Source organism: Miscanthus floridulus, unplaced genomic scaffold (assembly GCF_019320115.1).
Source record: "Miscanthus floridulus cultivar M001 unplaced genomic scaffold, ASM1932011v1 fs_790_1, whole genome shotgun sequence".
Taxonomy (NCBI): Eukaryota; Viridiplantae; Streptophyta; class Magnoliopsida; order Poales; family Poaceae; genus Miscanthus; species Miscanthus floridulus.
In genome coordinates, this window is record NW_027097279.1 from 824 (window position 1) to 70,794 (window position 69,971).

A 69,971-nucleotide genomic window follows, 5' to 3' on the forward strand; every position below is an offset into this window, starting at 1 on the left:
CACATTGCTACCTTGGTTATTGCTTTACTTTCCTAGCTTAGTTGATAGGCTAGTTGATAGGATTAGAACCTAGGTTGCATAACTCTTTTTGCGGTAGAGATAGCAACACACCTAAGCAAAACCAATAGTTGCCACATCTAGATAGATTAGTTTCTTACATAAGTTTTGACTAGGTGGAATTAGAGGCCATAGTTTAGAGTAGATCTTTAAGTTGCCTAATTCACCCCCCTTCTTAGGCGTCCACGGTCCCTTACAAACATGGACCGTCCAACGTTAAAGTCTAGTTAGCCTTTCTAAAACTATTTTCAAAGATTTATTATTTTCTTTATTTTAAACGTCACTAATCAATATGCAGGCAATGCCATAAACTTGAGAAAAGTGGCACTATAGAATTGTCAAGTAAACGAGCATTGACCTCTCTTAGCAGCACAAGCTATCTAGCCTATTAACCTAATCATGTATCACCCTTCAATCACCTTATGACTAGTTAAACTAAAGAAATCTATCATATGTTGATATATCTTTGTCTTGAGCTATCCGTCATATATTTTCTAAGGTCGGTCTCAATGGGGCTTCATGAGAGTTTCATGGTCATTAAATAAGATGACGTGGCATAGTTTTAATGAAGAGTGATAAGATAAAAGTTTTATAGGATGAAATGAGTTTCATGGGTGATGAGACTTATCTACACTGGTTTCCAATATAAGAGTCTTGGAACAGTGACATAAAAGAAAGATACAAAAGGGAAAGCACCAACACTCACCAAATGGAAGCTGAACGATACTGTGCAAGAGGAAATTCTCAGAGAGAGATGTGAGAATTGATCGGCACCACCAGAGGGAAGGGTAAAACTAAATATTGATGCTTCTTTCTTTGCGACAACAGGGGATAATTTTAGTGGAGCCGTTATCAGAGACCATTTGGGTAGAGTACTCTTATCATCTTGTAGTGTAAATAAGAAGTGTGCCACAGTTGAAGAGGTAGAAGCTAAAGCCTGTTATGAAGGCATCAAGCAAGCAGCGGAATGGATAAAAAAGCCATCTATAATTGAGTCTGATTGCCTTTGCTTAGTGGAGGCCCTAAAAACACCTATGGAGAATAGGTCAAGATACTCAAATATTGTGAAGGAGATTAAACATGATACGAGGATGATTCCTGATGTGAGGTTTAGTAAATTTGGGAGAGAGTGTAATAGAGTATCTCATGAATTAGCTCAACTAGCAAGACGTACTTGGCATAGTGCTGTTTGGAGAGAAAAATTTCCTTTTTGTATTAGTGAGCTTCTGAAACTAGAATGTAATAACTCTGTTGATGAATGAATGCACTCTTTCTCCCACAAAAAAAACCCTCATTGTGACTGGCCTAGACTATCTCCAACAACCACGACCCAAAATACAAGACCCATTCTTCCTTTTGGGTAGCGCTACAGGCAAAGGGTTCAATACCTATTTTTGGTCTTCTCCAACAACAAGATCCAAAAGACAGCCCTTTCTGCAAATGGGTCTCCAGAAGAGAGGATAATCAGATTTGGGGTTATGCCTCTCCTGGCACCTAAAATGGGTCTTCCATATAGGTACTCTGTTGGAGGCTATATGTATTGTGTTGGAGATCCATTTTGGATTTGGGTTCTGTAATGGGTCTCCTGTTGAAGACATCCAAGTCCTTGTACCATGACATCTGCTGTAGCTCAATTTTTCTCGAGGACCGACCTATCAATGACATTACTAATCCATAAATATTGTCATTACTTAACCCGTTCCCATTTGTAACCGTGTGTTTTGGTTTGGGGATGGAGTGGAATGGGTTGGCTCCATTCTAGAATTCGTGGGATGGGGTTGAACCCAGTTCTTGTTTGGTTAGAGAAATAGGTTCATTCTAGTTTTCTGTTTGGTTGAAGGGATAAAAGAGGATGGGTTCAACCCTTCTCTTGTTTGGATAGAAGAACGAGGACAAGCCATGAATATGGTCACCTGCTGTACCTTGTATGGTAAGGTTACCTCCACTTGATGTTAGCAAACTGAGATCAAAGCCATAAGTTGTTGTACACCACGCCCATAGATAAATTTGAATGGGACATGTTTGCGTGAACAATATGCACCCACCAAACTGAGATCGGTGCTAAGCCATAATATAACAAGTTTAAAGCCTTACAATATAACAAGTTCAAGGCTTTACAACGATACAAGTCCAAACCTTACACAGTACATAGCATCCATTCTTACACAGTGCATCAAGTCCAAGCCTTACATACTACAGAGTCAAGCCTTATAAGTTGACACCTAATACAAGTTCAACCAGTAGCATTACTTAGACCACAATTTGTAGTTCAATATTGTACCAGCAAAATAGACATTGAACTAGTCAACATCACATCTTTCTACTGTCCTGAAAACTTTCACTAACAAACAAAGCAACCCAGTTCAACTTGTACTCAAATGGTAGATTCATGAAAGCTTTAGCCATATTTGGGTTGGCCACCAAATAAGCATAACACAAAGATATGTGGGCTGCCTCAAAACCTAGAAGGTTGGTCAAGCTTTCAAATAGGCCTTCTGGAGTTGCATCTGGATTAGCAACCATTTTTATAGCATTGGAGAGACTTTCACCTACACTTTTGAAAAACACTAATCATCCCTTCTTCTTCATTTTCAGCTATCTTGGCTTTCTTGGTATTGCTTGCAGAAGATGTTGCCCCATTATTATCTAGAGTACTGCTTGGTGCTTCACTAAAATCATGTCTAGTAACCTCTTCAGCTTCAGTGTCAGCATCTGCGGTACCAAGAGGTGCACTAGAGTCCTTTGCAAAGTTTCATGTAGCCATTGTATTCCCAAATATTGTTTGCATTTCAGCAAAGTGCTCAAGTGGCTTGTTCAAGAACTCAACATCAGTTTTATGATCCTATAACGGAGAAGCATTTAGTAGATGAAATATGACAAATAGTATAATGTAAACATGCCATAAGTATACCTGAACATAGTTATTGTAATGCTCATCATCTAGTGTAATAATGAAGTTATCTTCATCCCACCCAGCAGCACTCAACTTCCTAAGCTTATTTATCTTTGCAATGCCATGTCTTCAAATGATTCTTGATCTGCTCACATGTGCGCATCGTATTGAACCACTCATTGACAGCTCTAGCACATGCATTGAAATGGACCTTCTTGAAGCCCTTTGATTTTTTAGCACCACTAGCCACCACATTGGCAAGGTTGGAGAGCATCACAGCTGTCTGGGCTGATGTCCATACAACATGGCCGACAGTTCTCCCAAGACCCTTGGCTGGCTGCTCCATTGTCTACCATTAAAAAACTAGCAAGCAGTGAATAAATATGTGGGAAAACATCAAGCAGTAAATAAATATGTTGGAAAACAGCAAGCAGCAAATAAAAATCAGAGCATTATATACCTCTTTGGAAGCCATGTGCGCATACAACATGTACTTTCAGTTATAAATATGTAATTTCAGCAAGCTACTCATGAATTACAGTTATAAAGATGTCCATACAACTACATATCAGCAAGCAATAAATCCAAGGAACTGAATTACAATAACTAAAATGTCCTTTAAAATAAGTTACAACAATTAATATGGCCTAGAAATGGAATTGGACATCACTTAGTTCACATTGTTGCTTTGCCGGTCTGCCCACATTTGATCAGCAATTTCTTGTCTAAAAGTAACCATGGCTGCATGTTCATTTGCTTGACCAGCCAATGTTGTAGCATGATTATGACTTGGCCAACTAGGATCATCTAAGAAAAACTCATCGCTCCCATCTTGGATGACCCAATTATGGATGATACAACAAGCAACAACAATATCTACTTGAGTTGAGAAAGGAAAAAATGGAGTAGCATCATCAAGAATTTTAAATCTTCCCTTTAATGCCCCAAATGCACGCTCTACTGTGATACGAAGAGATGAGTGTGTAAGGTTGAATAGCTCTTTCTCATTTTGCACTGGGTTAGCTCCCCACTCATTCAAGTGATACCAGACACCACAAAATGGAGGCAAACATCTAGTTTTGGTGCCATATCCACCATCGACTAGGTAGAATTTGCCTGACATGTAATTGACAGGTTGGTCACAATGCTATATAAGAACAATTTATATGGATAAATTTAGAGGCTACTATTCTATTACCTTGTGGAACTCGAAGGCCATTCACAATATCTAAAGCATCTCTTAACACTAGAGCATCTTGTGCCGTCCCCTCCCAACCAGCCAAGACATAGGTGAATCGAAGATCAAAGTCTACCGCTGCCATGACATTTTGAGTGGCATATAACTTCCTACCACGAAAGGCATGCTCAATATCCTTAGGAACAGAGGCTCTCACATGTGTACCATCAATAGCTCCAATACAATCCTATTGTATGTTCAATAAATCATATATAAATTAGGTACCATATAGGGTTATATTGATTCAAGATCAAAAGAAATTAGGGATAAGGCTCACACCTTGAAATAAGGATCCCACCTATGGTTCCCTGCTATTTTGCTTGGAGTCTCTAATGATGGGGGCTTAATAAATTCCCCTCATAGTTCATCGATGCCATGAAGTACCTTGTTAAAATAACGGCTAACCGTTTCTCCTGATCTATCAAAATTTGTGACAACTAACCTATTCCTAAGGTTGTGCCCCACTATATTTAGAAACATAGCCACTTGTTGTTCAACACATATGTGTATGGTATCTTCAAGCAAACTACGATCCCTAAAAAGATTGCAAAACCAAAAGAATTTGTCTCTATTAATTCTTAGCATGTTCACACAAGTTGTATCATCCTTCCAAATTTTGTTGTCTAAATATTAAAGTCTCAGCCTATCCCTTTCTTCCAAAGGCCCATAGGTAATGCCTACTCTTCTTGCATCTCGTTTATGTTTTCTAGATTGAATAATCATTGCCATCATAGACAATAACATATAAGCAGTAGCAACACAAACTACAACCTTCCTCCTGTTATCCATCTACAATAAAGTGGTGAAAAAATGCCATATCACGGTCTCTGCACAGACAAGAACCAAGCCATACTGGCTCACAAAAAATGCTTTTGCTTTAATCAAATTGGCCAAGATCTACTGTAACCATACTTGCTAGGGATCTACTGTAATTAAATCGGCTAGATCTATTGTAACCATAGGGTTTACCATGGGTAGAGGATGAGCTACTATAGAGGAGCTTCTCTGTAGGGAGGCGGCGGCTAGTGGGAGGAGGAGGCCGGTGGAGGAGGAGGCTGTCGCAACGGTGGGAGGATGTCGCTACGCCGGTGGGATGAAGAGGATGCCGCACCAGTGGGAGGAGCAGGAGGAGGTCGGTGGGAGGAGGAGGGAGCCGCACCAATGGGAGGAGGCGGCCACCGCGTCGGTGGGGGAAGGCGGCCGCCGCGCCGGTGGGAGAGGCCCTCGCGCCTCCGCTACGACGAGTCGGGGATGAGCAATACGGAGTGGAGGTGGTGAGCATGCGAGTGGAGCGCAAGGGGAGCCCATGACCGTGCGGTCGGGTCTAGGTCGGCGCGGTCCCCTCAATTTGCTGGTACCGGGGGAACCTGCATCTATGGAGCATATTCCCTCCTGGGTTGGACCTAGTTTCACCAACCCGCAAACCAAACAACAGATCATCTGGGTCGAACCCAGGATATCCCACCAGAACCCGCAATCCAAACACACGGTAAGTTATTATGTCTTTTCTAGGTATATAATCTTATTGTGTATACGGACATAAAGTATTTTAGGTTTAAAATTGTAAGTCATTTTGACTTTCACATATGGACATATGGATAGAACCTTTTGATTTATTGTGAAAATTATTTTCATAATATATTATTAGTTTTATTATTATTTGCACATCAAAACTAGTTATATACCGGAGGGCGGAGATAGTGTCAAACTGTCAATGGTGGAGAAGTCATTTAGGTCCTGTTTGGACCCCACTAGTTTTTAAAGATCTGGGTTTTAAAAACTAGGTGTGATCCAAACAGGCTAGTTTTTCCTCAGTTTCTTGTGTCAGTTTTTGTCAGATTCTTAAAATCCAAGAAATTATTGATACCCAGCTTTTGCCAGTTTTTGATCCTATGAGCAATAAATGAAGTAAGATTCTTAAAAATTGGAGGATACAAACACCCTCACCAGTTTTTGTTTAGAATCCAGATTTTAGAGGCTAGAGGCAAAATCTGGTTTTTAAAAATTTAGAACTCACCCAAACATGCCCTTAACGTAAAATAAATCCTGTGAAAGTTTGTCAAAATGAATATGGTAATAATTTTTTTAATGTAATAAGACTGTCTCTAACAGCGCACGCAACGGACGACCCAAACGCAAAATGCATCGTGCACAGTGTTTTTACGTCCCAAAATCACGATCCAACGGAGGACGCAATCAAGGCAGCCATTTTGCGTAGTAGCCGTGACGAAAGGCAAAAAAACGTCGTCGTTCTCGATGACGCAAAACACTGCAGAGAGAGAGAGAGGGAGGAGCGACCAACGCCGGGGCCCGGCACAGGGGCGGGGCCGATGGAGGTCGTGGGAGGCGCGGCTACCGTCGTGGAGTTCGGATCCGCCCGGCCACCATCGGAGGGAGCAGGGGTAGGCGGCATCGGGCAGGGGAGGGGCTGCGGCGGCCATTGGAGGGAGCAGGGGAGGGGTTGCGGTCGCCGATGGAGGTCGGTGGGAGTAGGGACAGGCGGCGTCGGGCAGGGGAGGGAGGATCCCGCCGGCGAGGTCCGCCTGCGGTGGAGCAGCGACGCTAGGGCCGGAGCTCGGAGCAACCCGCGGACGACGACGGCGAGGCGGGACCGTGGCGCTGGCGGGCTCGCGGACGGGGGTGCTCGACCAGGCGGCACCACGGACGGGGGCGCTTGGCCAGGCGGGCCTGCAGACAGAGTCGTCGGCAACCTCGGCGCTTGGCGGCTCGACAGGGAGGGAGGCGGGATCTGCTCGGCGGATCGACGGGGAGGGAGGCGCTCCCATCGTCGCTGGGAGATGGCGCAGCCATGGCGTCCTCGGTCCCCATCGGGGGCCGCGCCGCCGCCCAAAGGCTGCCGCCATCGGTGACAAAGGGGACGTGCCTGTGTGCGAGAGGAGGAAGGGAAGAGGCGGCGGAGCTCGCGAGAAGAGGAAAGGAAGAGGACGCTCTGTTGCAGCTGCTGTTGGAGAAAGGAGATTATGGGTCGCAAACTCTTTTACTGTATACAACGTAAACCGACGAAATGCGTCTTGAATTTAGGTGGGGTCTGTTAGAGACGGTCTACCCTCCGCCAACTTAGGCAGCGGCAGCGCCAAATAAAAGCAAGCAAAAGCGCTCTCTCCATGACTCCAATATCCACCTTGTCTGCAGTCTGCGCTGCACTCAACTACCACCCGCACTCTCCACCTCTCCCTCTCCCTCTCTCTCTCCAAGATTTTCACTATCTATTTTTCCAATTGCCATTTATCTCTTCTTTTGTTCTTTAATTTAGTTCGTACAAGACTTCTCGGATTACTCGTCTTCTTTGATTGCAATTATCGAAATTCTTTTTTCCTACCTGCATTTTCCTCCTCCAAATTCACCACTCTTGCACTCTGGCTGGCCTCCTTTTGTCTTGTGATCCAAGCCGGTTGAAGTCCTCCGTCTCCTTCCAGCAAGATCTGATACAGAAGGGGAATCGTCAAGAACCGCTCTGCAAATGAGGCCGGATACGCGGCTTGAATCGGCGGTGTTCCAGCTCACCCCGACCCGCACCAGGTGAGCTACCGGATCTGCTCGAGGAACTCCCGGCGATATTTCTCGGTTTCCTCTGTTAATTTGGCCCGAAAACGGGGTTGCTCTTCTCTTCTTCTACTTCCTATATAATATGCCACTCAATTATATATGTCTCGTCTCGTCTGGCTCTGGTGTGTGGCGTGTTGCCAAAAATGGAGCGAGCTCTGGATGCTCGGGCATGGCATTTCCCCATGAAACGGCAAAAGCTTTCGCCTTCACCTCATATACGTAGCCAAGCCTGGCTTCACTATCTCAACACTGCACTGCTAGATCTGATGTGCTCATGCTCTAAATTTGATCGAATACTAGGGCCACAGCTTACCGTCGTATGTTGAAATACCCATTTTTTCTGCCATCGTGATGCAGTATGCAGGCAAATGACTTGCTTCTCTCTTCTAGGTGTGATTTAGTTGTGGTGGCGAATGGACGGAAGGAGAAGATAGCCTCTGGTTTGCTGAACCCATTCGTTGCGCATCTCAAGGTTGCACAAGAACAAATTGCCAAGGGAGGCTATTCTATCACACTTGAGCCTGATCCAGAGATTGATGCGCCATGGTTTACCAGGGGCACGGTGGAGAGGTTGGTGCCAATTGTGCGTCGCATTGTTAGGGGTTATGATTTGCAATTTTTTCTTTGACGATATGGGTGGTGATTTGCATGGTTGTCTTTCGCAGGTTTGTTCGTTTTGTCAGTACACCAGAGGTCCTGGAGCGGGTCACAACCATAGAGTCTGAGATATTGCAGATTGAGGATGCCATTGCTGTCCAGGGCAATGACTGCCTTGGTTTGAGATCTGTAAGCAGACATCTCTGCCTGATAACTTTTGACTATAATAACATACTGATATCAGAAAGATGAGATATTCATATTTGCGCTTTGTTAGGTGGAAGACTATAATGGGAAATTAGTGGACTGCATGGAAGGTGAAATGCTGACGTGCACTTCTTCTTTCTTTTGCCATGATTCATAGAACAAACAGCATGTCTGTGGAGTCTTTGTTTTATCACCTAAGTAATAAGCAACGTTTATTTGTTACTGAAATTTTTTTTCTGTATCTTCATGGATCACGATACTTGGCAAATTGCTATGCAGGCTTTACTTTAGAATTTATTCATTATAAAGTTTGTTGCAATGTAAAATCAGGCAATGTTATTGGATTTTATACAGGTAGATAGCTTATTTTCAACATACTGGTCTGCACAAGGAAATCCCAGTGTATATGCTGGTTTATGCATGAATAACCTTTACTAGTGTATATGGGTTGTGAAATTAATTGTTCTAGACTTTTGTTTTTGCTTTAGCTTTAGCTAGCTCATTGGAAGTTATGCATTTTGAGATGGAGCTAGCTATCACGTCGTGCATTTTAGGAAGCGACCGCTCTCATCTACTTCAAAAAAGCTACATTTTTCTTGAAGGATGAATCTGAGCTTCAACTTGTTTTGGTGACAGTTCTTGTATTTTTCTGCCCTGTTGCTGAATGTCCCTGACCCATCTACTTACAGGTAGTAAGACAAGTTACAATCCTGATGCAGACAGGGCACTTGTTCCATATAAGGTAAAGTTGTACAGATAAACCTGCCTTTTCTTTCTGCAAAAGAGTAGTGGTATATGTGTTTATCATGTTCTGAGATTCCATATTGTTGGCAGGCTGGTACACAGCCAACTCCACCATTGCAGAATCATGATGCTACACAGGAGGAGAATTCAAAGTACCTATGTCTAAAGCATCCCGTCTTGTTTTCTGTAATGTAGTACTTAAGGCTGCCATGTATGGCAATTGGCAACAAAATTGGTCTACATGGATAACACAATGGTTTAAAGAGAACTTGTTTTCATTATGGAGTAACATATGCTCCATTTCATGATGACATGCTTAGATTTCTGGCATGATCATCATTTGGTTCTTCTACTATGTGATCTGTTTACTTTTTGGATGACTTCTTTTTGTGTGTGTTTTCTCTGGAGAAGCGTTTGTCTGTATTTTTATTTGCATGGCGAATGTAATTGTAACTGCATTATAGAATGTTGTTCATACAATCATCTCATCACAGACTTCTTATTTTATAGGGCTCAACTGCTCAGAGTGTTGGAGACTCGCAAAACAGTCTTACGTAAAGAGCAGGCTATGGCCTTTGCACGTGCTGTAGCAGCAGGATTTGATATCGACAACTTGGTGTATTTGATCACTTTTGCAGAGCGTTTTGGTGCTTCTCGCTTGATGTAAGTACAGCGTTCTTATGTCTAATTATAATATCCTGCTTGCTCGATTGGATATCTCATTTTTAGTATCATATACATCTTCCTCGGCTCCTCACAATGTTGGGACTATAGTTTATCTTCAACTGACTCTATGTTATAACTATGTTCTCTTTTCTTAGATTCTACTCTGGTGACAGTATAACGTAGGAGCCGTGGTGTAAGCTATTTTCAAACATTGAGAGTTACTTAGAAGGAAGGGCGGGCCTGGTGCAAGCGGTAGTCTTACCGCCTGTGACCAGAAGGTCCCGGGTTCGAGTCGCGGTCTCCTTGCATTGCACAGGCGAGGGTAAGGCTTGCCACTGACACCCTTCCCCAGACCCCGCACAGAGCGGGAGCTCTCTGCACTGGGTACGCCCCTGAGAGTTACTTAGAATCCAAATATTGGTAGTTTTTGCAATATGCAAGTAGCTTCAGCTACATGATCTTATTCAGTAGCTTATGTATCATGCGGAACCACACTATGGATGGTTCTTTCATAGACTGAGTACTGCACCAGTGTTTTTAAGAGTGAAAGTGGAGTGCACTGGCGGTCCCTAGACTTGCTTGGGGGTGTCATCTAGGTTTGTGAACTATTCATTTGTAGTTGAGACTTTTCCCTGTGTGCCATTATAAAAGATCGTAATCCCCTGTGTGCCCTTGAAAAAATTCAGCGGTCTTCAGCGCCACTACTCCAACTTTTTCGTGTCATCCATGCCACTTCCGTCAGTTTGGACGCTAACGCCGTCAAACTGCAGGTGTGAAAAGACGAAAATGCCCTTAAGTTCAAATATGTTATTAATTTTTTTTGAGCATCTTAACGACTTCAAATGAAAAAACTCAAAACTAGAAAGTTGTAGATCTCGTCGAGATCTATAATTTTCATATAAATTTTTTTTTCATTAAATTTCGCAAAAAAAATAATATAATTTTTCTAAGATATATTAATCATATCAAATCATATTTTTTTGCGAAATTAAATGAAAAAAAAAATTTATATGAAAATTATAGATCTCGACGAGATCTACAACTTTCTAGTTTTGAGTTTTTTCATTTGAAGTCGTTAAGATGCTCAAAAAAAATTAATAACATATTTGAACTTAAGGGCATTTTCATCTTTTCACACCTGCAGTTTGACGGCGTTAGAGCCCAAACTAACGGAAGTGGCATGGATGACACGAAAAAGTTGAAGTAGTGGCGCTGAAGACCGCTGAATTTTTTCAGGGGCACACAGGGGATTACGATCTTTTATAATGGCACACAGGGAAAAGTCTCTTTGTAGTTTCATGTTCCTAAACTTGTTAACTTTTTCACTCGAGGTTCAAACCTTCTTAATCACCATCTAATCGCTTACGTTGAAACTTGACTAGTGCCATCTTGGATGCTAAATGTTGAACCCATGAGTCCATAGGCAATCTCTCTCCATCTTGTTTCTCTTTCCCTCCCTCATCTCTCTGCAGTGGGTCTCATCAGAATTTTTGTTTGTTTATTGAGTGTCATGTGAGGGCTAGTAGTGCTATGAGTGACGAGTTGGCAAAAATAGGGTGACACGGTTGCCATGAAGATGCCAAGTAGGTGCATCAATACTAATTTGTGACTTAGGGAGGTTTGGACCTCTGGTAAACCACGTAGCAAGTTTGGGGACTTGAAACAGCAAATTAATAGTTTGGGGACCTAGGTGACACCCCCGAACAAGTTTAGGGACAGCCGGTGCATGTTACTCTTTTATAATTTATTTTAAATTCATATAGCTGGAAACTTACTGCCAGACCTTGACTAAGTTACGTGGTTGCCTGAAAGCAAAATTTCACCATGTTAACTTTAAATCCTTTGATGCTTACCACTTTGGTGTGCTTTCAATAAATAGGAAGGCATGCACACAATTCATTGGGTTGTGGAAGCAAAAGCATGAAACTGGACAATGGATTGAAGTTGAACCTGAAGCAATGTCTGCACGCTCTGAATTTCCTCCGTTTAATCCTTCTGGCATTATGTTTATGGGGGACAACATGAAGCAAACTATGGAAACTATGTCTGTTTCCAACGGAGATGCAAATGGCGAAGATGCTTCTAAAGCAGGTATGTTTTGATGTCTAAACATCCTCCAAGCTATTAAACTGATTGCTGTTTGGTGCAATGACTGAACTTATGTTCTTACAAGTTCACAATAGCTTGTTGTTCCCTGAGACTGGATAATTATTACACAGGAACTTTTTTTTATGGAGTGCACAACTGTTGACTCTACCCCTTGAAGCTAATTGTCCCATGCTTGATTTAAAAAATTTCCCCTATAAGATGATTGAAATATACCCTCAATTTACTGAGTAAGTGTCCTTGGATCTCATTAATAACTTTTGTTGCTTGACAGATCAGAGGACATCTCAGCACTCTGGTGCTCCCCAAGAGTTCTTCCATGGTCCATATCAGTCAGCATATCCACCGTGGGCAATGCATCCACCTTACTCTATGCAAGGCATGCCTTACTATCCTGGAATGAACCCATATTACCCTTCCCCCTACCCCCCAATGGATGAGACCAGGTACCACCACTCAGAAAGGAGAGTATCAAAGAAACACTCCTCAGATAGCAAGGACTCAGAAACTTCGGATGACAAAAGTGATCAGAGTGGTTCAGAGAGGGAAACTTCTTATGGTCACAGGTCCCATAAAAAGGATAAAAGGACAGGCAAGAAGAAGCCTAGTGTGGTTGTCATCCGAAATATCAATGTAACATCGAAAAGGCATGGATCATCGGATAGTGAATCACAAACAGGTTCAGATGTAGCATCAGAGGACAGTGATGATTCACACACCAGGTCCAGAAAGAAAAAGAATAAGAGTTCAAGTTCAAAGAAAAAAGATGCTAGGAAGATGGTTTTCGAGTCTGCAGATGAATATCGCAAGGATGAAATGTCGTATGGGCAAGATGGAGACCAAGGGAACTGGAATGTTTTCCAAAGTTTCCTGCTAAGAGCTGATGAGAAGACAGGAGATAATGACGCTGACCTATTCACCAGTGAGAAAAAAGCACCCCCAGCAAGGATGAAGGAGAGCAGAAGTGTTGATGATTCTATTATCTTGGCAGAGCGAAATTCTGCTGGGGCCAATGAACATAATACAACAGGTTTCAGTATGGAAAATGGGAGGATTAGACCCCGGCAGATGCTGTCTGGTGATGAACTTATGATGTCTGGGGAAGGGGAAGGTACGAGCTTTGCAGGTGATGACATTAAGGAGATTGAAGCTGGAGGTGTGAGATACAGGAGAGGAACAAGTGATGACTTCATGATATATGGACAGGAAAAGTCGATGGACAGAGGGAGTTCTTTGGACCCTCTTGCAGAAGCACAGTACAAGAGCCCCACCCTGATTGAAAAAAATGTGCACAGCTTGGCAGATGAGTCCTTTATGATACCTCTTAGGTCTACCTCAGAGGATAATCATGAACCAGAATGTCGTACTGCCATTGACATTGATGTTGAGCTTCCCTCAACTGTTCAGAAGATATCAGATGCTAAAGCTGGTAGTCAGCTTTTCTATGAGCCAGTTGAATTGATGCCAGAGCGAGGATGTGAAGACGTTTCATTTGGATATGATCCAGCAATGGATTATAACATTCAGATGCAGAGTCAACCTGCCACCATGGTTGAAGATGCACATGTGGAAGATGCATCATTGAGCGCTGTGGATGAAGTAAAGAAGCCAGAGAAAGACAAGAAGCTAAGAAGTTCACAGGAGAGTTTGGATAAACGTAGAAAAGATGCTTCAGTGAGGAGGTTGTCATCATCAAAAGGCCCACTGACTGATGCACAGAAACGTGCACAAAACTTGCGAGCATATAAAGCGGATCTTCAGAAAGCAAAGAAAGAGCAGGTATTGGTGTATTACTTTTTTTATACCTATTAACTCTTTTTGCTTGTACACAAGTTAAAATTTTCAGGTATGATGTTCTCTTATTAGCTTGTCTAGAATCTTGTAGTTTTGATGTGGAATACCAATATTACTTTAAAAGTAACCTTAATGTTTAAATACTGTCTCCTATCTGCCTTATTGGAACACAGACCAAGTTGATTATGTAGCAGGCTATCCAGCATCATTTGGCGCAGATGAGCATATAGCTCAATGGTGGAGCACCTAGCAGAGGTGGCACCCACCCAGAGCTTGAATCCTGGGTGCTGCACTGGTGAGGTTCCTGCCCCAGCCAGGGCTTCGGTGGGCCCCTTCTTAAAGCTAAGCAGAGGGGACTTCCTTTCTCCCTGATCAAGTATTTTTATCCACCATCATTTGTCAGATGGTTGTCTCTTCATGTGATGGCTCCACTAAATAGTGTTTGCCTAGGAAGACAGTTATAGCTGTCACTACCTAATAATTGCCTTAGAAGCAAGGTGTACAAAATTGCAAATATTTACACACTAAGACATGCGATCTAACATGAAGAATAACTCGAATTGGGGGTAGTGATTCTTATTATCCTGCCTGTTCTTATAATGGAGGTTTATTTATTGATAGAATTAGCCTAACCTGACAACTTGTTGCAATATCTGTAATCTTTTCAACATTGAGTTGGTGATTTTCCCATTTTTAGGAAGAGGAACAGATCAAACGGCTAGAAAGGCTTAAGCTAGAGAGGCAAAAGAGGATTGCTGCAAGAAGCAGCACTTCCAATGCACCAACACCACAGCAGCCCAGAGTCAAGCCTTCTCCCAAGGTTTCCCCCAGTACCTACAAGAGCTCAAAGTTCAGCGATGCTGAACCTGCATCCTCTTCACCTCTCAGAAAACTTCCTGTCAAAACTACCCCAGGGACGGATCCTCAAAAAACAGCAAAATCAAGCAAACTAAATGATAATACTAATGCAATTAGTAAGTCAACCTCATCATTGACAAACATGAAGGAGAAAAGTGGGAGGACCGAATCATCCAACGAGAGATTGAGAAAACTTGCTGAACCTAAAACCAACAGTTCAACTGGCCATCCTTTGAATTCCAAGTCAGCAAGCGCGGATCACCCACGGAGAAAAAGCATGCCACAAGATACCCAGACAAAGAAAATTTCAGCTATAATGCAGCTTGACCAGAGTAAATCAGCAACACTACTAGAACTGAAGGTCAAATACCCGCAAGCTCCTGCTGTTGTGAAAAATGCAGTAGCTAGTAGCGAAAAAAAGAGGTTTCACCTAGAGCTAAAGCTCTTCCTACAACAGAAACTGCTGGTGTAAAGGAAACTAACGGTAACATCTCGAGGATGAACAGCAGTGATGATAATGTGGTGATTGAGAAGACAGTTGTGATGCTCGAAAATGAGGTGGTTTCAACACCTCCGGTTATTCTACATTCTGGAAGAAATGCAGCAAAGGAAGCTTCTAGTGATGACAGGACAGAGAAGCCCAGTCCGAAATTGGAGTACATTGCTATCAGGGCTCCACTGTATCCAGTTATTCTTCCGGAGGCTGAGACTCCTGTCACCAATGGATCTGATGACCAGGGGAGCTCATATGAGGTATGGTCTTTATGCTGTTCTTTTCGGTTCTCATTCACACCTTTGTTTGTCAATTTTCATGATCCCTGTTTCATTGTTTCTGTGCATTGTATTCCTGATTTGGTATGTATGCAGTCATCAACTAAAAGGCCAAACATTGCTCTGTACTATTAAATTGAATGTGTCTTGTTGTGATGTAATATGATTTAATGGATCCGGTAAGCTAGAGTAATAAAAGAATGCCCATTGTGACTAGGTGGTGACCGAGTGTCTAAAGGATGAACCTGAGAGGCCAACCTTGGCCGCCGTGGAGAAACCTTACCAGGCCCCCTTTGCTAGGGTCACATCGCTGGAGAATGCATCAGACAGCAGTCCATTACCTGTGCGAGAACCTGAATCCCTTGTGCATGCAGATAGCATCAAGGCTCGAGTGCCTGAGCCTGTGTACACAGTTTCAGTTCAGGGCCGTGAGGTAAGTGAAAAGGCTCGAAGCAAAGAGCCAAAAGGCTTCAGGAAACTTTTGAAATTTGGCAGGAAAAGCCATGCTTCAGCCTTGATTGAGGGTGCAATGGATTCCGACACGTCATCAGTTGACGAAGCCTCAGCAGGAGATGGTATGGTAGTCTGTCTCAATAGTTTGTTAACTTATTAAATAAAGTTGTTCGCATAAGGCCAGGCCATTATATAAAAAGGGGATTATGCTAGCATTATTTTAAGAAGAGGGAGCAATAGAAATAGAAAAAGAAGACATGAAAACATGTTTCTGCGCTTAAATATGTCCATGCTGATGTCAAGAATGCTCAACACCTTGCTGTGCTTAATATTTCAGGTTCGATGTTGAAGAATCTCATTTCTCAAGATGACTCTGGTGCTTCTTCAAAAGGTTATTGATTACCACAAGTACAACTTGTCTCTTGAATTGAATGTAGTATGACTTGGATGAAGGGCAGGCCTGGTGCAGTGGTGAGAGCTGTCTCACTGAGTCACCAGGTCGTGGGTTCGAAGCAGCCTCCCCGTAGATTTTGCGGGGGGAAGGCTTGCCTCGGTTTTTTCCCTTCCCCAGACCCCACGCTGGGTCTGCCCCCTTTTTTATATGCATGACTTGGATACTGTCAGCAGTAAAATATTCTGTGAAACAAAAACAATGCTTCTTGGTCCCATTGCTGCACCAGAACTAAATGAACACTATGTGAATTTATTTTCGCACTTGGTGGTGGAATGTTCACTGTGCTTGTTTACTGTTTCAGCTTCTCGGTCGTTCTCCCTACTGTCACCGTTCCGCAGCAAGCACAAGGTGATTGTGCTGTGAGCATGGATCAGCGGCAATTGGGAGGAGAGGAATGGCGCAGCACAGCACAGTACATACTTTTGGTGATGTGTTTGGAAGAGCTTTTGGTTTTCCTAATAGTATATACACACACACGTATACATAAATACATACATGTTCTATGGTGGCCTTGTCAGTAGACAGCCTATGAAGGCTGTGTACCGATGGATGGTAGTTTGCGTTGCAATTGTACATCGCTTTTGTTGTTTTATACCCTAACTATTTGTGTATGGTGATACTCGAGGAATATGATTCGGTCCATGTGGGTGTGAATTCTATTTTGTTCCAGATTTACTATGCAAATGTTTTGCACTCATCATAGGTAGATTCATAGAGGGAGGTCCTGTTTGGACGTTGTAGTATATTATTAAAAAAATAGTTCTAAGAAACTACATGATATGGGTAAGGGTGTCCCAATCTTTCGGTGGAGAGACTTTGAAGTGGTTAACATAGGTCATATCTGAGCCGGTGACGTCCTCGTCGCTGCAGTGGCACCATATATATAGATTTATATATACTACTGTCTACTGTGCTATAGCACTAGGGATGAAAACGGATCGGATACGGACGGATATCACTGATATTACATTTGTTTTCATATTTCTGTCCGGATTTGGATTCGAATATGGATAGTGTCAACCATGCCGGATATGATACAATTGAATATCGACATCATAAATATGCAATTTGAGTATTCAGATACAGATATGGTATCGGATGTTGAATATTCGGACTCGAATACGGATGGATCAAAACCCCTCTAAACGGATTCGGTCTCGAATACGGTTGAAAAATATCCGTATCATTTTCACCCTTATATAGCACCAACAATAGATTTATTGTGCAATAGCACTAACAATAGATTTACTGTGCAATACCATGGTTTAGAAAGAAAAAACCATGAAGTTTGTTGCATCCAAAGCTTCATGTCACTCTAAAACCAAAATATTTTATAAAACCATGGTGTTCTTTTTATATATATATAAAGGCAACATAGCCGGATGGATTCTGTCAGTCTCAGTCTCAACTCTCAGATCGTCCACTCATCTGTGCAAGTATGGTAGGTAGTAGGCACACGATACGACTAGCATGTTCGACTTTCAGTCGTGAAGTATCGTCGTCGAGTACAAGCTCACAGTCACAGGCCACTGCTGTCATCGTCGTCGCTGCGCTCAGCCGTTGCTGTCATCGTCCGTCGCGGTAGACATGCCATTTCAAGTATCTCTGGTGGCCTGGCAGGAGCGGCCGCAGCCGAGGGGCGACCTTGCAGTCGGGGGAGCAGCAGCCGCGCAGCTCCTCCGCACACCAACCGCAGCACCTGCGGCATTGTAAATCGTTGGGCGTTGGTCAGTCAGCTCAGCTGGGGATCACTGATCGATGGAGATGGTGACGGAGACGACTGACGAAGAACGCACAGATATAGGCGGTTGCAGTCGATGTTGGCGCAGTTGCGGTGCCGCAGCTCCACCACCTCAGATCTGCACGCGTAGCAGCATCCCACCCACCTCCCATTCTCTTCTTTCTCTTCTTCCTCCGACGGCAAAGACTGCCTGAATGTCGCTGGTGGCAGCGAGAGCCGGCCATCGAAGACGAAGAGATTCCCCACCCACCCCGCTGGCCCCTCCGCCTTGAGATAGTTCGACACTCCTCCCTCCAGTGTATACAGATTCCGAAACCCCTTCTTCCTACAATAACAATGCATTATGGCTTGCTGCAATTAATGTCCTTGTTCATCCTTATATAATATAGCCGAGAGGTAGTGTATATATATATATATAATTACCTAAGAATTGTTGAATATACGTCACACCTTATCCCCCCGGTGCAGTACATTAGTATGTCTGTCCTCTCTTTGTCTATGCCATTTAGAGGATCCGAAGGGTCCTCCATCTATAAATAACCAATTACATATTATGTTTAGTTAACAGTTGCAAATATTAAACAAGAATCGCCCACCATGACAACAATGTTATGTATTACCTCTCCCGAGAGCCCAAAGGAAGTGCTTCTGAAGCAGTCCACATTAGGCCGCTGGGCACCTTCAAAATGCCCAATATCCCATTCATAGTCTGATCCAAGAGAAAGGAAGGGAACAAATTAAATACATCATCACACTGTAATAAGCAACCATATAGAATACAAGAATGATGATGGGCTTTGCTTAGCACTTGTCCTAGCCTTTTTACACTGTAATAAGCACAGGCACAGCTGGAAGCCTAGAAGACACTGATTTGATTTGTCATTCAAAGAGGGAGGGAACAAAGGGGGTGATTGTTGCATGCAGGAGGCTATCCTGAGCCCCATCCCAGCACCGCTCCGTGCACTTGGGCGTGTTTGGATGCCTGCCTCGCATCTTTTCCCTGCTCCATCTCATTCATCTTCACCCCTCCGTCCCGCATGGATCCGTCTTCTCGATTCCCACTTCCCTCGCGATGCAGGACGACGCGATGCACCCATGATACAGAGGCACATGTGTCATACACTCAAAACTTCCATCCATGCATCCAACCAAACAAGATCTCATCTTGTACTGGACCAACAACAAAGACAACCAAACATGACTGGGTGCACGATTTAAACATGCATCTCATCATCCTGGACCGGCTCTCCATCCCGGCTCCCCATCACCGAAGCAACCAATCACACCCAAAGTGCTCCGATTCAGCCAGAACACAATGTGCCTATATAAAAGTACTTTACCATTCCTCACATCAAGCAGCAAAAGCCTCCTTCCAGATGTTTCACTTGAGGACACATCAAGGCATGTCCTAGCTTCAAGTCTTTCCTTCCACTCTGATGGAGTCAATGGCGTCGCACGCATGTTAGGGTCCAGCAACGGAAGATGCAAACTACCTCCTAACTGGAAATTTCATACGAAAATAAAATGTCTTAAGACTTCACTGAAAGTTGGATTAAAAAACAAATAAAAAAATATGAATAGTGATACTTCCAAAATAAATGCCAATACCCCCCCCCCCCCCCCAGACACAACTTCATCGAATACTTCTCTCTCTCTCTCTCATGACATGGCATGAGAACTGCCAATTCATACTAATATAAAGTAGCACAAGAAAAAACGATACAACACCAGATCTAAACGGAGACTTGAAGAGGAACACGCAATGCTACCAGTTGCGTATCGTTGTATTATTAAGTAGAGAAAAGGGTTCGCTACAACACTGACCGCCAAAAGCATCCACACTGGTCGTGTTTGCCATATTAGTGATATTATATACACTAAGCTTGGGGATTGAACCTTGAAACAGAGGGCTTAAAGTTTCTCCTATTGAAAGCGCATACATCTTCTCAAGCTTTATTATCTCTGGACCCTTTAGGCTAGGAATTTTTGTTGCTCAGCAGTGCCAGTAGAGCCAATCTGACGCTACTGAACCTTGTATTTCATGTGCAACAAAAAACAGGGATAGCTTACCTGAACAAGTGATGGTTTGTACCGTAGTTTCAGCCGAGGGAAGGCATGCCCAGTTACAGCTGGTGAGGTTTGAACAATCGTATCAGAAAACCGATGGTGTTTCTTAACCCAGTCTGCATATGCCACTGCATCTTTGTGAGGTCCACTGTACTGCGGCAATAGCAAAATTTAGTAGAATATAAAAATAACATCACAGGTGCAGCAGCATTTTTGGATCATGTAAAAGAATAAAGATAGGGCCTAGCACATTCACGTGCATTAATCGAACCACTTAATGCTACACTACATTAATTTAATATTGTGATGACAAGCCAACAATTGCTTTTGACTAGAGTTGTTTTCAATTCGAAAGAAAAATAGACACGATGCGAGAGCATTTGCTTTGAACCAACATAGGTTAACCACAGTCATTGGCAATAATGCGACTGTAAGTGCTATTCTGGGGATGGAGCAGAAGCTTGTTGTGTTACCTGAGCATTGATTCCCTGCTCATTCAAGTAAATGCGACCATGTATGTCGCGTCCCTGATATATAGGATAGAGTACATAAAAAGAAGAAGAAATTTAGGCCAAAGCATGTGGTAAATTGGGTGGAGAAGGAGAAGAGACACGGTAGTACGAGACGGAGGCGACCAGGAAGGAAGAAGAACCTGGAGGAAGTTGAGGTGTCTGACGACCTCGGCGTGGGGGTCCTCGAGGGATACGAATTTGTAGAAGGTCACCACGACGAACCGGGCGTCCTCCTCCTCTGGGGGCACACTCTGGCTCTGCAAGCGCAACGGCATGCGTGCCGAGGCGGCAACCGGGAGCCGGGAAGAAGGAACGGAGGCCGGCTGGGCGCGGCGAGAAGGAGAGGCGGGGGTGGCGAGACGGAGTGGGGAGAGGCCGGAGGAGGAGCGCAAGGAGGCGGTGGCAGTTGTGGTGGACGGCGGACGCCATGGCTTCCACGCACGCGGCACGCTATCCTCTCCTCTGAATGACGATTTCCGGTATCATCCCTTTTTTCCCGTGTCACTGTCACAACTCACAACAAGTCCTTCCTTTTTTTCCCTGTCTGTTCTGCATTTCTTCCTCCTGATTGTATAACAGGTTTTATTAGTCTTAAAAATAAAACTCTGGTCCGTACAGTACTAAATAAATTATAGGATTTGCTAAAATTTAGATGTCTGGATTTTCAGACAACGATTATTGTATATATTTTGTACTAAAATTATAGATTTCGTTTATTACAATTTCTGTAAACGTAATTTGTAATTTTCGGAACCAAGAATAAAAAACTCGTTACATAAAATTACAAACCCGATAAAACCTGATTTGTGTTGGCACAAAAACAATTAATAATTAACAATTATTTTCTATAGAAAGATAAAGATAAAGCTTAATATGTTACGATATAAAGACAAATAATAAATAAAAATAATAATAATTTAGTTGTACTAGTTAGAGGTATAACAATGTTATCTAAAATTATCTTAAAACCTAAAATATAGAAGAAGTGATAAATTATAGGTCAACGGAGGGTTAAAGAAAAACTCTTGTTTGGTTTTCCCGCTAAAGTTTAGCTACTACATTGCTAAATAAACTAACTAAAAATAGACTAAAATAGTTTAGTTATATTATTACCTTGAGAGGTATTAAAGTGGGCTAAAGTGCCCCGTGGATAAGGGCGGTTCTTCATTATTGCTGGCTCCTCGTTCTGATTTGTGCATTTATTAAGAATAGTTTGGTGGCCTTTCACCCTGTATTCATTAGGAATATTTTGATGTTTATTTAACTGTTTTAATGATCTTTAGTTACTTTTAATTATTAAAATAAAATAGGGGTGGCTAAAGTTTAGCGGTAGATAGGGCCTAAGTTCCGGCTTGAACCGCCGCCGCCGCCGCCCAGCGACATGCCATGGCAGCCATCGCCGCTCTTCGCCGTCTTCCGCCAGCAACGCCTCGCCTCCTCCTGGGCCGCCGCCGTAGCTGGCCACGCGCGCTCCGGTCGCTACGCCACCGCGCTTACCGTCTTCCGCCGCGTCCTCCGAGCCCACCCCGCCGTCGCTACCTCCGACCACTTCGCCTATGCCGCCCTGCTCCGGTGCCGCGACCGCCGCCTCGCCTACCAGATACACGCCCAGGTGTGCCGTCGTGGTCTGGCCGCCTCCAACCCCGTCCTCGCTTGCTCTCTCCTCGTCTTCTACGCCGACTGCGAGGACTGGAACAGCGCCACCAGGGTGTTCGCCGAAATGCCGCGCCCAGACGCCGTCTCCTACACCGCCATGATCTCCGCCCTCCTCCGCGCCGGGGACTGCCACGGGGCGCTCGCGCTCTACCCGTGCATGCTCCCCCTTGGCGCGCCCACCCAGCACACCTTCTCCAAGCTGCTTGCCCCCTGCGCCTCCATGCGCTTGTACTGCCACGGCACCCAGCTCCACGCGCAGCTCCTCCGCTGGGGCTGCTGGGGCCCCCACCTCGGCCTGGTCCTCAAGACCGCGCTCGTCCACATGTACGCCGCTTGCGGCGCCATGGTCTCCGCACGCGCCGTGCTCCACGCCACTCCCGAAACCGATGTCGTTCTCTGGACGGCAATTATCACGGCCTACACGCGCCGTGGCCAGCTTCAGCCTGCTCTGCTGGCGTTCCGTGACATGGAACGCTCTGTGGTGCCTCCCAATGCCTTCACCTACGCAGCGCTCATCGCTGCCTGCTCCGCGGACCACTCGCTGCACATCGGACAGCAGCTCCATGCCCGCCTCTTCAAGTCTCGTCTGGAGCACGACACCTCTGCTTGCAATGCGCTCCTCTACTTGTACAGCAAGTCCTCCGCACGTCCCCTCGACTTGCTGCATGCTTTCCATGCGGTTCACATGCCCAATGTGGTGACCTGGACTTCCTTCATCGCTGGACTCATGCGCCATGGCAGGGAACAAGAGGCGTTTGCGGCATTTGCTCGTATGCGGGCTACCGGGGTGCAGCCCAACTCCTTCACCCTGTCTACTCTTCTGAAAGGCTGCACCTCTGCACATGCATGTCTGCACGCTGCAAAGATCCATGCCTATGTGCTCAAGACCAGCTCTGAATCATTGGACGTGTCTGTCGGGAACTCGTTGGTTGATGTGTATGCAAGGTCTGCAAGACTGGATGACACGTGGGAGGTGGCTACCACAATGTCATTCGTGAGGGACAGATTCACATACACGAGCCTGGCCAAAGGGCTGAGTCAGATCGGGCTTCACCACAGGGCACTCGACTTGATACTTCACATGTTCCACGAGGAGGTTACTATCGACGGTTTCAGCCTAGCTTGCTTCCTTTCTGCTGCTGCGACCTTGGCATCCATAGAGACCGGGAAGCAGCTGCACTGCTGTGCAGTGAAATTGGGATTGAGCGGTCAGGTATCTCTCTCCAACAGCCTTATAAACATGTACAGCAGATGCAAGTGTCTGGAAGATGCTAAGCGTGCTTTCGAGTCAATCAGGGAACCCAGTGTCGTGTCGTGGAATGCTATAATCTCCGGGATGGCATTCAACGGCTCTTACACTGAAGCGTTGTCAGTTTTTGAAGACATGATTTTGGCTGGAGCTCAGCCTGATGGGGTCACTTTCACAGTTGTGCTTTCCGCCTGCAGCCATGGTGGCTTAGTTGACATTGGCATCAAACATTTCAACTCTATGACGAATATGTTTGATGTTCCCCCACAAAAGAGCCACTACACATGGTTCCTGGATATGCTAGGACGAGCAGGCTGCTTTACAGAGGTGGCACACACCATCGAGGCCATGCCCGTCCAGCCAGATGTGTCAATTTACAGGACCCTGCTGGCATATTGCAAGCTCCACAATGAACAGGTGGTTGGTGAATATATTGCCAAGAAGGCACTAGAGTGGGATCCATCAGATTCACTGTTACGGAATATGCTTTCAGGCATCTCCTCGGATACAAGATCACGATGAACAGACATATTTGTGGGATGAACAGGGATGCAAGTATCCAAGCTGTGGGCTACCAATCAATTGCTGAAAACTGAGCTTGGGTTCTTGTTAAATATTCCCAAGGAAACGCATGTATTCTCTCTGTGCAATTTCTTCAATATAAGAAAAGGAGCTCCACATTAAGCTTGGGATGAAAAGAAGGTTAAATTCTGGGTCTGCTTATTTCTTCTTGTGGAGACACTTCCCTGTCAAGAATTTATGGAGATTTCAGTGCACAGAAACCACACACAGTACATTCTATGAAATTGATTATATCCCTTTAACGTCACAACCTTTAATGTAGCACATTATCTCCTTTTAAAGGACACATAGTCACATTCATTAGACAACACTGGCATATATTATGCAACAGTAGAACTGACAGTTAACCATTATTGGGAAATTTTCAGGCAACACTTTCCTTTCAGGGTACATTTTTCTCAATGCTGTTAATAAAACATCAGGACTTAAACAAAGTAAATGCTCTATACTCCATTTCATGTGAATATATACATCCTTATGCTAAAAGTCATTTCCTTCAAAAGTGAAATGATGACAATTTCTGTTTCTTAGGAGCATGGATATGATAACCAGTATCACATCATATGAAAACTTCTGGGCCATGGAGTCTCCCCATAGCACATCTGGTTCTCATGGGCTGGTTGCTTCTCCCCTGTTCCTGATGTTACTGGTAATATACTAATAGTTTTTTTTCCAATAAAGGAATTTTATTAATCTTTTGAGCTCATGAAATCAAGTTAATATACTAATACATGAATCTTTGCAAATTTATTTTTCTGAATTCAGTCACTTTAGCTCTTTACATAAGCCGTTTATATAGGTTATACAAGATCTGTAGCACCATAGTCAATCCTCGAGCCACATATGTCCAGAAGTGGGTATAATATGCAAGAAAGGGGGGGATAAAAGGCTGCACAAAAAACTTGTAGAGCTTTATGAATGGTTGAACTACTGCTTCTGGATCCTTGAGGAAACCTGTAGGCATACCAGCATGCTTAGCTAGATTTAGCTAGTAACAGTATATACGGAACTTTTGTTGATCTTATGAAGCACATACCTTCAGCTAGTTTGGGGAACATGTTGATTAAGTTGGTAACAATGTTGAGTATTTCCTGTAGGCATTGGAATTTTTCATGGATATGATTAGTGCAAGGTATGGCTTGTTCAATTGGACTTATACAGATTCATAGAGCAGCAAAAGCAGGAGACTCATTAGTGTGCCTACCAATGCCCACTTTCCCGGCTTCAGTGGTGACTCATCGAAGATGTGAATTTTCCTGCAGTGTATGTGGAATCATTGCTATCTCAGGTAAAGGGAAGCACATTTACTTTTTCATTGCTTATTGCAAACTGTACAAATCATAACCAACAATATCGCAGTTCTAAGAGCTTGGCTGAAATACAGAGGGGTTGATCTCAGCTACCTGATAAGAAGCACCGCTCCATTTGCTGAGCATATGTAGAAGCTGCAGCCCTTGGTAAAGGGGATGATGTATCCATTCCATTCTGTAGCAAGCAATATGACGGCATCATTGTCCTACCAGATTTTCCAATCACTTCGTAATTTAAACTCGCAGTGATCTTACCAAGGTGCCACATTACTGCAGCGGTCCGCCCTGCACCTTGACAAACGTCGTCGATGGCAAATTTGACCTTCTCTCCCATGGATTCCATCAATCGTTTGAAGTAGATACGGGTACACTGCATGCAGATTTTTTTTTTTTTTTTTTTTTACCTGGGAAGCCTGATGCTCCAATGTAACATGTAGATGTAACTGGACTGTAAAATGCTGAAGCAGATGAGAAATTAACCTTGGCATCCAGTGGCTTATAATAAGCGGTATCCTCGACTATGCAATCAGGGGCCATCAACTTATCGAGTCGTTTGCTGTTCTTTTCATTAAGGGAGGAGTAAAACTCCTGAACTACATCTGACAGGGGCGAAGATGGTAAGGTGGCACCTCTGCGGTCAGCATTGTGGAGTCTGCCATTGGCGTCTGGTCCTATTGCTGTGCATATAAGCTTTAGAGACAGTCCTGGTTTCCTTGTGCTCTGTTGCCGAGGAGGCCTGAGGCTTGGCTGAGGAGCTGGTTGGATCTTGAAACAGGGGTATTGGAAGGAGATAGATGGCAAGGTGGAGTTCATGGTGTTGGATGTGTGAGCATAGGGAAGGGGCTTGCTTGCTTGATGAAAGAGGCCGTTTGGAACTGAAGGGGTGCGAGGTTCTTGCAGCTGGACAAAATTTGCTTGCTTGGTGGTTTAAGAATAAGATGGTTTGTGTGTTGAAGAATAAAGCATCACCCATCTCGCTGTTGTCTACTACATAAGTAATGGATTGCTTTCTTTGGATGTAATCCAACTGCTTACTGGTAAGAATCTGAATATTGTAGATGCAGTTACAGCCAATCCAACTACTTACCTTTTACTGGTATAAGTAATAAGTAATGCATTTACACTAGCTGCTTCTTTTTTTGAGAATTATTTGCTCTTTAATTGATCTATTTATTGGGTTAGCTATACCACGTATACATGGAAACTGCTCTTTGTTTGTGTAGAGTACAAGCTTGAGAGACTTGTCAGTAAATAAAGAAAAAACAAAGGAATAGAGAAGCATTCACTATTTTCGGAAGAAGCCGAAGACAGCCTTCTTGGGGTCTATCTTCTTGGAGGCCACCTTGGATTTGCTGCTCAGCTTCCCTGATGGTGGTGCTGATGCTACCGCAGCAGTTGCCCGTGGTGTTGGTGCTGCTGCAGCTGCTGCCGGTTGTGGTGGTGTTGCTACAGGTGGTGGTCCTGCAGCTGCCGGTGGTGTTGGTGCCACCGCAGCAGTTGCCCGTGGTGTTGGTGCTGCTGCCGGCTGTGGTGGTGCTCCTACAGGTGGTGGCCCTGAAGCAGCAGTTGCCGGTGGTGTTGGGGCCGCTGCGACCGTGGCACCTGCACCTCCAACTCGAGCACCAGGGGAGGTGCCGGATGAGTCAATGACCGGAACAGCGCCCAAGATGTGGTGCTCCCTGATCTCGGTTAGCTCCCTCTCCCTCTTCTCGTTATCTGCCACTGATGCCAGCGTAGACTCGTTGCTGCCACTGACGATGCCCGCGTCCTTTTTGTCGTCGTCCTCGTGCTGCTGCTGCTGGTGCCGGTGCTCCTGCTCTGATGGAGGCGACACGGGCTCAACCACAGCAGTCACACGGGGCAGCTGCAGCTGCTGCTTGCCTGCACATCACATCACATCAATTTGCATTTGCAGCAAGCAATAGCTGAGGCTTCTCCAAGATGCAGAAGAGCAGGTACCTACCTGCAGCTACTTGCTGCGTGATGCTCTCCACCTCGAACGAGTCCTCCTCGTCGTCATCCGAGTGATCACGAACATTGTTCAGGCTGCCGCCGCCGGTGGCATCGTCACCCTGCAGCGACATGTCGTCGTCAGAGGAGTCACTGATGAGCTCCACGTCCACCGCCATCACCATCCCGTTCCCTTTGCCGTCCCACGCGCACGGCGACGTCGATGCCGCAGGTGCCTCTTCTACTTTGACTGCGGCTTCTTGTTGAGTCTGGTGATCGCTGGCCGTTGAGGATGACGGGCTTGAGGAGTTGGAGTTGGAGTTGGAGTTGTCGCTGCCGGCGCCCCTGCCGCCACCGTCTCCCTCCGCGGCGTCGGCGACAAAGTAGGGCTTGAAGCGCGATGGCCGGGCGAGAGGGGCTGCGCCGGCCGTGAAGCTCTCGTGCCGTCTCAGCATTGCCGCTTTCTTCTCATCCTCTGTGTCCTCCTCGTCGGGATCCCTATCCCTTTCCCTTTGCTGCTGGATATGGATATCATCGAAGGGGTTGGTGTGCTGGCCGAGCAGGGACGACGGGGCGGAGCCGGGGGCAGCGTCCATCGCGGCGGCTGCGGCTGTGACATGGCCATCATCATAGTAAGAAGAAGAATGGTGGTGGAGGTCGAAGGGGTTCTTGGTCCTAGGCACCATCACGGCGGGAATGTGGACGTCGAGGTCGATGAGGTTCCGATGTGTGGTGCGCCTGGACATGAGCTTCTCCAGCCTGGCGTCCCTCTCCAGCTCCAGCGACCCGATGCTCTGGATGCTGTGCTCGTCGTCCGCCGTCCAGGCAACGGCCGCCTTGACCACCTCTTCCTCCTCCGCTTTGTCGACGACGAGGTGGTTCTCCACGTCTTCGACGTCCTCCATGCTTGTGACCGAGGATTCGTTGTCGTCGTCAGAGGAGCTGCCGCTGACCCCCGTGACCGGTTGGTGGCGGCGGATCTTCTTGTAGAGGTGGCGGTCCTCATCCTCTGATGCCGCGGCGAGGGGGACGTTGGGTTCGCTGTTGACGAGGACGGCGCCGAGAAGGAAGGCGGTGAGCAGCCAGACGGGTGAGGAGGCCGCGAGGAAGGCCAAGAAATGGAGGCGGTGGAGCAGAGCGACAAGGAGCAGGGAGCGCAGGGCCGTCCACCGGTGGCGTCGCCAGAAGCTGTGCAGGACGTGCGCCATCGATCGGTGTCCTGTCCTGTCCTGTCCTGGTGGATCACCGTCACGTCGCCGCGCCGGCCTTCTCGCCTCTTCTTCTTCTTCTTCTTCTTCTTCTTCTGTGATGATTAATCAAAACAAATTTCTGCCTGAATCCGTCGCATCAGTCGTCGTCGGGGTCTCCTCGATCTGTTGAACCGAACTGGATTGCATGCAATAGGATTGATTTGATTCGATCCAAGAGGAGTTTTTTTTATTACCGACTACTCCAATCCAATCCAATTACAGTATTAAGCAAATCGATCCAAGGAGAAAACGATAGATTGCCACCCCCTCCCCCCTAGTGCCAGCCACAGCCAGCGGGCGAGCGGCCAAACCGGGGGAGGACCCGAAAGATGGGCTGGGCCGTTTTCGTTTCGGTAATGCTACGACTCTGACGTCCGATGGTTCTGAACGCGCGTCGTTTAACAATTCGATACGGCGCCGCGTGTCCTCCTCCACTTGTTTCTTACGGTCTTATCCGCTCACACTGCAGTTCAGCCCGTTCACACGTTCGCTGTTGCTGCTGCTGCCGCTGCTTCTCTCCTCCCCCCATGGATCCAAGAGCCTCGTGCGCCCCTGATTGCGCTCCACAGCGTCGCGAGCCCGCGGTCGCGCTCCTCCCCGCCTTCCGCCCGTCCTCCACACACCTCGCTCCCTTCTTGGCCGGTGGTGGCGGCGTCCTCTCCCACTCCGGCGTCCTCCGCCACCACGGTGGCTCCTTCCCCCACACCAACGTCTCCTTCCCTAACCCCAGCGTCCTCCTCCCCCACCCCGGCTCCCTCCTCCCCACCCTGGCGGCGCCCCTCCCCGACACCGGCGTCTTCCCCCACCACGGCAACTCCTTCGTCCACACCGACGTCTCCTTCCCCGACCCCGACGTCCTTCTCCCACATCCCGGGTCCCTCCTCCGCACACCGGCGCCGCCCCTCCCCGACACCGGCGTCCTCCCCCACAGGGAGCTCCTGACGCCCTCAGATCTGGTGGCCATGGGGCTCCCCGTGCAAGCTCTCTCTCCCCCTATATGTTGCAATTGTATCTTTTAGTTGTTTCAGGCGCTTTAGAAGTATGTTGCAGTTGAATCGTAAGGATGTTGCACAAGTAGATCTAGGGGATGTTTTGCCCATGTTGCATTTTGTTTCAAAGGTTTTGTTGCAGGCACTGTTTCAAAATGTTTCAATTGTTTCTAGATGATGTTGCAATCGTTCTGATCTAGATGTTTCAAATGCTTGGCACAAATGTTGCAATAATATTTTTGAAATGTTTCAGTTGCTTCAATCTCATGTTGCAGTAGTTGTTCCATGTTGTTGCAAGTGTTTTTATTCGAGCGTTGTTTCATATGCTTCACACCCAGTGTTGCAATAATATGTTTCAAATGTTTCAGCTCCTTCAACCTATTGTTGTAGCAGTTTGTTCCGTGTTGTTGCAATAATATGTTCATGGTGTTTCAGCTACTTTAGCCTAATGCTGCAGTAGTTGTTCCGTGTTGTTGCAATAATATGTTCATGGTGTTTCAGCTGCTTCAGCCTAAAGTTGCAGTAGTTGTTTCCGTGTTGTTGCACATGTTTTATTCTAGCTTTCTATGTTGTTTAGCCAGGAGGCGAGCTAGGCGGCCGGAGGCGCGTGGCTCGTCGGAGGGATAGTGGACGGAAGCGTTGGGGGCGAGCGGATGAGGGTGCTGCGGTCAGGTGTGAAGGCAGACGCAGCGGGCTGTGGGGGCGAGCTGGGGGCGCGCTCGGCACGAGCGGTGCGGAAAAAACGAGCGTAGAAGAGAAACGGGGGAGCAGCGTGGAACACCGTCATATGTAGACGTGCGGAGGCTTGTGTTCGCGGCATACCGGGCGCCGGCACTACCCGTTTCGTTTATGCCCATCCCATCCCATCCCATCCCACTTCTCACCATCCATACTAGATTAGGACTAGGACATCCTCAAATCAGATCAAAAGAAGAGAGAGAGAGAGGAGGACTTGGACCGCAGGAGCAGTATTAAGTTGGTGGGTGCTCAGCTCACACCCTATCTATCTCTTACGCCGTCGTCGTCGTCCTCCTGCTCCGGCGACGGCCAGGCAGCCGAGCAGAGAAAAAGGAGCCGAAGCAGCAGCAGCAGCATCACCACCACCACGTGCCTCTCTTCTCAGCTTGCCTTCCTCCCCGCACCCGGCCACAAGAGCAAGATGCCCGCCCCTGTCGCTGCCTACCCGGCCAAGATGGCATGCTGTCTCCAGCTCCACCTTCTTCGCCGCCCGGCCCCTGCTCCACTCCCTGCTCGGGTCCTCCTCCTCCTCTCGACCCCGCGCCTGCGCCTGCGCCCCGTCCGAGCGTCTCCCGGTCCCGGCTCGTCCCCGCGCAACTCCTTCGCTGGCTGGTCCTCCGATAGCGCCGATGACGGCGGCGACAAATCTACTCTAGGGTTCGGGCCAGCAGGAGGTGAGACTCACTCCATCCATCATCTTCTGCTCCTCCTTATCCATACTTACTCACCCATTATATATTATATTAATTCCAAACACTCACAGCACCCATCCACGGACCCTAGCTATCTAGCTAGCTAAACCTTTGAGTTGATTGATGCCAATCCAATCTAGGCAGGACTTGCACCCGAATTAATCGAATTTCAATTAAGTTTATTACTGATCCTGTGGATTGCTGACACTCGGATATGGTAGCTCCTCCTCAGGGCTTCTAGGACCTGGACTTGCTGCCTTTTTCTTCCTCGCCGGCCTTACCTTTGCTGCCGTCTCCATCAGAAGCAGTGGCAACCACGCAGCTGGTATTTATCTCTTCCCTTTCTTTGCTTTCTACTAACCCCTACCTTTTTTTTTGAAAGAACAACAGCAGGGGAAGCCCCCACTGTTAGTAATTTATTAAACCAAAAAGAACCAACTGTACAAAAGAGACAGAACAAAAAACAGCAGCAAAGAAGGAAACAGGTAGCCTGAGGCAGGCTGGATACTAACCCCTACCTAGCAAAAACATCCTACATTTTCATTCCATCTCCAAGAACCAAAGGCTCTCTATCCTGCTCACTTTGCTGCTTTCTGTCGCTTCTCTATGCAGCAAAAATGCAAAACTTGCCTACAGAGACTGCTGCCACGGAATCTTACTCTGATTATCACTCCCACAAAGAGGATGATGCTATCAGGGAAGAAGATGCCCAAGCTTCCTTACCAACGGATTGGGAGGAAAACAATGACAACCTTGATGAAACAAAAGGTACAGATGAATTCCTGATGCCTCTACAGTCAAACGAGGAGGTTCCTGGGGTGCCAGCTGAACATGAAGTGGGGCACCCGTTGCAGAACACTGAGCCTGTTACTAATGGTAATCATGTTGTCGGTGAAGAAGCGCATCAGTTTGACAATCTCATTGCATCCGATGGTAATCAAAATCCAGCATCACCTCCTTCTCTGCCCATCTCATCTGAATATGATCAGGTTTCTTTTGCACCATCTAGCACACTTGATGTTGCAGGCCCCTCGGAGGGAATTCCTAATGTAGAAGAAACATCAGATCTCAAAATGGCTTTGCTAGAAAACGAGCATTTGGATGAAACTTTAACTTCAGATGCAATGGTGCTAGATTCAGATGGTGTTGTGCCCATCCAAGACATCTCTGACAGTGCTGTTGCTGCTGCATTTCACCCAGAAGACAAAGGTATCGAGCAGAACCCACAAACTCATGACAAAGATGAACTTTCTTCATCCGGATTGCCTGATTATATGGAACATGTAAGTGCCGATGAGATGCATCCACTTGGATCAAATGAGTTATCTATGGCTACGGGGACCAGTGAGCCAGGAGATGGGGAGGAAACTATAGTAGAGGATCTGTATAAAAGAGAAAGTGAATTAAAAAACCAAAACAAACCATTCAAGTCCACACCACCTGACCAATATTTTTCTTCTCCTGGAATTCCTGCTCCCTCTATAGTATCCACTGCTTCACAGGTGCCCGTGGGGCAGATTGTGGTTCCAGCTTCTGTTGACCCAACCCAGGAAAATGCTATAGCTGCACTGCAAATTCTAAAGGTATCTTTCGGGAGTCACTGTCACTCAGTTTGGTGATGATTCTTGTTATTTTAGTTTTGATCTCTGAATGGTTCTTTGTTTTGTCTGTAACTTTTGGATGGTCTAATAAGGATATATGAAAACCTGTATTTAGACCTGAACCAATATTGTTTGCTGAGCGGAGGGTTGGGCCTTAACCTGAACTTCCTTTGGGATTGGATGTGTTTGTTTGTTTGATGGGAGATGGCGGTCTTGAGGTGTTTGGTTTAGGAGCACTGGAGCAGGGTGGATAGGAAATCCATATCAAGGGAATATTTTGATAGATGATTAGCAAAATATGGCCAGAGACCATCCACCTTCGCTAACCTTGATCTTGAATAACTGATTAGTTATAATTAGTCTATTTTGTTGTTAATTAGTAATGGGTTACCTTATCGACATTAGTGTTAATTATGGAAATTAGTCTACTTTGCTGTTACTTAGTGTTTATTGGAGTAAAGTTAATGATAATTAACCTATTCTGTTATAAATTAATAGTAACCATGAAAATATTAGTGTTAATTGCCCATTGATTTGTATTACCATTAACTGTTATTATTATTTGAAGTTAAGAGATATAAATAGTTGACTATTCTCATCCCATCCACCCCTCATCCATTGAACCAAACAAAAAATTGGCTCATCCCATCCAACTTTTCCCTCAATCGAAACTCACCCATTGTGGATAAGTGTCATGTCATATCTTGCGCCATCTCATTTGCATGATGTAAACTATAGAATGGAGTTGGTTAGATAGACAATCTTTGAAACTATATGGAACTCCTTTGCCTAATAATTTGTCCTCTTCTAAGGTGATCGAACCCAGTGCTCGAGCTGGTGACTTGTGTACCCGGCGTGAGTATGCTAGATGGTTGGTAGTCGCGAGCAATTGCCTTTCAAGGTGCATATCTATTATTCCTTTGCATCAGTTGACCTCCCAAGTACTTGTTGCAAATATGCAGTATGGTTCCGTTTCTCTTTTGTCCTATTTGAGCAAATGCCTTCACATTCTTGATATGTTTAAGGTTATTGCCTCGTGCTGTTAGATTTTCAGTTTTTGCTCTCTTAAGTGATTATTCAATTAACCAGCTTATTCTTGTGGTTTCCAAACAGGAACACTTTCTCGAAAGTGTATCCAGCAATGTATATTGATAATGTCACTGAACTTGCATTTGATGATATCACACCTGAAGATCCTGATTTCCCCTTCATACAAGGTGAGGCATGTCTTGAAGCTAAGTTTATGTATGGATTAGTGAATCATCATTGTGTAATGTTATGTCATTCATGTTCATTTCAATATACCCATAGGCCTAGCAGAAGCTGGATTGATTTCTAGCAAGCTTTCAAGATCTGATATGAATATCCCAGAAGATGTTCATGACAATCATATCTTGTTTTCCCCTGAGAGGTGATGATATTTCAATTGTATGTGCCTCCCTCGTACGCTCTATCAAATTCCTGAATCCTAATCAGTTGTCTTCCCTTCAGTCCTTTGTCACGTCAAGACCTTGTGAGTTGGAAAATGGCCCTGGATAAGAGGGAACTGCCTGAAGTTGACAGAAATGTAAGAAATAGAAAATATTTTTATAATCTAAATTCTATGATTTCTATCTTGACATCAGCTGTCTATGCTTATGTTAATGTGCTCTCTCTCTCTCTCTCTCTCTCTCTCTCTCTCTCTCTCTCTCGGCAGTGTTTGTTCAAAGTATCTGGCTATATAGACATTGATAAGATAAACACAGCTGCCTGGCCAGCTTTGGTCGCTGACTTGGGTGCTGGAGACCAGAGCATTACAGCTCTTTCCTTCGGTAAGCTCTTTATATAATTGGTCTTCCTGGTGTGGATTCAGGGTTATCGCTAAAGCTCTTCTCTTGAAGGTTTGACAAGACTTTTCCAACCGAACAAACCTGTGACGAAGGGACAAGCTGCCCTAGCAATTTCAATTGGTGATTCTGGTGAAGTGGTTCTGGAGGAGGTTGCTCGTATTGAGGCAGAGAAAATAGCTGAAGCAGCTGTAAATGCACATGGTGCATTGGTTGCTCAGGTTGAGATAGATCTTAATGCAACGTTTGAAAGGGAGCTTAAGGAGGAAAGAGGAAAGGTAGAGACCCTTGAAAAACTAGCTGAAGAAGCTAGGATGGAGCTGGATAGGTTGAGGGCAGAAAGAGAGGACGAGAAGAACATTCTGCTCAGGGGCAGAGCTGCTGTTGAATCTGAAATGGAAGTTCTGTTGAAGTTGAGGAGTGAAGTAGAGGAACAGCTGCAGAATGTACTGAGCAAGAAGGTAGAGGTCTCCTTTGAGAAGAGTAGGATTGAAAAACTCCGAAAGGAAATTGAGAATGATAACTTGGCTGTTGTGCAACTTCAATATGAGCTTGAAGTGGAGAGGAAGGCGCTATCTATGGCAAGGCAAGAATTCTTGACATCTGAGATTTCTCTGCACTAAATTTGATTTCGAACCCTGAACCCCAACCCTTCTTTTGTCGTATAGTATTTCTGCATGCTCCCCAGACCCTGCACAGAGCGGGAGCTCTCTGCACTGGGTACGCCCCTTAGTATAGACAAGGTTGTTATTGGTTTCTCATCTAGCTGAGTGTTAACTGTTAAGATGAAGTTTTTATGATTCTGGATACCATATAGTTTATGGTTCAACTCTCGATTGCTTATAATTTGGACTTTTAGACACTCAACTTTGTTCTGGGGACTTTTAACTGTAGCGATCATGCTGAAAACTTAGAACATCCAGGGTATCACATAATCACAAGGAATATTAAAAAAATTCTGCTAGTGATTGCTAGATATGATCACTTTTGGAACTAAAAAAATACATATGGCCCTAAGGTCATGCTTACTACTACCTCTGTTCCAATCACTTCCAAATGTAGGTCGATTTAGTTTTGTCCTAAGTCAAACATTTCTAACTTTGACCAAATTTATGGAAAAAGTAACATCTACAGTACCGAATAAATGCCCTATCAAGACATATTTCATGGTTGATTTAATTAAACTAATTTGATGTTGTAGATGTGGGCACAATTTTTTTGTGTAAATTGGTCAACTTTAGAGATATTTGACTCAGATAAAACTAAAATGACTTACATTTTGGAGTGGAGGGAGTATCTTTTGGATTCCAGCTTGTGTATGCAAGATAACTCCTCAATTGCAGGACTGTTAACTTTTCATTATCTGCATTTCATACCGCATGATATTAGCTAATAGGCTCCGTCAGAGCACATTTTTTTTATGTGATGAGATGCCAGCTATCCGATGTAAATTGACACACCCTCTTTAACCAGGGCTTGGGCAGAGGAGGAAGCCAAAAAGGCCCGGGAGCATGCACGGGCCCTTGAGGAGGCCCGGAACCAATGGGAGCGTCAAGGAATCAAAGTTGTTGTTGAAGGAGGACTCCAGGATGACGCTTCAGCAGGAGTTACATGGGCTAAGGCTGGCAAAGAACATCCAGTTGACGAGGCTATCAACCGGGCAGAATCTTTGCTGGAGAAGCTAAAGTCAATGTCTGCTGAGATGAAACTGCGGTCTCGTGGTGCGCTGGAGAGAGTGATGCAACATGTTTGGTCCTTCATTGCAAGCCTAAAGCAGCAAGCTGCAGATGCAAGGCAGTGGTGTACCGAGTTTGGGGCTTCTGCTGCTTCCAAGGCAAACAAGGTATCAGCAGAAGTGCAGGGCAGTGTATCTGCGTTTGGTGCAACCCTTGGAGATAAGTCGAAGAGGGTAATGGAAGAGTGCAAGGACGGCCTGGAGAAGGTTTCACACAGATTCAAGACATCAGACTAGAGGGAGGCTGTGTCGCCTCTGTACCAAGAACAATAGTAAATTCCCTTGGAATAAATTTTTGGGGTGGTGGGTGTTACAGAGTTTACTGCAGTCATGCTGGAACGAACAGTAGTAGTTCCCGTGGAATAAGTCCGTGCTGTGTACAGACAGGATTGATGAATCCTCATAGTTTTGCTCTTGAAAACCTGGGCAGGATGAGCTGCCGCTTCTTGTCTTTTATTATTGTTATACGATGAGGGCATGAGCAGGGTTCAAAGGCACCGGACCATAGGTCCTAATTCCAAATCCAAATAGATATAATAATAATAATACAACAACATAGTCTTTCAGTCCTAAGCAAGTTGGCATAGGCTAGAGTTAAAATCTATCAAGAGTTTCAAGTCACGGTTCAGACACTTTAATAGCTGCTTTCCAAGCATTTTTACTCAAACATAAATCGCTAGGTATATTTTAAGCTTTCAAATCTTTTTATTGCCTCTCTCATGTAAATTTCGATTTTCCTCTACCTCTCCTTATATTATTAGCTTAGCATAGGACTTCATAATGCACTGGTGTCTCTAGAGGTCTTCTTTGTATATGGTCAAACCATCTCAATCGATGTTGGACAAGTTTTTCTTCAATTAGTGTTACCTCTAGACGATCACGTATATCATCGTTCCGAACTCGGTCCATTCTTGTGTGATCATAAATCCATCGCAACATACGCATTTCTGTAACACTCAGTTGTTGAAGTCGAATCTTTGTAGGCCAACATCTTGCTACATACAACATAGTCGGTCTAATCGTCGTTCTATAAATCTTGCCTTTTAGCTTTTATGGTATCCTCTTATCACAGAGAATGCTAGAAGCTTGTCGCCACTTGATCCACTCTGCTTTGATTCTATGGCTAACGTTCGCATCAATATCTCCATCCCTCTGTAGCATCGATCCCAGATACCGAAAGATATCCTTCTTAGGCACTACTTGACCTTCCAAACTCACATCTTTCTCCTCCTGTGCAGCTCTGCCAAAGTCGCATCTCATGTATTCGGTTTTAGTTCTGCTCAATCTAAAACCTTTAGACTCAAGGGTCTGCCGTCATAACTCTAGTTTTCTATTTACTCCCACCTGGCTTTTGTCCATTAACACTACATCATCAGCGAACAACATATACCAAGGGATATCCCATTGTATGTTTCTGATAACCTCATCTATTACCAAGGCAAAGGGATATGGGCTTAAGGCTGACCCTTGATGAAGTCCGATTTTAATTGGGAAGTGATCTGTGTTACCATCGTTTGTTCGAACACTAGTCACAATATTGTTATACATGTCCTTGATGAGTGTCACGTACTTTGACGGGACTTTATGTTTGACCAAAGCCCACCACATAACATTTCTCGGTATCTTGTTATAAGCCTTCTCCAAGTCGATGAAAACCATGTGGAGGTCCTTCTTTTGCTCTCTAAACCGCTCTATAACTTGTCTTATTAAGAATATTGCTTTTGTGGTTAACCTTCAGGGCATGAAATCAATTGGTTTGTTGATATCTGCGTCGTTCCTTGCAGACGCTGCTCGATGACTCTCTCCCATAGTGTCGGGGACCTAACACCGGGGTACCCTAGAATGTGGAACCAATAACTATCGAACGTTAAAAACTTCCGGACAGACAAGGACGCCGCTACGTTCCTTGCCCGAATGATAGGAGTTTGGTTCCACCTCGCCCGACGCCTTTGGGCCAAGCCCCACCTCGCCCGAGGGCTAAGGGCTAGTCTCTGCCTTGTCCAATGCCTTTGGGCCAGCTCCGCCTCGTCCGAGGGCTGAGGGATAGACTTCGCATCGCCCGACGCCCTTGGGCCAGCTCCGCCTCGCTTGAGGGCTGAGGGATAGACTCCGCCTCGCCCGACCCCCGAGGGACAGGCTCGGTCTCGCCCGAGGGATAAGGACTGGTCTTCGCCTCGCCCGACGTTCGAGGACGAACCTCGCCTCACTTGATGTCCAAGGACTGGTTTCGTCTTGCCTGGCAACCTCTCCTCATTCCCTCATGATGATAGGTATAGGGCAGGACGAGACGTGCGGGTCAACCGCGGCTTCGAGGACCATACCCTGCGCCCCGGTAGGAAAAGTACTATCAGGGAACGACGGGATGGGTGCTTTAGACCCTTCCGAGCGTAGCAGAGCCTAAAAAGTGTTGTTGGTGCGTGCTCTTCGCCCTGTAGAGTTGTAGGCGCCGCCTTCAGCTCTGAGACACGGAACCCGACGAAGATATGCGACAACCACTACGGTCCAGGAAAGGACTCGCATCCTCCACAAATGACGGATGTGCGGTCACCACATTATGATCATAGGGGAGCGACGTCCGCTTCCTGGCCCCTCAGGTCCACCAGATCGGAAGAGCTCGCTTTAGCCTCCGGACGCCCTCTCCAATCGGAAGACCTCGCCCACAGCGCTACTCCAGACCCCGACCCCACGTCCCTCCGACAGAGACTCATAGGAACCAGAAGGCGTGCGGAGCAAGGCTGGGCGAGGCTCATAAGTCAAAACCACTGTACCAGAGTCCATACCCTACACGGGACAGTACTCTATAGCCATCCTGACATTCTACAGTGGCATCGACAGTATTGTAGACGCTTATTATCCTTTCGCACCCACCGGAATAGACAACAAGGCTTGGTAGACGTGAACAACAAGGCTAGGTAGCATACACACCCAAGACCTCTCACTTGTAAAGCCGTCCCCTTCATCTATAAAAGGGGATGTGCTTCCTCCAACAAAGGGACCGACTTTTGATGGCACAACACACAACACACACAGTCAAGCTGCAACCAAGCTCTTGGCCTCCTTTTGACCCTTCCATCAGAGACTTGGGACCAGTCCCTCTCTCGATCGTTTGTACCCCCTACTATGAATCGTTTTTCAGTGCTAATAACATGAGCAGCAACAGACTGGACGTAGGGACATTCGGCCCGAACCAGTATAAATCTTGTGTCCTTTAGCATACCATCTAAGCCTAACGCGCATCACTATAAATTTACTTGCCAGTGCTTGTACGAAACACCGACAGTTGGCGCGCCAGGTAGGGGCCTTTGCGTGTTCCAAATTAGGCCCCGGATGGTCACCCACACAATCAGCTGGGTCTCGGGCGCACACGTGCATTTTGGAAACCTAGATTTCATCGTTACACTAGGAGGAGAGCTGGTGCTGGCCCACACGGCCGTCCAGTCTCTCCCTTCCGTCAGCCTCAGCCACCAGAGGCTTGAGGGCCAGCCAGGCGACTCCCTTGGACCCTAGTTATCTAGGGAGGCCCCACGCTGCATCACCCTATCTCCGGAAGGCCCCGTACAGAGCGCCCCGATGGCGTTTCCGTTTGGTCTCCGCAACGCCGCGGCAACCGCTGGCCACCTTCTGGCATTACGCATGGTTCAGCCACCCACGGACAGCGAGTTCATGGGGACAATTGAACATGACATGGAGACTCTCCACAGGCTCCTCATGAAGGAGCCAGGATTGTTCTCCAGCTCTGACTCCAGCAGGGGGAGCCATCACCCTTCCTGAGAATGCTTCATGACGCAAACCCCCGAGGGGCACGTCGAAAGCATCTCTAGGGAAGAGGCTACCCCGACAAGCAACCCTGACGGTAGGTCTAGGGGGGAGGCGGCAACCCCGTCTCACTTAAGGATGGAGCAGCTGAGAGCCCGCAAGCTGGAGATCGATGAGGCCGGACAAGGGCTCGTCTGGGAGTACACGAACATCAATCGCGAGATCGAACGCCGCGAAAGCGGTGGGCGTGCCCATGCCACGGCCCACACCGTACACCAAAGGATCCTCACCGACGACGAGACCCTTCCTCACTTCGCTCGGGCGAGCCAAAACATCGTTGTAGCAACGGCCTTGCTGCACGACCTTCCAGAGGCCGCAACGTCCGAGGATCGCCGCGCTCACCGAGAAATTCGCACGTTGCTCGAGCGTGCGGCGGCGTAGCAGGCAGAAAGCTCGTTGTCCCGATGACGCGAGCCCGACGCCAGCCAGCGCATGCCCTCAGTGTGCCCCACCAAGGACGTGTCCGTTCACTAGACACCGCCAGGCGGCAGGCGGCCCTCTGCCATCCTGGTACATCAACGTCTCGGCCACGACCACGACGTGCGTAGCACCATCGACGCCCGCAGGCGTGCCCACAGCGACACAGGAGAGGCAGCCCACCGTGGCTACCATCCTCGACGCGGCGGATGCTACGACAGCAGTGAGGACCGAACCCCGAGCCCTGGCCTGCCAGGCCCTCAGGCCTTCGGCCGACACATCCTCAACGCTGCGTTCCCACTAAGGTACCGACCGCCAACCAACATCCCTAAATATTCTGGGGAAACAAACCCCGGGCTTTGGCTCGAAGACTACCGGCTTGCATGTCAGGCCGGTGGTGCGAGTGATGACGATTTCATTATTCGCAATCTCCCACTATTCTTGGCCGATTCGGCGCGAGCATGGTTGGAGCACCTACCGTCCAACGCCATTCAAAGTTGGGCGGATCTGACGGAGATCTTCGTGGGGAACTTCCAGGGCATGTACAAACGCCCCGGAAATCCATGGGACCTCATGAACTGTCGCTAGAACGCCGATGAAACCCTCCGTGGGTACATCCAGCGCTTCTCTCGGCAGTGCAACGAGCTCTCTAACATCGCCGACGCCGACCTGATAGGAGCCTTCCTATCCGGGACAACCTGCGAGTCTTTGGTTCACAAGCTGGGGCGTAGGGGCCCGTGGACCACCAAGGAGCTCCTAGACATCGCCACCAGCCACGCCTTAGGAGAGGAGGCGGTTGGGGCTATCTACGACCGCTCCGATAGGAAGGCGAGGCGGGACGAGGACACCGGCGAGGGTGCCTCCAACCGTCCCGCCAAAAGAAAAAACAAGAAGCAATGACGCGACAGCTCACTCGTGGCCACCACCGACCGCAAGGGTGGCTGGAAGCCCACGGAGGGCGCTCCGAACCACTTTGAGAAAATGCTCGAGGGGCCATGCCCAAACCATGCTTTCCCGGCTAAGCATCTATACAAGGATTGTGGCCTCATGCGCAAATACTTGTCCGGGGCCTCAATAAAGGGGAGCAGGGGAAGGAGCCTGCCCCCACCATAGACAACGCAGAGGAGAAGGACGACGTCTTCCCAACGCCGAACGGCGCCCTCATGATCTTCGGAGGAGCGGCGGCCTATGACTCCAAGCGCCGCCAGAAGGTCGCACGCCACGAGGTCTATACGGCCGAACCGGCCACGCCTGCCTTCCTCCGGTGGTTAGAATCCGCCATAACCTTTGACTGGACCGACCATCCGGATGCCGTCCCACACCCAGGAAGGTACCCGCTTGTCGTCGACCCGATCGTCGGCCCAAAGCGACTCACAAAAGTACTGATGGACGGAGGCAGCGGCCTCAACATCATGTACGCCAAGACGCTCGACAAGATGGGCATCGACCGAACGAACCTCCACCCCATCTGAGCACCTTTCCATGGCGTCGTGCCTGGTAGGCAGGCCGTACCGCTGGGGCAGATCGATCTACCCATCACTTTTGGGGGTCAGTCCAATTATAGGACTGAGACCCTTACTTTCGACGTGGTAGGATTCCCTAGAACCTTCCATGCCATCCTCGGACATCCATGCTATGCGAAGTTCATGGCCATTCCCAACTACACGTACCTCAAGCTGAAGATGGCGGGCCCCCATGGGGTCATCACCGTCAGCACCTCCTTCCGTCACGCTTATGAGTGCGAAGTCGAATGCTGCGGCCATGACTCAGCAGTCGCCGCCTCCAAAGAGCTTGCCACCCTCAGGGAGGAGGTCGTTGAAGAAACACCCTATGCAAAGAGGTCGTCTGGATCATTTGAATCAGCAGAAGGGTCTAAGGAGGTCCTCGTGGACCCCAGCAGCTCCGAGGGCAAAAAAGTCCACATGAGAACCGCGCTCTCCTCCAAATAGGAAAGCGCGCTCATCGACTTCCTCTACGATAACAAAGACATCTTTGCGTGGAAACCCTTGGATATGCCAGGCATTCCGAGGGAGGTCACTGAGCATACCCTAAAAATCCTCCCAGGCTCCAAGCCAGTTAAACAACGCCTGCGCCGCTTCGACGAGGAAAAACGCAGGGCCATCGGCGAAGAGATAGCAAAACTGTTGGCTGCTGGGTTCATCAGGGAAGTACACCACCCAGAGTGGTTAGCAAATCCTGTTCTTGTGGGAAATGGAGGATGTGTGTCGGTTATACGGGCCTCAACAAAGTGTGCCCAAAGGACCCGTTTCCTTTGCCACGAATAGACCAAATAGTCGATTCCACCTCAGGGTGCGAAACTCTCTGCTTCCTTGACGCATACTCCGGCTACCACCAGATCACGATGAAAGAGTCCGACCAGCTCGCGACGTCTTTTATCACCCCCTTCGGATCATTCTGCTACAATTCGATGTCGTTCAATCTAAAGAACGCAGGGGCAACTTACCAGTGCTGTATGCTCAACTGCTTCGGGGACCTCATCGGGCGGACCGTTGAGGCCTACATCGACGACATCGTAGTTAAGTCCAAACGGGCTAACCATCTTGTCGCCGACCTTGAACGAACCTTTGCAAAACTCTAGGCAAATAACGTCAAACTCAATCCCGAAAAATGTGTTTTTGGGGTCCCGAGGGGCATGCTGCTCAGCTTCATTGTCTCCGAGCGCGGTATTGAAGCCAACCCAGAGAAGATCTCAGCCATCACAAGGATGGGCCCGATCCAAAACATAAAGGGGGTTCAACGGATCATGGGGTGCCTTGCCGCCCTCAGCCGATTCATTTCACGCCTCGGCGAACGAGGACTCCCCCTTTATCGACTCCTAAAGAAGTCCGACCACTTCATGTGGAAAGCCGAGGCCCAGGAGGCGCTTGACATGGTTAAGCAATTCCTAACTAAACCCCCGGTCCTAGTCCCTCCAAGCAACAAAGAATCCCTCCTCTTTTACATTGCGGCCACCACGCAAGTGGTCAGCGCCGTCGTAGTAGTAGAGTGGGAGGAAGAGGGGCACACCTTCAAGGTACAACGCCCTGTATATTTCATCAGTGAGGTGCTATCCGACTCCAAAACCCGTTACTCCCAAATCTAGAAACTCCTCTACACTGTCCTCATCACCAAGAGGAAGCTACACCACTACTTCGAGTCACACCCTGTGATAGTCGTGACGTCGTTCCCCCTCAATGAGGTCATCCGTAGCCAGGACGCTATAGGAAGAACCGCAAAGTGGGTGCTCGAACTGATGGATCAGGGCATTGCTTATGCCCCCCAGATGGGATCAAATCCCAGGTGCTGGCCGACTTCATCGCATAATGGACCGAAGTCCAGATGCCACCAGCAGTCGTCGATCAATAGTACTAAACAATGTACTTTGATGGATCATTGATGAAAAAGGGCACCGACGTAGGACTAGTCTTCGTATCACCCCTCGAGGTCCACATGAGGTACATGGTTCGGCTCCATTTCCCCTCATCAAACAATATCATAGAATACGAAGCGCTCATCAATGGCCTATGAATCACCATTGAGCTGGGCATCCGACGCCTCGATGTCAGGGGTGACTCCCAGCTAGTCGTCAACCAGGTCATGAAGGAGTCGAGCTGCCACGACACCAAAATGGAGGCATACTGCTAAGAAGTCCGATGGCTGGAGGACAGATTTGATGGCCTCGAACTCAATCACATCCCAAGGCGTCTCAACGAAGCAGCCAACGTGCTCACAAAAGCAGCATCCAGCCGAGAGCCCGTTCCGGCAGGTGTCTTCGCTAGCGATCAACACAAACCTTCGGTATGCTACGCGGGGTCGGAACAGGCCGACGATGGCCCATCTAATCCAACCCCGAGGGCCGATCCGCCAACTACTCTGCTCGACCCCAAGGTCATGGAGCTTGAAGAGGACCCAGCAGCAGAGTCCGACCCTCCCGACGACTGGAGAACGCTTTACCTCGACTACCTCCTCCACGACACACTACCGGTAGACAAGACGGAAGCCCGACGGCTCGCACGACACGCCAAGTCCTTCGTTCTGGTAGAAGGTGAACTCTACAAACGAAGCCACACCAGGATTCTACAGCTCTGTATCCCTAGCGAACAGGGAAAAGTTTTGCTGAGCGATATCCACAGTGGGGTCTGCGGTCACCATGCCATGCCAAGGACCTTGGTTGGGAACGCATTCCGATAGGGCTTCTACTGGCCCACCGCAGTAGCTGACGCCGAGCAAATTGTACGCACCTGCGAAGGGTGTTAGTACTATGCTCGGCAGACTCACCTCCCGGCCCAGGCACTCTAGATGATCCCCATCACATGCCCCTTCGTGGTCTGGGGGCTTGACCTGGTTGGGCCACTCAAAAAGGCGCCCGAGGGTTTCACCCATCTACTTGTCACCATTGACAAGTTTACAAAATGGATCGAAGCTCGACCGATCTCCACGATCAAATCCGAGCAAGCTGTGCTATTCTTCCTCGACATCATCCATCACTTCGGAGTACCAAACTCCATCATTACAAACAATGGCACACAGTTCACCGGTAGGAAATTCATTCGATTATGCGATGAACAACACATCCGGATCGATTGGGCAGCCGTCGCGCACCCCCGGACAAACGGGCAGTTCGAGCGCGCAAACGGCATGCTCCTGCAAGGCCTTAAGCCCAGAATTTTCAACCGGTTGAACAAGTTTGGTGCACGCTGGCTCGCTAAGCTTCCGGCCATGCTCTGGAGCCTAAGGACAACTCCTAGCCGGGCCACCGGCTACACACCCTTCTTCATGGTCTATGGTTCTGAGGCCATTCTCCCAACGAACCTTGACTATGGAGCACCAAGAATCAGAGCATACGACGAACAGGGGGCCGAGGCATCCCACCAAGATGCCATGGACCAGCTAGATGAAGCCCGCGACATTGCCCTCCTCCATTCAGCTAAGTACCAGCAGGCGTTGCGACGGTACCATAGCCGACAGGTGTGGGGCCAAGCCTTCAACGTTGGGGACCTCATCCTCCGCCTTGTGCAGAGCAACAAGAACCACCACAAGCTCTCCCTGCCCTGGGAGGGGTTGTACGTCGTCGTGGAAGTACTTCGCTCGGGCACTTACAGGTTGAAAACCATCAACGACAAAGTCTTCACCAACGCCTGGAACATTGAGCAGCTACGTCGTTTTTACCCTTAAATAAACACATGTTTCTTCTTATCAGTTTTTGTCTTTACAAAACCTCGATCTTTAGTGACATCCGACCCCTGCAAATTGTGTGGGGCCAGACCTCACTCGGGGGCTGATACAAGTACAAGTACGTTCATCTTGCAAACACTTCCTGTATTATCTTTGAAAACTTTATTTAAGTTTTCTGATCTCCTCGTAAACAAGTCCTGAGGACTAAGATTTCAGGAACAAATTCTGAGTCACAACTGATAGGACTGCGGGAGACCCATGCCCCAGCGGCTACAACCTCTTTGCTCACCAGCGTGATCAGAATTAATTCACCCGCACTCCTAGTTTCTTACAACTTGGGCCACAGGAAGGGTTGGAGGGCACCGAAACCTTTTCTACAAGAAGAGAAAGCTGAAAAGCTGTTTGCCGTAACAAAAGATGGAAATTTGTTCATTTTTGCACAAATTAACCACTTACAAAATGATTTCATCACGCAAAGGACTAATGTACTCCTAAAATTCAAAGGACTGTTCACTCGGGGGCTCCCCCAAACTTATTCAGTTACAGTCTCTGCTTAGCTTTACGACAAGTACTACTACAGTCGCCGCGCCAAGCTCTCCATCGGTAACGTCAGGGCATGTACACGGACCAGTTCGTCTACTGCGGCCGCCGCGCCATGCTCTCCATCGACGACATTCCACCGCTTCGCCGGATCTTCGAAAGCGCCGTCATCTGCGACAACAGCGCCTCCGCCGGGACGCCCAGGGACTACGCCATCGTCATTAGTCGCAACCCCGACAACGGCGCCTCCACCGGGACACCCAGGGACTACGCCATCGTCATCAGCCGCAACCCTGACAGTGGCATCGGGGCAGAAAAGCGCCTCCCGCTGAAGGAAGGCCGCAACCAACGGTGGCGAAATCGACAACGCTCATTGCCCTCCGGCGCCTTTTCTCCTTCGGCAGCAGCGACCCCTCCTCAGCACAGGCGAACCGCGCCATCTCATCTACGTTGGATAACCTCCAGCTCAACATCGCACTCTGGAATCACGGGCGGACTTGTGAGTTCTTCTCTCCCTAACATTACCCTCTCTCACTTAGGAGCCAATGGATTCGGTGAGAAGGAAAAGAGGTGGCGGCTCAGAGGCTGGCGAGGAGGTGGGGCGAGAACTCTTTCCCTCCCCTCCCCTATTTAAAGAGGGGGCTTGGCAGCTAAGGAAAGGCGAAAGGTTCGGACAAAAAACTCTCTGCCTTCCCATATTCAATACAAATGCGAAATCAATGCTGACAGAAATCTAAGGGGACGCACCGGAAATGACAAGACACGCTCTGATCGATGGGACGCCGCTTGGTAAGCCAGAACGTCACCCGAGCATGGCCCACCACTAATGCACCTAGGACGCGAGAACCGGGGCACACTCACCTGTAGGCGACTCTCCGCTTCCCTAGGCATGACCAGGGACGACCCAACGACGAAACCTCCTTCTAGGGGGAGCCCAACAGGCATCCTTCGATCGGTCGGCCCAGGCAAAACAACGAATGAATGACCGACTAAAAGATAAGCACCCCTGTTTATTTACTTTGAGTGTTGAATTCTTTGCCGAGCTTCTGACCCCAGCAACGGCAGGGGCACGGACATCGCTCGAGGGCTGCTGAGGGTGCATGTTTGTTTAAACACCCTCTTAGCCCGACCCCTCCTTACGTTTGGGAAACCAAAAACACGACGTGTGGGAATACAACGATGAGTACAACTAGACGAACCACCGGACCCTACGCTCCGATGGCTATGGAGTCTTTTTGGTTCACCAGCATAATCGCGCTCACAGTTCCCCACACTACTAGCCTTAGCTCCTGCCTTCTCGAAAGGAGTTTGGAGGGGTCCACCTATAGAGCCCCCCCTTCAGGGGGAAGCTGGCAGATAGCTTAAAAATCAACCGCAAAAAACAAAAGTAGCAATACTTATGCATGTTACGCCGGCCTCGTCAGAAACATCAGACCTGAGCCTGGCTCGGACACGTCTGGTAGGAGCTTCCCACGGCTCATACCACCAAGGTAACATTACTGACCCCCATCTTTCGTTTCGATTAAACTAGATGTTAAATTCATGCATTCAAACATTGCATATGCAAACCCTTGCATCTCAACGCTTCGTGTCGCGTCACGAAGCAGTAGCCGCCTCATTCAATATGAGTGACGCCTGACCGAGGTTCGAAGGCCAACCCACGAAGGGCTCAAGGCCACCTCATGTCAAACAGAGCCAGGGGAGGAAAACCGAAATGAGCCCCAACGGCCTTGCCCGACCCCATCCAGAAATGGACAGGGACATTTCGACTTTTCTCGTTCGATTCTAACCTCGAGCCAGACCCATAGAATCTCCATCGAGGAGAGGCCAACGGGCCGCCTGAGCCCAACAAATGGCTCGGGCATCTACCGGGAGGCGGGTTCAGAAGTAGTGGAATACCACAAGAGGGCTCTACCGACCCCGTCAGCGAATGATGGATCCAGATTCCACATGAACATACTTGTTAGCGAGCTCATTAAGCGCGACACTCGAGCCATCGAGGCAAGTGTCGTCAACTCAGCCCCTCCGGTCATGGAAACCGAGGATGGGGTAGCATGCAAAAACACAGCCGACCCCTAGCAGACCCTCAAGGGCTTGGGGGCTCGTGCCACTCGATCCAAGATCGAAAGACCGAGGTTCGATGGCTAACCAGCGAAGGGGCCGGGGCCGCCTCGCATCGAACTAGAGCTAGGGGAGAAAACACAGATGAGCCTCAACGGCCTTTGCCCTACCCGCATTAAGGCGAATAGGGTCATCTCAACCTTCTTGTTCAATCCAGCCTCTAGCCGAGCCCATAGAAACCCCATTGAGGGGGAATCTGTTGGAAGGCGGGCAAAGGAGTAACGGAACGCCCCCGAGGGCTTCGTCGATCCCGCCGTGAAACAAACAGGATCGGATTCCGTCCGAACATCCCCGTTAGCAAGCTCATAGCGCATGGTCACGCAGCGATCATCAAAGTCCCAGGTAAGAGGTACGAGTAAACATAAACGTAAGTTCGCCTCCCTTGCTCCAGTCTCCAATAACATCCGACCCCAGCAACCGCAAGGGGTCGGATCTCACTTGGGGGCTGATAAAGGTATGGGTACCTCCTTTCTCTTTTCAAAAAAACATTACATTAGATCTCCTCCTCGCATCAAGACTGGCGGCAAGATTCGGGGGAACAGACTGGCAAGATGGCGTCGTTGCCGGGGATCGAACCCGGGTCACCCGCGTGAGCCCACGCCCCGACAGCTACGGTAATTTTGCTCACTAGCACACTTAAAATTTCCTCCATAGAACTTCGGGCCCTACTGGTCTTAACACATGCAAGGATCGATTGTCGAGATCTTTTCATCACAAAAAAGAAAAGAAAAGGTAAGATCAAAACAAACGAAACGAGACTTACGCAACCTTTTACAGGACACAAAAGCGCTGACACTTGTTCACATATTACAAATAAGTGTTTATCAAACCAATTCCACTAACTACTTCTACGAAGGGAGAACCTCTTCTTTCAGCTTGTCCGCCAGGTTCCTGCACAAGGGGAGCCACCACCTTCTCCATCTCATCTAGCTCAGCATCTTCATAGATAGGCGCAAAGCCTTGGCTCATCACCCCTAGGTTGATCTCCTGAGCATATTGGGAATGGGCGACAGTGAAGGCTTGGGTGATCCTGAGGCAAAAGGCGCTCTCCTCAAGCTAGCCCACGCACGCCATGATACCAACTAGCACGGACCACGTGAGGGAATCCATCCCCCTCTTCTTGCGTCACTCGCAGGTGTCATCATAGACCAGCTAGGACAGCGGAAGACAGGCGATCATATTCATCACCTTCGACTAGAAGAAGCCCCCGCGCCTCGGCGAGATCGGCACGTAGACTGGCAGAAACTTCCTCGGCATCCAGCCGTCAGGCCACCTTGACTCCAAGATCTGCCTAGCGTGCCTTGGCCTCTCGATGCGCTTCATCGCGCTCTCGGATGGCCCGATCGACCACCACGGCATCTTGGTTCACCTTCTCTTGCAACGTCGTGGACCTCTCGTCAGCCTTCAGCTTGAGGTCTCGCTCCATCTGCAGCTCCACCAGGAGCTCGCTGGCCCACTCACTAGCCACGGCATTCTTCTACAGCAGCTCGTCTCGCTCCTTTCGGAGCCTAGCGATCTCCTCCTCATCCAGCTTCGTCATCGCCGACAAATCCTCAAACATCGCATGGAACTCCTCCACGTCACGACGCGCCTCGGCCTCCCGCCGTTGGACGACAGCAAGCTGCGCGCTCATATCTCCTCGTAGCTAGGCCTCCTTGGTGAGGCGGTCCCACTCCGCCTTTCGCTCATGGAGAAATTGAGATTTGTTCTGGCTATGGGCAGCAAGATTCTGAAAAGAAGACCGATATCAAAAACATGAAAACACAAGGATACAAAAAGGAGGAGAACAAGGCGAATACCCGGCTAGAAGGAATAATGACTTCACGCAGGCTCCATTGGCCTGGTTCAAGGCATTGATCACGGCCGAGAACCCGATGTCAAGGTTCTCCCGCTCCACACTCTCAGTAGCATCATCAAGCGAGAATAGAGCCGACGACGGATCCCAAGCATCCATCCAATGGAGCGTCGACTCGCTTCACGTGGGGGAACGACTACCCTCTGTAAGTGCAATCAAGCCCTATTGTGGGTTTTGGCATTGATGACCACCAAATTAGAGGACTAATGCGATTTATCGAGATGACAAGCAGGGAATCAAAGAATGAGGATAATGTACAGGTTGTAGGTGTCGTAATTACAAAAGGTGGCCAGACCGAGCTCAAAGGAGATTTAAATTCTTTTATGTTCTGAATTTGAGTTTAGGAAAAGCCATACTATCAAGAGGGACTTTAGGACAGTTGGTCAACTAGTTGAATCAAATGCTCAAATTCACATATTTACATCCTCCCACCTAGTCAAAACAGCCAGCCAAATTTCATATCATACTACCTGTTTTGGCTAGGGCAGCAGTGTCGCCCTGTTAAGAGCGGCAGTGCCGCCCTTAACTGACCGTTGGGCTCGGGGGGTATTTATACCCTTCAAGCCCTAGCTCACAACGGTCATCTTCTTCACTGAGTCACTCTGCTCGAAAATAGACAGAACCAAAGCTCATCCCTCTCCTCCATTGTTGCTCCTCCATCCCTCAAGCTAACCCTTAATTTCAACCATCAAAACTTGAGAGAAAAGGCAGCAAAACTCGATTGAGAGGAGATCCACTGATTCCCAAAGTCTAAGAGCATTTAGTTTATGTTTGGTCCGACGGTTCTAGGGTTTGTTACTCTTGGAGCTTGCTCCTAGATGGCTAGGCGTCGCCTCTTGTGCTTGCCAACTCGTGTGGCAGCCTTGGGAGGTTTGTAACCTCACTTGAAAGCTAAGAAATCACCCCTCACTTCAAGAGTTCACTCTCTTGATTTGAGAACGAGGGTAAAGCAAGCCTTTGTGGCAAGCTCAAGCCTTTTGTGGCTTCCTCAACAACAGTGGACTTAGGCAAACCTTAGTGGTGAGCTGAACCATGGGATAAATCTTGTGTCTTGCGTGCTTCTTCTTCACTATACTTGCTGTTTACATTATTGCTAGCTGTTGTTAGGGTTTAGTTGCTCGATTCACCTTTGTGTGAAGTTTCTGTGGTATCTAGTCTTCGAACTGGATCTTGACTCTATATTGTAGGATTAAGCAGCTAGTGGGGTCAGGTTCATCTCTGTTAAATCTCAACTGTGTTAGAGTATTTTTCGTAGAGCGGCAGTGCCGCCCTGCAAGGTCCGGCAGTGCCGCCCTCTGTTCTAACAGAGTTTCAAGTTGAATTTTTATAGGCCTATTCACCCCCCTCTAGGTCTTCTTTATCTTCCAGTAGATCCTACAAGTGGTATCAGAGCGAGGTTGCTTCGTATATGCTTTACCGCGTGAAGTATGGAAGAAGGAGAAGGTTCGAAGAACTGTTCACGTTGCGGACGCAAGTGGTGTGCACAGTTGAGGATGTCGGCAGCAGCAGTGAGCTGTCCATGTCCACAGCAAGCGATGCCACCATCAAAGAACCAAAGACCACCGATGCCGAAAGAAGAAAGGGCAAGAAAAGAAAGAAAAGCCACCAAGATCGCAACAAGAGAAGCTAGAGAAAAGAAGAAGGAAAGAGCAGCGGCTCAAAGACAAGAAGAGAAAAGAAGCTAGAAGAATCGCAAGAGAGGCAAGAGCTAAGAGAAGGGCAGCAAGAGCTAAAGAGCAAGAGAAGAATGAGTATGATGCATCATCTAGTGAGCTCTCTAGTAGCTCGGACGATGGAGATGATGATGTGTCATACCATGCTTCAAAAGATAGCAAGGAGGTGAAGAGCAAGGACAAAAAGAAGGATAGCAAGGACAAGGGCAGCAACAACAATAAGAACAAATATGCCGCCGTATCCTTTAACTATTCTTATTTGTCTAACCATAACAAGAGATCTTTTATCAATGTGCCCATGGGCAAGTTGCCTCATTTTGATGGGACAAACTTTGCCAAGTGGAAGCACTTGATGAGTGCTTATCTTGTAGGTCTTCACCCCGGTCTTTGGGAGATTGTGGTGAATGGATTGCAGCCATCGGAAGATTCCCAAAGCACCAACAAATGAAGAGCTAGCTGCTGTCCATCTCAATGGCCAAGCCACAAGTATTCTTCTTAGTGCCTTAGGATAGGAAATGAGTACAACCGAGTGATGGATGTTAATGTTGCAAAACAGATTTAGGACACTTTGCATCTAGCACATGAAGGTGTTGATAAAGTAAGGAAGGCAAAGATTGATTTGTTGATGGCCAAGCTCAATAGGTTTGTGATTGTTGATGGAGAGGGGCCACAAGAGATGTTTGATAGATTGATGACCTTGGTGGGCAAGATTAGAGGCTATGGACGTGATGAGCTTGATGATCACAAAGTAGTGAAGGTCATGTTGGAAGCTTACTCACCAAGAAATGAGACCGTAGTCACCTTGATTAGAGATAAGAAGAAGTTTGAGCACTTCACACCAAATGATGTGCTTGGAAGATTGTTGACATTTGACATGCAAAAGAGAAGAAGCAAATGAGAGGAGAAGACTTGGTGAGTTGCAAGCCAAGTTAGAAGGCATGAAAATCAAGGAAGTGGCTCTCAAGGCAAATAAATTCAAGCAATCAAGGCACCTCCAACAAGGCAAAGGGCAGCAAGCAAGCATCAACAAGTAAACCCAAGGAAATCAAGTCAACTCCACAAAATGATGATCCAAGTTCATCCTCAAGTGAAGATGAAGATGATGGGGCTGATTATATGAAGATTGATGACATGGCTTTGTTCATGAAAAGCTATCACAAGGGGTTGAAAAAGAATGGGTATAAGATAGTGCAAAGAAGGTTTCCCAACAAGAAGAAGAGGACTTGCTACAATTGTGGCAGCACGGAGCACTTCGTTGCTAAGTGTCCCTATGACAAGAAAGAAAACAAATACAAGAGGGACAACAATGAGGGCAAGCATGAACACAAAAAGAGATACAAGCAAGTGGGAGAGGCACACATTGGGTATGAGTGGGACTCAACTAAGGAGTCAAGTGAAGAGGATGTGAAGATTGCAACTGTGGCTATTCAAAAGTCATCCTCTACACCAAGGCTCTTCAACAATATGTCCGATGATGATGACCACCGCTCCACTCACGTTTGTCTTATGGCAAAGGGTGAGAAGGTAAAACGAAGAGCCAAATCTCCTCCACCTCCTAGTGACATCTCTAGTAGTGAACTTAGTGATTCTAGTGATGATGATACTAGTGATGTTGAGAAATATGCTAAATTGACTAAGAAGTTAGATTCTAAAACCAAGCTCTTTATTATGAATCTAATAGAGGAATTAGAAAGTGTCAAAGCCGAGCTAGCCGATAGAGATGATTATCTTGAGGAAACCGAAAAGATGTATATTGGCTGCAAGGAAGCTCTTGAGTTAGAGAGAAGTGAGTTGGACTCTTTGAGCAAGGCCTTGGCCGAAGAACAAAGAGAACATGCTCTCACAAAGAAGGCAAATATTGCACTCAATGACAAGTATTGTGTCTTAATTGAAAAGCACAACAAACTTGAGAAGCAATATACCCTTCTATGCGAGAGCACCTCACATCCCTCCAACACAAATGACACTTCTATTCCCTCCACTAGCCAAGGATGTGGAAAATGCTATAATCTTGACTTCAATGTTCATTCCACTAACCTTGCAAACTTGGAGGTTATGAAAAAGGAGATTGCTAGGCTCAATGCTATGTTAGGAAAAAGATGCATGGAAGGAAAGAAACCTGCTGGTGGTAAAGGTGAAAAACCAAAGAGGCCACAATACAAAGATGAAAGAAATCCACGCATCAAAGATGGGCTTGGGCACACTCATGGAGGTAAAACCAATGGGAGAAAGGAAATCAATGGATATGAGTGTGTTCAGTTCATGAGCAAAGGGCAGGAAGGTACAGATAGGTCTGCACAGATGGTGGCACAAGGCCAGCCCAGAGCAGCACCATAGCCTATGGGCGGCAGTGCCGCTGTGAAGGGCGACAGTGCTGCCCCCCACAGAAAAGGGAAGACCACCTCCTCCTCCTCTGCTCATGTCAAGCCCAAGAAGAAGGTGTCTCATCCAGAGTAGGTTGTCCAGAAACCAAAGAAATCTATCTGGGTCACTCCAAATAGATATACTTATCAACCAAAGGCAAAAACACCTCCTTAATGTTTGGATTCTAACTTTGTTTTGCAGCACAACAGCAAGGGGGAGGTGTTTGCCAAGTTTGTTGGCAATGGTCGAAATGTTTATCATAATGCTTCCATTTGGGTTCCTAAAGTTCATTGTGACTAACATGCAAGGCCCCAAGAATATTTGGGGACCTAAAACTAGGAACTAAACTTGTTTTGCAGGCGTACTCCTCCGGTGGGTCAAGTTGGGTGCTTGACAGCGGCTGTACAAATCATATGACCGGAGAAAGGAGTATGTTCTCATCATATTCCCCAACTACAAATTTAGATGAGAATATTATATTTGGTGATAATTCAAAAGGGGGTGTGATTGGACTTAGGTAAAGTAGCTATTACACTTGATCATTCAATTACAAATGTCTTACATGTTGATTCCTTGAAATACAATCTGTTGTCCATTTCTCAATTATGTGAGATAGGGCTACAATTGTCTTTTCATGGATAAGGGTGTGGAAGTCTCTAAGAAGGAGGATTCCTCTATTGTCTTTACGGGTCACCTCAAGAACAAGCTCTACCTAGTTGATTTCAACAAAGGAAAAGCTAAGCTTGAGACCTGTTTAGTGGCAAAATCTAGCATGGGTTGGCTATGGCATCACCAACTAGCTCATGTTGGGATGAGGAACTTGGCCAAACTCCTAAAAGACAACCACATTCTTGGACTAACCAATATTCAATTTGAGAAAGACAGGATTTGTAGTGCTTGCCAAGCCAGGAAAGCAAGTAGGTGTACCTCACCCACCAAAGAGCATCATGACCACCACACAACCGCTGGAGTTGATTCACATGGATCTCTTTGGACCGGTCGCCTACATAAGCATCGGGGGTAACAAATATGGTTTAGTTATTGTTGATGATTATTCCCGGTTCACTTGGGTGTTCTTTGTTTATGATAAGTCCTAGGTGCAAGAGAAAGTCAAGATATTTGTGAGAAGGGCACAAAGGGAATTCGGTCTTCCTGTCAAGAAGATAAGAAGTGACAATGGGACCGAATTCAAGAACATTCTAGTTGAAGAGTTTCTTGATGATGAGGGCATCAAGCATGAGTTTTCAACTCCTTACACCCCTCAACAAAATGGTGTGGTAGAGAGGAAGAACCGTACACTTCTTGATATGGCAAGGACAATGCTAGATGAATACAAGACGTCAGACCTCTTTTGGAGCGATGCCATCAATACCGCTTGCCATGCCATCAATCCGTCTCTACTTACACAAGAAACTCAAGAAGACTTCATATGAGCTTCTAACCGGTAACAAGTCCTAAGGTGTCATACTTTAGAGTGTTTGGGTGCAGATATTTTATACTTAATAAAAGACCCAAAACCTCTAAATTTGCACCTAAAGTTGATGAAGGCATTCTTCTTGGTTATGGATTAAATGAGCATGCCTATCGTGTCTTCAACAAAACCATTGGTAGAGTTGAAGTCACGGTAGATGTGACATTTGATGAATCTAATGGCTCTCAAGTGGAGCAAGTTGATTCAAGTGTTGTAGGAAAGGAGGATCTACCATGTGAGGCAATCAAGCAAATGGCTATAGGCGATATTAGGCCACAAGAAGATCAAGCCACTGATGATGAGGATCCCCAGGCTACTGCTGCACAAATTTCTGCTGACGTACTCCATCAACAAGGGCAGCACTCACCTGCTGAACATCAGCAGGGTGGCAGTGCCGCCCCATCTACCTCAGCAGCAGTTCCCTCAACTCCTACTCCACCACCTCAAGGACTCAACCTGGAGTCTATCTTTGAACAAGAAGAGGCTGGAAGTTCAGAAGAGGAATAGAGAGGTGTTGAGCACCCAAGGCTACGTCAAACTATACAACGAGATCACCCCGTTGACTGACATCCTTGGAAGTATTCGAAAGGGGGTAACAACTCGTTCACATTTAGTAAATTTTTGTCACTATTACTCGTTTATTTCCTCTTTGGAACCTCTCAAGGTAGAACAAGCACTTGGAGATCCGAATTGGGTCATGGCCATGCAAGAAGAGCTCAACAACTTTGAAAGAAATCAAGTGTGGAAATTAGTGGAAAAGGCCCAATACCTAATGTCATTGGTACCAAATGGGTCTTCCGCAACAAGCAAGATGAAAATGGCGTGGTGACAAGGAACAAGGCAAGATTGGTGGCTCAAGGCTTCACTCAAGTAGAGGGCTTGGACTTTGAAGAAACATATGCACCGGTGGCAAGACTTGAGGCAATCCGAATGCTTCTAGCCTTTGCTGCTCATCATGACTTCAAATTGTACCAAATGGATGTCAAGAGTGCATTCCTCAATAGGCCCAATACGAGAGTTGGTGTATGTGGAGCAGCCACCGGGGTTTGAAGATCCCAAATTTCCTCACCATGTCTATAAACTCCAAAAGGTCGCTCTATGGGCTCAAGCAAGCACCAAGAGCATGGTATGAATGCCTTAAGGAATTCTTGCTCAAACAAGGCTTTGAAATAGGCAAAGCCGACCCTACACTCTTTACTCACAAAGTTAGAAATGATATATTTGTGTGCCAAATATATGTCGATGACATAATATTTGGTAGTACTAATCATGTGTATTGTGATGAGTTTAGTAGGACTATGACTAAGAGATTTGAGATGTCCATGATGGGTGAGCTAAAATTCTTCCTTGGATTTCAAATCAAGCAAATGAAGGAAGGGACGTTCATTAGCCAAACCAAATACACCCATGATATGCTCAACAAGTTCGACATGGTGAATGCCAAGCCTATCAAAACTCCCATGCCAACTAATGGACATCTTGATCTAAATGAAGAAGGGAAAGTCATCGATATCAAGGTATATCGTTCCATGATCGGCTCTTTACTTTACTTATGTGCATCTAGGCCGGACATAATGCTTAGCGTGTGCATGTGTGCTAGATTTCAAGCTAACCCGAAAGAGTGCCATTTAATGGCTGTTAAACGAATCTTGAGATATTTAGTACACACTCCTAACCTTGGCTTGTGGTATCCCAAGGGCTCCAAGTTCAATCTACTTGGCTATTCAGATTCCGATTATGCCAGTTGCAAGGTAGATAGAAAAAGCACTTCAGGGACATGTCAATTCCTTGGACGGTCTCTAGTGTCTTGGAGTTCTAAGAAGCAAAATTGTGTAGCCCTTTCCACTGCCGAGGCTGAGTATGTTGCAGCCGGTGCATGTTGTGCTCAACTACTTTGGATGAGGCAAACACTTCGTGATTACGGATGTCAATTCACCAAAATCCCACTCTTGTGTGACAATGAAAGTGCCATAAAGCTTGCAAACAATCCCGTAAGCCACTCAAGAACCAAACATATAGACATCCGACATCATTTCTTGAGAGACCACGAAACCAAAGGAGATATCAAAATTCGTCATGTGAGCACCGAAAAACAACTAGCCGATATCTTCACTAAGCCTCTCGATGAGTCAAGGTTTTGTGCTTTGCAGTAGTGAGCTAAATATACTTGATTCTCGTAACTTGGTTTGAAATATAGCACGTCTCTATTTGACTACCTAGTGAAGTAGGAAAATGATTTAAAAAGATATTATATTGTGTTTCAAAATCATTTCAAAAGGCCAACTAAGTGTCATGACCATTGTCTGTATTGTTGATTGCTTACTGGTCATGATATTTAGAGAATATATATCCATATCTAGGGTGAAGGAGGTCATAAAGTTTAAGCGTAATCCCTGCAAAATTGGCAGGGCGGCAGTGCCGCCCATCCTGGCCGCAGTGCCGCTCTCTAGAAAACTGATCCGTTTTCAGCCAATTTTGGCTGGGTTGCGGGGCCCGTTTTCTTCTACTTATTCCTTCTCTGGCCCCTGACCCAACTCTATCCTTCTCTCCCAGCCGACGCCGACGCCCGTGCTTCTCTCTTCCTCTCTCTCAAGCACGCGCCGCCGTCGTTCTTCGCGACCTGCCACCCCGGCAGTGCCGCTCCTGCAGCCGGCCTGGTCCATTCTTCGCTGGTCACTGCAGGAGGCTCTTGGCCGAGCCGTTTCTTCTCTTCTCCCTCCACTCCAACGGTTTGGAAGCAAGGTCAAACCCTAACCCCTTTTCGATCTATGCAATGTGAAGCTTTTAGTCATGGATTTTAGTTTCTAGGGGGAGTATGAAGGATTTAGAAAGGTTTTTGATGGTTGAATCGAGTTGATTTTGGATTTCACCGGTTGGATGATTTTGGGGAGAGCGGCAATGCCGCCCATGGGACCATTAATGGCATCCCTAGCAGATTCTAACTGCTGTACTCAATCTCACAAATCCGATGAAGTTCAGAATGGATTGGATTCATTTATCAAAAATTGTTACTAAAATTTTCATACTCAATCTTTCAAATTCATGGCTAGGGTTTCATGTATTCTTTGCTTCGACTGTGATTCTGAAATTGTGATGATGAATAGACAATGTTGGAAATAGGATTTAGCCAGAACAAGAAAATTGAAGATGAAATAGTGAAGCAACTGAGGGCGGCAGTGCCGGACTCACGGGGCGGTAGTGCCGCCCTACCATGCTAATTCCAAATCCAGCAAAGCTTCCTGATTCATCTTCAAAATTCTTTTTCTTGTTAAAACCTGCTTGCAGCTGTGTCTAACTCATTATCTTATACAGTTTCTTATCAAGTCTCATTTAATTGCATAGATGGACCAAGGAAAGAGGAAAGTACTAACAACCAAGCAAAAGGTCAAGAGAGGCAGGGGACAGGCAAGCTATACTCACAGAGACAGAAATCTTGATGAAGACCTTGCTGAAGAGGAAAATATTCAGAGGATGGGAAGAACCATTCATGTGTGGCCTGATTCTCCTTTACATCTTTCAGAGTTTGATAGCAGCTACATGAGAGATAACACTGATAGGTTCGACCTCATACCTCCACAAAACAGTGATGGTCATAGAGTTGTTGATTATTCCATGAGTTGGAAGAAGACAGGTGAAGCTAGAGAGATTGATCCATACTCCTCTGACAGATCCGATGGCATTGATTATAGATTTTGGAATGCTTTCCAATCTGATTTTTATACTACAGCCATTCTATCCAAGTCAAAGGGCAAGATTAGCAAGATGCAGTACATTGACTTTGGTGACTTGGAGAGCAGGAATGATCATCAGTTTGCTACAGCAATCAAGACCTGTGACCGCTTTGAGATGACAGACATCATGAGTTTCAGGTATGATTGGAACAGGGAGATTCTTGCTCAGTTTCATGCGACCTACTTTTGGAACAGGGAAATGGATGAGCTTCATTGAATGACTGATGGGTGACATTATCGTATTGATTTTGTCACCTTCTATCGTATTCTTGGCTTTGGTCACATCCACAGGGGATATGAGAGGATACATAATGAGCGTCGTTTTGAGCCAATGGAAGTAAGCTTCATGTGGGAGGATCAAAATCTTGCAGTTCCTGATTGGTCAAGGACAAAGCTCAAGAGCTTTTATTACATCATGAACAATCTCTTCAGGATCACTCTCAACCCTAAAGACAATGCAACAGATTTGAATGGCTATATTACTAATGTGTTGTCTAGGTTTCCTAGCAGTAAAAAGTTTAATGTTCCAAGATTCATTTGGGTTGAGCTAGCATATGCCATGGATGATGGGAGGAGATCTTTGCCCTATGCTCCTTACCTCATGTTTATGATTGAGAGAGTGACTGGCATGTGGTTCCCTAAGGATTGTGAGCATACTGTTTACAAGATCAAGAAGACCCATGGTGGCTTAGGGGGACTTGGTTCAGCTACTCAGCACACTAGTTCTGGAGGACTTGGAGGTAGTGGGGCAGTAGGTCTTCACCCTTCTGGGGCTACACTAGAGAGATATTCCTGAGCCGTCCAGGGCTAGGGAACAAAAGAAGAAATCAAAGTGGGGAAAGATGAGTGCATGGATGAAGGCAATCTTTGCTCATTGTGCATATACTTCACAGACTGTTTATGAGGATAGAATGGAGAACAGGGAAGCTGTGAGGCATGCTAGGGAGATGGCAGGGCTGCCACCACTTCCACCAGTGTAGTCGCCACCTCGGTTTCCTGACTTGCCTCGCCTTTCTTCTTCTGATGAGGAGCAGGATCAGTCACATGAGCACCATGATGAGCAGCAGGATGATCAGCAACATGAGCACTCATATGAGCCATTTAGTCAGTACTATGGATACCCACAGGGGCTAGCATTTTGAGGAGCCTCCATTGTAGCAGGACCTTGGTGCAGAGATTCACCCTACAGAGGCCGATCCACAGGTACAGGCAGCTTTACTTCGCACATACTCTAAGAGACCGTGTCCTTCGACTGGATCAGGCATGGCCTTCTACTTCAGTTGGGGCTGCACCACTGCGACGTTCAGCACGCTTCACTTCGCACACCCATGTTGCCGGACGTGCCCGACGTCGACTCCGACAGTGATGAGTGACTTCTCTTCCTTTTCTTCTCTTTTTGGTATTTGATGCCAAAGGAGGAGAAAATTAGAGGGGTCAATAGTTTTTTCGACGCCATATGTTCTTTGTTGCTGCGTTTGATGTTCAAATCCATTGAGAGTAGTTAGGTTATGAGTTTGAGAGTCGCTCAAAACTCTATTTTATGAAATTATGCTACTTTATGACTTAATTTGCTTCGGATATGGACATGTATTCATGGTTATTGTTTTAGCTTGTCATACTCTCAGTTTAAACTGTTGTATATTCATATTATCTGCTGTAGAAATCTGATTGCTATCTGACTGACAAGGTCAGGACGGCAGTGCCGCCCTGTGGGGCCTGGCAGTGCCGCCCTGTGCTGTATCAGCCAGAATCTTAGGTGCCTAAACTGATATAAACTGTCATATGCATCACATTTATTCCTGTGACACTTTGTTCAGCACCCCACAGCAGGCATGGATGTAGGGGGAGGTTCCCCATCACACCTAAAATGTGAATCATGGCCTCTTATGCTAGATTGAGAATTCAAATCTCCATTCACATATTTAGGGGGAGGCTCCTACACCCATGATTTGAAAAATCTCAGTTTAGATTTCATATCATTTGTAAGCTCTAATTGGGTTGTCATCAATTACCAAAAAGGGGGAGATTGTAAGTGCAATCAAGCCCTATTGTGGGTTTTGGCATTGATGACCACCAAATTAGAGGACTAATGAGATTTATCGAGATGAGAAGCAGGGAATCAAAGAATGAGGATAATGTACAGGTTGCAGGTGTCGTAATTACAAAAGGTGTCCAGACCGAGCTCAAAGGAGGTTTAAATTCTTTTATGTTCTGAATTTGAGTTTAGGAAAAGCCGTACTATCAAAAGGGACTTTAGGACAGTTGGTCAACTGTTGAATCAAATGCTCAAATTCATAGATTTACATCCTCCCACCTAGTCAAAACAGCCAGCCAAATTTCACATCGTACTACCTGTTTTGGCTAGGGCGGCAGTGCCGCCCTGTTAAGAGCGGCAAGTGCCTGCCCTTAACTGACCGTTGGGCTCGGGGGGTATTTATACCCTTCAGGCCCGGCCCACAATGGTCATCTTCTTCACTAACTCACTCTGCTCGAAAATAGACAGAACCAAAGCTCATCACTCTCCTCCATTGTTGCTCCTCCATCCCTCAAGCTAACCCTTGATTCCAACCATCAAAACTTGAGAGAAAAGGTAAGCAAAACTCGATTGGAGAGGAGATCCACTGATTCCCAAAGTCTAAGAGCATTTGGTTCATGTTTGGCCGGTGGTTCTAGGGTTTGTTACTCTTGGAGCTTGCTCCTAGCTGGCTAGGCATCGCCCTTGTGCTTGCCAACTCGTGTGGCAGCCTTAGGAGGTTTGTAACCTCACTTGAAAGCTAAGAAATCACCCCTCACTTCAAGAGTTCACTCTCTTGATTTGAGAACGAGGGTAAAGCAAGCCTTTGTGGCAAGCTCAAGCCTTTTGTGGCTTCCTCAACAATGTGGACTTAGGCAAACCTTAGTGGTGAGCTGAACCACGGGATAAATCTTGTGTCTTGCGTGCTTCTTCTTCACTATACTTGTTGTTTACATTATTGCTAGCTGTTGTTAGGGTTTAGTTGCTCGATTCACCTTTGTGTGAAGTTTCTGTGGTATCCAGTCTTCAAACTAGATCTTGACTCTATATTGTAGGATTAAGCAGCTAGTGGGGTCAGGTTCATCTCTGTTAAATCTCAACTGTGTTAGAGTATTTTTCAGTAGAGCGGCAGTGCCGCCCTATAAGGTCGGCAGTGCCACCCTCTGTTTTAATAGAGTTTCAAGTTGAATTTTTACAGGCCTATTCACCCCCCCCCTCTAGGCCTTCTTTATCTTCCAGTAGATCCTACACCCTCTGACAACAGGGCTAGGGGCGACGGCCGGTGAGTCCTTTCCACCACCGCCAAGACGCCCAGAGACCCACCGGCCGTATCCTCCCCCATCCGGCCCACCTCGGGGGCCACCACGGCTGCATCCGCCCCTGCCGGGCCTGATGCGGCCGTGGCCTCCTCCACCTGGACCTCCGGTGGCGCGGACTACGTCGCTCCCTCGGACGCCACTGTGGCCGCATCCAACTCCGCCCAATCCACGTCGAGCGCAATCTCTGTGGCCACCACAGGCGCGGACACGACCACGGCTACATCTGGCTGCTCCTGACCTGATGCGATCGCGGTCGCCTGTTCAGCAACCACCGCGGGCGCCGCTGGACCGGCCAACGGGGCCACAATGCTCCTGCCTGAAACAGGGGCAACGTCGGGTAGCACCAGCCATCCCGCCTGAAGGACAAGGCTCTTCTTGGGCGCCGGCCCCAGAGGGCGACCATGTCGCAAGAATCTACAAAAGAGGAAGAAGCGTAAGATCGAAACAGAAAAATAAAGGGAACAACAAGGGGAGTCGATGACGTGCTCTGACGCCTTCGGGCAGCGGGTATGTTTCAGGGACAAACCCTCGGACCCCTGCTCCAACTCATGTGGGCGGGACCGTTTCGAGCCTGCCCCCTGCTCCGAGGCAGGGGGGCTCGTCTCCCTTGTCTCATGAGGCGTGGCGCCAGAGCCGCTCCCCTCCATCACATCTCAGGGTGCGGCGTCGGAGCCGCTCCCCTCCACCGTCTCATGGGGCGCGGCACCAGAGCCACTCCCCTCCACCATCTCATGGGGCGCAGCACCAGAGCCGCTCCCCTCCACCGTCTCATGGGGCGCGGCACCAGAGCCGCTCCCCTCCATCACCTCTCGGGGCATGGCGTCGGAGCCGCCCCCCTCCACTAGCACCGCGGGGACGGTCTCGGATCCGACCCCTCCCGTCCATCGATCCTCCGCTGGCACCCCGACGGTAACGACGGATCCACCGGCTCCCACCGGACCTAGGGATGGGCCCGGCTCCACTGCTCCCACAGACTCGCTTCCCTCCGTGTGGAACAGGGAAAGGTCCCTGCGGGGGCAATGAGTCCTCGTTCACCAGGTCACCCCAATCCACGCCGACTACTTCCTCATCCGACTCATCGTCATCATCATCGTCATCACTGCTTGTCTCCTCTCCTCGGTCTCGAGCTTGCTGCTTCCTGTATCGCCTTCTTCTTCGCAAGCTCCTGCGTCTTCTTGTCCCAACCAGCCGCTGGCACGGTTCGCTATTGTCTGGGCTGGGTCCTTCGACAATAGAGCCAGGCTATCCTTGAAGTGCAGAACCCCTGGCTAGGTCCCTGCCATCCCAAGGTTAACATCAGAGGATCAGGAAATTACAAGAGAGAAAAGGGGCAAGAGGCAAGAAAACTTACGAAGTCAACAAACCCCGGTTCCGGCCGCATCGGGGGATGCCCCGGCACCGGATACACGAAGTCAAGGACTAGCGCCAGCAGAGTCCTTCGTGGGCTCCATTGCCTCCTTGATTTGCTATGCCACTTCAGAGAAAGGGAGCCCCTCGTCGACGAGCATCGTCCCTTCAAACGACGCTTCAGGCACCATCTAATACAGGGGAAGTACGCGCGCCATCAGTGGCGCCACCCTCCTCGTATGGTAGGCGCCGATGATCCCTGACCCCTTCATGCCCCTCTACTTCAGAGTTTGGATGGCGGCAAGAAGGCTGTTGAGTTGCTTCTTCCTCTTGCCCGGGACGCCCCACCCCCACGACCCCCGGGGCCTCCAAGATGTAGCGCCCGGTGAAAGCAGGCAAGGAGGCGGCGGTGTCGTTCTTGATATAAAACCATTGTGAATGCCACCCCTTGTTGGAGGTGGACAAACGCATTAGTGGGTACATCCTCCCTCGGTTGTTGCGGAGGTGGATGCTGGTGCACACCCCACCGGCGCATGCAGCTCTTGCTGCCCGACCCGCCTCTTCACCAGATTAACGGCAAAGATATACCACCATAGGTCAAAGTGGGGATCGATCCCCAAGAACCCCTCGCACAGGGCGACGAACGCCGCAATGTGCTGGATCCCGTTGGGGGAAAGGTGCTGTAGTTCCACCTGATAATAGTCTAGCAATCCCCGGAAAAACGGATGGGCGGGCATGGCGAATCCCCACTCATGGAAGTGAGCAAAAGACACGACGTACCCTTTAGGCGGCTGCGGCTCCTCCTCCTCACCGGGCAGTCGCCACTCCTCGGCGGTGGTCAATGGGCAAAGAAGGCCTCGGCGGACGAGGCCCTCCAGGCGCCGAAGGGAGATGTTGGATTTGTACCCCGGGTCCATTGCGACAACGGGAGCAGCACGGAGAAGAAGGCAGCAGCGATTTCGACGACAGCGACAGCGCAGGCGCAGAAGGCAGCAGCGAGTTTGACGGTGGCGGCAGTGTGGGCGCAGGAGGCTAGGGCCATTGGCGGCGGAGGTTTTAGATGCGAAGGCAAGGGGGCAAAATACGGAACCCTCGGGGCGAACCCTGTGGTTTTATAGGGGCGACAGATGCGAGAAGGGCAACCGTCACGTCACGTCGCGGGACACGCGCCCGCGAGCCCTATCCTCTCCCACCAAAGTTGCGCCGGGCGGTTCGCCTTCCCGAAGCGACCGGACTCTTTTCCCATAGAGGGAATGTGGACCAGAAAAATCTCTTCTCTAAATCCGTCTGGGCTCATAACGACCAAGGGTCGGCCCAAACCAACTCAATGGCCGCCCCAACAAAGGATAGGCCCGCGAGAAACCAGAACTCAAGGACACAAGCGTCACCAGGGCCTTGATCCGCAGTCAGGACCCAGCCAGGCCGGCACTGAGTAAAATTCCCACGAATGGAATACCACGATTCCCTTAAAAATATCCCATCGACAAAAAACTGAGTTCTTCAGCCTTACCCGCGAAGGGTCCGATACTAACCCCCGGGCGACTCTACTCGAGTCACCCAGGGCTCGGGGGCTACACCCATCGGGTGCGCTCGCGCGCACCCTCTAGCAAATTAACTCCGACGAAATCGAAAACACCCCCCGGATGATTCTGTCCGAATCGCCCGAGAGCTCAGGGGCTATTGTCGGGGACCTAACACCGGGGTACCCCAGGAGGTGGAACCAATAACCATCGAACGTTAAAAACTTCTGGACGGACAAGGCCACCGCTACATTCCTTGCCCGAATGATGGGAGTTTGGTTCCGCCTCGCCCGACGCCTTTGAGCCAAGCCCCAGCACGCCTGAGGGCTAAGGGCTAGTCTTTGCCTCGCCCGACGCCTTTGGGCCAGCTCTGCCTCGCCCGAGGGCTAAGGGATAGACTTCGCATCGCCCGACGCCCTTGGGCTAGCCCCGCCTCGCCCGAGGGCTGAGGGATAGACTCTGCCTCGCCCGACCCCTGAGGGACAGGCTCAGTCTCACCCAAGGGATAAGGACTGGTCTCCGCCTCGCCCGATGTCCGAGGACGAACCTCGCCTCACTCGATGTCCAAGGACTGGTTTCATCTTGCCTGACAACCTCTCCCCATTCCCTCATGATGATAGGTACAGGGCAGGACGAGACATGCGGGTCAACTGCGGCTTCGAGGACCATACCCTACGCCCCGATAGGAAAAGTACTATCAGGGAACGACGGGATGGGTGCTTTAGACCCTTCCGGGCATAGCAGAGCATGAAAAGTGTTGTGGGTGCATGCTCTTCGCCCTGTAGAGTTGTAGGCGCCGCCTTTAGCTCTGAGACACGGAACCCGATGAAGATATGCGACAACCAATATGGTCTAGGAAAGGACTCGCATCCTCCACAAATAACGGATGTGCGGTCACCACGTTATGATCACAGGGGAGCGATGTCCGCTTCCCAACCCCTTGGGTCCACCAGATCGGAAGAGCTCGCTTCAGCCTCTGAACACCCTCTCCAATCGAAAGACCTCGCCCACAGCGCTACTCCGGACCCCGACCCCGTGTCCCTCCGACAGAGACTCATAGGAACCAGAAGGCGTGCGGAGCAAGGCTGGGTGAGGCTCATAAGTCAAAACCACTGTACCAGAGTCTATACCCTACGCGGGACAGTACTCTGTAGCCATCCTAACATTCTACAGTGGCATCGACAGTATTGTAGACGCTTATTATCCTTTCGCACCCACCGGAATAGACAACAAGGCTTGGTAGACGTGAACAACAAGGCTAGGTAGCGTACACACCCAAGACCTCTCACTTGTAAAGCCGTCCCCTTCATCTATAAAAGGGGATGTGCTTCCTCTAACAAAGGGATCGACTTTTGATGGCACAACACACAACACACACAGTCAAGCTGCAACTAAGCTCTTGGCCTCCTTTTGACCCTTCCATCAGAGACTTGGGACCAGTCCCTCTCTCGATCGTTTGTACCCCCTACTACGAACCGTTTTTCGGTGCTAATAACACGAGCAGCAACAGACTAGACGTAGGGACATTCGGCCCGAACCAGTATAAATCTTGTGTCATTTAGCGCACCATCCGAGCCTAACGCGCATCACTATAAATTTACTTGCCGGTGCTTGTACGAAACACCGACACATAGGTTCATAGTGTGGCTCATCAACTTAATTCCCCAATAATTAGTACAACTTTAGATATCTCCATTGTTCTTGTAGATTGGTACCAATATGCTTCTTCTTCACTCCTCAGGCATCTTGTTCGATCGAAAGATATTGTTGAACATCTTGGTTAGCTATACTATAGCTATATCCCTGAGACAACTCCACACCTTGATTGGGATACCATCAGGGCCCATCGTTTTGCCCCCTTTCATCCTTTTCAAGGCTTCTTCGACCTCCTATTCTTGAATCCTCCGCACAAAGCGCCTATTAGTATCATCAAACGTGTCGTCTAGCTGAACGGTGGTGTTCTCGTTCTCACCATTGAACAATTTATCAAAATACTATTGCTATCTATGTCTGATCTCATCCTCCTTCACCAAGAGCTACTCCCTCTCAATATTTATGCACTTGACTTGATTAAAGTCCCTTGTATTCCTATCAGCGAGCCCTAGCCTATCCTATAAATGTCCTCTCCTTCCTTCGTACTCAAACGTTGGTAAAGGTCCTCATAGGCCCGCCCTTTTGCCTCACTCACCGCTCATTTTGTAGTCTTCGTTGCCACCTTATACTTCTCTATATTATCTACACACCTGTCATGATACAAGCACTTATAGCACTTCCTTTTTTTAATAGTCTTTTGCACATCTTCATTCCACCACTAAGTGCCTTTCGATTCGCATCCTGTAGGATCTTTGGTACGCCTAGAAGGGGTGAATAGGCCTATAAAAATTCAACTCAAACCGAAGTCAAATTCACCCGCGGCACTCCCACACCTACATGAGATATTAGTTCACAGTTTAAAATCTACCTAACGAAATTTAGATCAGGTAAATTTCTTAGCTTTCTGTAGGGTAGTAGATCACAGATCGATAGCTGAAAGTGGTGGGAACACCACACACAAGTAGGTCAGCCTCAAACTCTAGAAATCACCTCAATCATAATATGTCATGCAAGTAATGTAAATCAAGCATAAGTGACACAATGATTTATCATGTGGTTCGGCTCGCTACCAAGGCTTGCCTACCTCCACGTTGTTGAGGTTAGCCACTATGGCTTAGAGCTTTTCGGCCTTTCCTCATTCTCAAGTCAAGAGACTTAACTCTTGAGATGAGGGATGAGTTTACTAGCTTCAAGATATGATTACAAACCTCCCAGGGCTGTCCACACAAGTTAGCAAGCTCCACGAGTGACGCTCTAGCTAGCTAGGAGACAAGCTCCAAGAGTAACAAAACAACCGCCGGTAAAAACGTGAACCAAGTGCTCTTTAGAGTTTGGAAATCAATAGAGCTGCTCTCTAATCGAGTTTGGACCCTTTTCCCTCAAGGATTGATGGGGAAATCAATAGATTTGCTTGGGGGCTTGAGGTCAACAATGGAGTGAGAGAGATAGAGCTCCTGCTCTGCTTTGGACGTGCTCAAGTGAGGAAGAAGAGGCAAAGTTAGTTGTCTCCGTTGGGGAGGAAGGGGAAAGGTGTATATATCCCTCAGCCCCCAACGGTCACTTAAATCACAGATAGTCGTTGGAAAGAAAAGGGAAAGGTATATATAACCCCAACCCCCAACGGACACTGCACCCAAGAGATCGGGCGAGACGAGGCCGCGACCAAAGGGTCAGGCGTGTCGGAGCCGACGACCTTGGGGTAGGGCGAGCCGGAGCCCATGACCTTAGGGTCGGGCGAGACAGAGCCCGCGACCAAAGGGTCGGACGAACCAGAGCCCGCGACCAAGGGGTCGGGCGAGTCGGAGCTTGCACCCAAGGGGTCGAGCGAGTCGGAGCTTGCACCCCGCAAGACAGCAAGGGTAATAGTGAAGTGTGGATTATCTTGACTGTGAATCTGAGGATGCTTGTGGTTGTTTAAGCACTTGGTAGCACATATTAGCTTAAGCATTGTGTCCCCCTTTATAGTACAGCTTTTCTTATACTCAAATTCAAGATATAAAAGAATCTTAAACCTCTTTTGAGTTTGAAGCTATCTATATTTGTAATTGGGGGCTCCTCCGTTTTATGTTGCATCCTTGAATATAAATTATCTGCCTATCATCTCAATAAATCTCATTAGTTCTCTAATTATGTGGTCATTATCACCAAAACCCACAATTAGGGCTTGATTGCATTTTCACATCCGCTCCCTTTGGTCACTCCAAGCACCTCTGAAGCAACCTTCCGAATGCATGTTGCTATCTTCTCCCACATGTTGTTTGCATCGTCTTCATCCTTCCGAGGGCCCTCTTCAATGACCTTTTCCTTAAAGAACTTTGATGCATCCCCTTCTAATTTCCACCACTTCGTTCTAGCAACCCTAGCTTGTTTGTTCCCACGAACTTGCACTAGAAAGCGGAAGTCAGCCACAACCAGCTTGTGTTGAGCGACCACACATTCTGCAGGTATCACCTTATAATCCACGCATGTTCGTTTATCCCTCCTTCTTGTAAGGACAAAGTCGATTTAACTAAAGTACTGGCCGCTACTAAAGGTCACTAAATGGGACTATCTCTTACGAAAGAAAGTATTAGCTATCATCAGATCAAAAGCTATAGCAAAGTCTAAGACTTTCTCTCTCCTTCTGGTTTCTACTACCATATCCAAAACCCCCATGAACCGTCTCGAAACCTGCACTTGATGTACCTACATGGCCATTAAGATCACCTCCTAT

At 47.6% G+C, this 69,971-nt stretch overlaps 5 protein-coding genes and 3 pseudogenes across 14 annotated transcripts; 3 read left to right on the forward strand and 5 right to left on the reverse strand.

The window, feature by feature from the left end:
• Positions 1–2,367: 2,367 nt before the first annotated feature.
• On the reverse strand, positions 2,368–3,425 carry LOC136533143 (uncharacterized; annotated as a pseudogene).
• Positions 3,426–3,620: 195 nt separating this feature from the next.
• On the reverse strand, positions 3,621–4,976 carry LOC136533135 (protein ALP1-like; annotated as a pseudogene).
• Positions 4,977–7,319: 2,343 nt separating this feature from the next.
• On the forward strand, positions 7,320–17,063 carry LOC136533136 (COP1-interacting protein 7-like; annotated as a pseudogene).
• Positions 17,064–17,672: 609 nt separating this feature from the next.
• LOC136533142 (rhodanese-like domain-containing protein 8, chloroplastic) lies at positions 17,673–21,272 on the reverse strand. Its single transcript, XM_066525714.1, is given in 9 exon segments — positions 17,673–18,103; positions 18,201–18,470; positions 18,569–18,675; positions 18,766–18,854; positions 19,486–19,645; positions 20,216–20,365; positions 20,686–20,739; positions 20,865–20,973; positions 20,975–21,272. Coding segments are annotated over 9 exon segments (1,251 nt in total). The 5' UTR covers positions 21,154–21,272; the 3' UTR covers positions 17,673–17,970.
• A 673-nt stretch (positions 21,273–21,945) lies between these two features.
• Positions 21,946–26,135, forward strand: LOC136533139 (pentatricopeptide repeat-containing protein At5g52850, chloroplastic-like). 9 transcript variants are annotated; one of them, XM_066525710.1, is made up of 6 exons: positions 21,946–24,331; positions 24,580–24,645; positions 24,743–24,860; positions 25,309–25,499; positions 25,571–25,668; positions 25,798–26,135. In XM_066525710.1, the coding sequence occupies exon 1, from the start codon at positions 22,106–22,108 to the stop codon at positions 24,149–24,151; it is 2,046 nt and encodes a 681-aa protein (XP_066381807.1). In that variant the 5' UTR covers positions 21,946–22,105; the 3' UTR covers positions 24,152–24,331; positions 24,580–24,645; positions 24,743–24,860; positions 25,309–25,499; positions 25,571–25,668; positions 25,798–26,135. The 9 variants fall into 9 exon arrangements, with proteins under 9 accessions (XP_066381807.1, XP_066381802.1, XP_066381805.1 ...); XM_066525705.1 differs by having other exon boundaries at positions 25,596–25,886; positions 25,959–26,135; XM_066525708.1 differs by having other exon boundaries at positions 25,596–25,668; positions 25,768–26,135.
• LOC136533141 (uncharacterized) lies at positions 24,881–26,340 on the reverse strand. Its single transcript, XM_066525713.1, has 6 exons — positions 26,002–26,340; positions 25,777–25,891; positions 25,615–25,696; positions 25,416–25,467; positions 25,248–25,302; positions 24,881–25,165 (listed from the first exon to the last, which is right to left on the reverse strand). Exons 1-6 carry the CDS (start codon positions 26,332–26,334, stop codon positions 24,990–24,992), a joined length of 813 nt encoding a protein of 270 aa, XP_066381810.1. The 5' UTR covers positions 26,335–26,340; the 3' UTR covers positions 24,881–24,989.
• A 466-nt stretch (positions 26,341–26,806) lies between these two features.
• On the reverse strand, positions 26,807–30,526 carry LOC136533140 (myosin tail region-interacting protein MTI1-like). Its single transcript, XM_066525711.1, has 2 exons — positions 27,485–30,526; positions 26,807–27,402 (listed from the first exon to the last, which is right to left on the reverse strand). The coding sequence occupies exons 1-2, from the start codon at positions 28,677–28,679 to the stop codon at positions 26,807–26,809; spliced, it is 1,791 nt and encodes a 596-aa protein (XP_066381808.1). The 5' UTR covers positions 28,680–30,526.
• A 160-nt stretch (positions 30,527–30,686) lies between these two features.
• LOC136533138 (uncharacterized) lies at positions 30,687–36,753 on the forward strand. 2 transcript variants are annotated; one of them, XM_066525699.1, is made up of 10 exons: positions 30,687–31,122; positions 31,373–31,465; positions 31,753–32,723; positions 33,554–33,642; positions 33,855–33,958; positions 34,053–34,152; positions 34,233–34,308; positions 34,438–34,552; positions 34,622–35,153; positions 36,041–36,753. In XM_066525699.1, the coding sequence occupies exons 1-10, from the start codon at positions 30,870–30,872 to the stop codon at positions 36,537–36,539; spliced, it is 2,832 nt and encodes a 943-aa protein (XP_066381796.1). In that variant the 5' UTR covers positions 30,687–30,869; the 3' UTR covers positions 36,540–36,753. The 2 variants fall into 2 exon arrangements, with proteins under 2 accessions (XP_066381796.1, XP_066381797.1); XM_066525700.1 differs by having other exon boundaries at positions 30,984–31,122; positions 31,362–31,465.
• The last annotated feature ends 33,218 nt before the right edge of the window (positions 36,754–69,971 follow it).

Excerpts from the sequence above, each read along its gene's own strand:
- LOC136533139 (XM_066525704.1), top strand. The coding sequence starts at position 22,106 with ATGCCATGGCAGCCATCGCCGCTCTTCGCCGTCTTCCGCCAGCAACGC.
- LOC136533141 (XM_066525713.1), bottom strand. The coding sequence starts at position 26,334 with ATGAACTCCACCTTGCCATCTATCTCCTTCCAATACCCCTGTTTCAAG. Across the intron at positions 25,303-25,415 it reads AGCCGGGAAAGTGGGCATTG|GAAATACTCAACATTGTTAC; the intron begins GTAGGCACACTA and ends CAATGCCTACAG. Across the intron at positions 25,166-25,247 it reads GTTCCCCAAACTAGCTGAAG|GTTTCCTCAAGGATCCAGAA; the intron begins GTATGTGCTTCA and ends GTATGCCTACAG.
- LOC136533140 (XM_066525711.1), bottom strand. The coding sequence starts at position 28,679 with ATGGCGCACGTCCTGCACAGCTTCTGGCGACGCCACCGGTGGACGGCC. Across the intron at positions 27,403-27,484 it reads CACGCAGCAAGTAGCTGCAG|GCAAGCAGCAGCTGCAGCTG; the intron begins GTAGGTACCTGC and ends TGTGATGTGCAG.
- LOC136533138 (XM_066525699.1), top strand. The coding sequence starts at position 30,870 with ATGCCCGCCCCTGTCGCTGCCTACCCGGCCAAGATGGCATGCTGTCTC. Across the intron at positions 34,553-34,621 it reads CATTACAGCTCTTTCCTTCG|GTTTGACAAGACTTTTCCAA; the intron begins GTAAGCTCTTTA and ends CTTCTCTTGAAG. Across the intron at positions 35,154-36,040 it reads AAGGCGCTATCTATGGCAAG|GGCTTGGGCAGAGGAGGAAG; the intron begins GCAAGAATTCTT and ends CTCTTTAACCAG.